This window comes from Culex pipiens, chromosome 1 (assembly GCF_016801865.2).
Source record: "Culex pipiens pallens isolate TS chromosome 1, TS_CPP_V2, whole genome shotgun sequence".
Lineage (NCBI taxonomy): Eukaryota > Metazoa > Arthropoda > Insecta > Diptera > Culicidae > Culex > Culex pipiens.
The window spans coordinates 59,448,843-59,520,931 of record NC_068937.1 but is presented as its reverse complement, the minus strand read 5'-3'; the positions used below and the strand labels follow the sequence as shown (position 1 = coordinate 59,520,931).

At 37.9% G+C, this 72,089-nt stretch overlaps 2 protein-coding genes and 2 non-coding genes across 6 annotated transcripts; 2 read left to right on the top strand and 2 right to left on the bottom strand.

The window, feature by feature from the left end:
- Positions 1-14,015: 14,015 nt before the first annotated feature.
- On the top strand, positions 14,016-16,124 carry LOC120425023 (uncharacterized). Its single transcript, XM_039589394.2, has 2 exons — positions 14,016-14,187; positions 14,242-16,124. Exon 2 carries the CDS (start codon positions 14,377-14,379, stop codon positions 15,760-15,762), a length of 1,386 nt encoding a protein of 461 aa, XP_039445328.1. The 5' UTR covers positions 14,016-14,187; positions 14,242-14,376; the 3' UTR covers positions 15,763-16,124.
- Positions 16,125-17,352: 1,228 nt separating this feature from the next.
- Trnap-ugg (transfer RNA proline (anticodon UGG)) lies at positions 17,353-17,424 on the top strand. The gene has a single exon. It is a non-coding gene; the product is annotated as a tRNA-Pro (tRNA).
- An 8,163-nt stretch (positions 17,425-25,587) lies between these two features.
- Positions 25,588-56,010, bottom strand: LOC120425022 (homeobox protein Hmx). 3 transcript variants are annotated; one of them, XM_039589392.2, is made up of 5 exons: positions 55,712-56,010; positions 54,778-55,408; positions 31,017-31,135; positions 27,199-27,616; positions 25,588-26,661 (listed from the first exon to the last, which is right to left on the bottom strand). In XM_039589392.2, the coding sequence occupies exons 2-5, from the start codon at positions 55,353-55,355 to the stop codon at positions 26,346-26,348; spliced, it is 1,431 nt and encodes a 476-aa protein (XP_039445326.1). In that variant the 5' UTR covers positions 55,356-55,408; positions 55,712-56,010; the 3' UTR covers positions 25,588-26,345. The 3 variants fall into 3 exon arrangements, with proteins under 3 accessions (XP_039445326.1, XP_039445327.1, XP_039445325.1); XM_039589393.2 differs by having other exon boundaries at positions 55,871-55,992; XM_039589391.2 differs by having other exon boundaries at positions 54,778-56,010.
- Positions 32,048-32,119, bottom strand: Trnah-gug (transfer RNA histidin (anticodon GUG)). Its single transcript has one exon. It is a non-coding gene; the product is annotated as a tRNA-His (tRNA).
- Positions 56,011-72,089: the final 16,079 nt, after the last annotated feature.

Below are 72,089 nucleotides of genomic sequence, written 5' to 3'. Positions count from 1 at the left end.
TTTCTAAGTCTCACCCAAACAGCCCACCATTTTCTAATGACGATATCTCAGCAATTAATGGTCCGATTTTCAATGTTAATACATGAAACATTCGTGAAATTTTCCGATCTTTTCGAAAAAAATATTTTGAAAAAAATTAAATCAATACTAGCATTTTTAATGGGCATAATATTCAAAGTTTGGCCCTTTTAAAATGTTAGTCTTGATTTAATTTTTTTCAAAATATTTTTTTTCGAAAAGATCGGAAAATTTCACGAATGTTTCATGTATTAACATTGAAAATCGGACCATTAATTGCTGAGATATCGTCATTAGAAAATGGTGGGTTGTTTTGGTGAGATTTAGAAAACTTCAATTTTCGTGTTTCTTTTTCTTTAAGCCGCTGTATCTCAGCAACCAGAGGTCCAATCTTCAATGTCTCTTAGACAATTTTATAGCAAATTTTCTGAACTTTTCAAAAAAAAATATTTTTAGAAATGGTCACTCATGGTCACTATTTTTAAAAATTGAAAAACTGCAAATATTTCGCTAAAATCAAACTTTCGGTGGCTATATCGTCACTTCTGTGCTATCTTGTGACAAACGCCATTTAGTACTTTTCGAGTAAATCGATTTTTAAAGTTTAAAGTTGAATATTTTCACATCAGTTACTGATAGAATCATTCAGAATGAAGCGATCGGACCGTACACTATCACTCAACAAATGCTCCAAGTATGAACTCATTTAGTAACACCTACTAAAAGATATAGTACAGAAAGTATACAAAAATCAGAAAAGCACGTGTCACAAGTGTGCCCTGAAAGTAAAAAATGTACTACGTGTCACAAGTGTGCCCAAAATTCCCATACAAACTAAGTTAACATTAAATTGATGTTTTTATGAACTTAAACAATATTATTTTTAAATCCAATGTTGTCATTCATCAGAAACTATTTAAATTTGAATTATTTGGAATAAAAGGTTAAAATTTTCCCGATTTTCTTGGATTTTCCAGCTATTTTCGTGATTGCTGGTAAAATGGCTCTATAAGCAATTTTAATCAACTAAATTAATACAAAAATTATTGAAAAATACCAGAAATCAAACCATTAACACGCTTTAAACAAATACAATCAAAAGAAAGTTGGAAAAATCAAGAAAACCCCTGAAAATCAACGGTTTTTCCCCATATCCGAAAAGCACAGACAACAACCCCGGATGGAAAATTATTTCATTCTAGACACGAACCTTTATGATTTATGGCAGATCAACGTCCCGGTCGGAAAAAAATCTGGTAAATTTGAGTGTCTGGCGCAGGCGGACGTTTGTCGTGCAGTTCAGACACACTTGGCACATTTCTTTTAGCCAGGTTTTGCGTGACGCCCGACGAATCTGGCGAAAATCTGGCGGGATAACTCACAGCTGTCTGGCACAAAAACCAATCGGTTCAATCGGTTGAACCGTGCACGACCGGTTTGTTGCATATTCGCCAGAATTCTGGCAACATTCTTGGGCCAGTCGGGGGGAAAATCTGCCAGACGTCTTGCGCAGCTAAGTGCAGCGCCCAAGACAAAACGCCCGCCAGGCGCCCCCCTTTTCCGTCTGGGGTCCCGCTCGGAAAATAATCTGGTAAATTTGAGTGTCTGGCGCAGGCGGACGTTTGTCGTGCAGTTCAGACACACTTGGCACACTTATTCTAGCCAAGTTTTGCGTAACGCCAGATGAATCTGACGAAAATCGGGCAAAATTTCAGCCAGCTGTCTGGCAGCAAAATCAACCGGTTCAATCGGTTGAGCCGTGCACGACTGGTTTGTGTCATATTCGCCAGAAATCTTGGCAGAAATCAGGGGCAAATCTGGGGGAAATTCTGCCAGATGGCTGGCGCAAGCCCCCAGACGAACGTCAGAAATGCGTCTGCCATTTCCGACTGGGGTGTAACAAGATAGCACAAAATTTTCGAATTGAAAATGTACTACGTCCCACTCGGAAAATAATCTGGTAAATTTGAGCGTCTGGCGCAGGCGGACGTTTGTCGTGCAGTTCAGACACACTTGCACGCAAAAAAAAGCGTTCCCGTAGCCATGAACAAAAAATCACGAATTTAGCAAACAAACGTGTTCATGGAAACGTGAACAAATTCATGAAATCATGGTACAAAAATCATGAAATCATGATATGCACTTCATAAAGTTATGAACTAGTTCACGACGCTGTGATCCGTGTTTAAAGACGATAAGTTGCGTTACTTTTTCAAAGTCGACCAGTAACGCTTGGAAACAAAACAGACAAGTTTTGACGTGCTGACCAGCTGATTGGTTGAATTGGTTTGTGTATTTATTTTCAAAAAGATTATCGAAGAAGTTTGATTTACAAATGAATGTTGTAGTTTTGTGAGTGGATTTTCGACCGTTCGGCTTCGGGGCGGGTGGTTCTGGTAAGTTTTGTGAGGGGTCATTACCCACAAGGACTCATGCATGTGTTTTTTTTGGAGAGGAGGGAGAAAAGCAACACAGGGAGAGGATGGGGGGTTGGGTTGGAGGGTACTTCAAACATTTTAAGCATTTCGATAAATTCAAGTTCATTCCAAGTTTTTCAAGTAATTCAAGTAAGAACATGAATTCAAGTAAGAACATGAATTCAAGTAATTCAAGTAATTCAAGTTATTCAAGAAATTCAAGAAATTCAAGAAATTCAAGAAATTCAAGAAATTCAAGAAATTTTAAAAATTCAAGAATTAAAAAAATTCACGTCTAAAAATAAGTTTAATGCAGATACAATTGTATTTTTGTATTTTTGTATTTTTGTATTTTTGTATTTTTGTATTTTTGTATTTTTGTATTTTTGTATTTTTGTTTTTTTTTGTATTTTTGTATTTTTGTATTTTTGTATTTTTGTATTTTTGTATTTTTGTATTTTTGTATTTTTGTATTTTTGTATTTTTGTATTTTTGTATTTTTGTATTTTTGTATTTTTGTATTTTTGTATTTTTGTATTTTTGTATTTTTGTATTTTTGTATTTTTGTATTTTTGTATTTTTGTATTTTTGTATTTTTGTATTTTTGTATTTTTGTATTTTTGTATTTTTGTATTTTTGTATTTTTGTATTTTTGTATTTTTGTATTTTTGTATTTTTGTATTTTTGTATTTTTGTATTTTTGTATTTTTGTATTTTTGTATTTTTGTATTTTTGTATTTTTGTATTTTTGTATTTTTGTATTTTTGTATTTTTGTATTTTTGTATTTTTGTATTTTTGTATTTTTGTATTTTTGTATTTTTGTATTTTTGTATTTTTTGTATTTTTGTATTTTTGTATTTTTGTATTTTTGTATTTTTGTATTTTTGTATTTTTGTATTTTTGTATTTTTGTATTTTTGTATTTTTGTATTTTTGTATTTTTGTATTTTTGTATTTTTGTATTTTTGTATTTTTGTATTTTTGTATTTTTGTATTTTTGTATTTTTGTATTTTTGTATTTTTGTATTTTTGTATTTTTGTATTTTTGTATTTTGTATTTTTGTATTTTTGTATTTTTGTATTTTTGTATTTTTGTATTTTTGTATTTTTGTATTTTTGTATTTTTGTATTTTTGTATTTTTGTATTTTTGTATTTTTGTATTTTGTATTTTTGTATTTTTGTATTTTTGTATTTTTGTATTTTTGTATTTTTGTATTTTTGTATTTTTGTATTTTTGTATTTTTGTATTTTTGTATTTTTGTATTTTTGTATTTTTGTATTTTTGTATTTTTGTATTTTTGTATTTTTGTATTTTTGTATTTTTGTATTTTTGTATTTTTGTATTTTTGTATTTTTGTATTTTTGTATTTTTGTATTTTTGTATTTTTGTATTTTTGTATTTTTGTATTTTTGTATTTTTTTATTTTTGTATTTTTGTATTTTTGTATTTTTGTATTTTTGTATTTTTGTATTTTTGTATTTTTGTATTTTTGTATTTTTGTATTTTTGTATTTTTGTATTTTTGTATTTTTGTATTTTTGTACTTTTTAATATAGCAACTTCTACGTGACTTTGGGCCATGGTTCGTTGACATTACATTAAATGGTCGTAATTTTTAATTTGATGAATTTTGATATGTCACATGTCATGGTTCCTTGCAAATTCCGAAGTGTCCCCAAATGGCCACCGGTTACCGGTGACCCGTTCCGAAGTGGCCAGGTTGGACCAGAGAACGTTGGTATCACATAAAATGGTCATAGTTTTTAATTTGATGAATTTTGATATGTCACATGACATGGTTCCTTGCAAATTCCGAAGTGTCCCCAAGTGGCCACCGGTTACCGGTGACCCGTTCCGGAGTGGCCAGGTTGGGCCAGAGGACGTTGGCATCACTTGTAATGGTCATAGTTTTTAATTTGATGAATTTTGATATGTCACATGACATGGTTCCTTGCAAATTCCGAAGTGTCCCCAAGTGGCCACCGGTTACCGGTGACCCGTTCCGGAGTGGCCAGGTTGGGCCAGAGGACGTTGGCATCACTTGTAATGGTCATAGTTTTTAATTTGATGAATTTTGATATGTCACATGACATGGTTCCTTGCAAATTCCGAAGTGTCCCCAAGTGGCCACCGGTTACCGGTGACCCGTTCCGGAGTGGCCAGGTTGGGCCAGAGGACGTTGGCATCACTTGTAATGGTCATAGTTTTTAATTTGATGAATTTTGATATGTCACATGACATGGTTCCTTGCAAATTCCGAAGTGTCCCCAAGTGGCCACCGGTTACCGGTGACCCGTTCCGGAGTGGCCAGGTTGGACCAGAGAACGTTGGCATCGCTTATAATGGTCATAGTTTTTAATTTGATGAATTTTGATATGTCACATGACATGGTTCCTTGCAAATTCCGAAGTGTCCCCAAGTGGCCACCGGTTACCGGTGACCCGTTCCGGAGTGGCCAGGTTGGGCCAGAGGACGTTGGCATCACTTGTAATGGTCATAGTTTTTAATTTGATGAATTTTGATATGTCACATGACATGGTTCCTTGCACCGGTTACCGGTGACCCGTTCCAGAGTGGTCAGGTTGGGCCAGAGGACGTTGGCATCACTTGTTATGGTCATAGTTTTTAATTTGATGAATTTTGATATGTCACATGACATGGTTCCTTGCAAATTCCGAAGTGTCCCCAAGTGGCCACCGGTTACCGGTGACCCGTTCCGGAGTGGCCAGGTTGGGCCAGAGGACGTTGGCATCACTTGTAATGGTCATAGTTTTTAATTTGATGAATTTTGATATGTCACATGACATGGTTCCTTGCAAATTCCGAAGTGTCCCCAAGTGGCCACCGGTTACCGGTGACCCGTTCCGGAGTGGCCAGGTTGGGCCAGAGGACGTTGGCATCACTTGTAATGGTCATAGTTTTTAATTTGATAAATTTTGATATGTCGCATTACATGGTTCCTTGCAAATTCCGAAGTGTCCCCAAGTGGCCACCGGTTACCGGTGACCCGTTCCGGAGTGGCCAGGTTGGACCAGGTTCCGTCGGCATTGCTCCAATAAAGCAGGTTCTTAGTATCTTTCATCTGCGGCCAAAAAATCCAAAATCGGTTAAATTATCTAATTTTGGTATGCGAATAACTGATTGCAGATAAATATATCCGTACCCGGGCCAAAATTAAATAGTTCATCACGTAATAATTGAATGATACCCTGCAACTGTCACTTTTCCGTATAAGGATTTCTGAACGTTCTTCGCCTCTGTTTCAAAGCTGTGGCAACGCCCACAAAATTCCCCCGAAGAAAAAAATCATGCTTTTTGTTCGCATGAGCGTGAACAAATGTATGATTTGTTTCCCATTACCATGAACGAAGTTTATGAATACGAGATCAGGAAAAACGTAACCAGACCTGGCGTTACGGTTTTTCGTGAACAAACGTTCATGGAAATCGGTTGCAATCATGCATTTGTTCACGGTGCAAAATCTTATCATAAAATTTGCTTTGTTTCCTATTTTCATGGTACGTTGTTCACGTTTACGCGAACGGACTTTTTTGCGTGTGGCACACTTATTCTAGCCAAGTTTTGCGTAACGCCAGACGAATCTGGCGAAAATCGGGCAAAATTTCAGCCAGCTGTCTGGCAGCAAAATCAACCGGTTCAATCGGTTGAACCGTGCACGACCGGTTTGTGTCATATTCGCCAGAAATCATGGCAGAAATCTGGGGCAAATCTGGGAGAATTTCTGCCAGATGGCTGGCGCAAGCCCCCAGACGAACGCCAGAAATGCGTCCGCCATTTCCGACCGGGGTGTTACAAGTGTGTTCCTTTGTTACGGTGTAATGAATATTGCGGGGTAACAATGTACGGTGTGACCAAACTACGGTGTAACGAATGTTACGGTGTAAGGAATGATGCGGTGTAACGGTGTAACGAATGTAACGGTGTAACGGTGTAACCAATGTTGTGATGTAACAATTTTATGGTGTAATAAAACTACGGTGTGAAGAAATGTTGCGGTGTAACAATGTTACGTTGTTACAATGTTACGGTGTAACAATGTTGCGGTGTAACAATGTTACGTTGTTACAATGTTACGGTGTAACAATGTTACGGTGTAACAATGTTACGGTGTAACAATGTTACGGTGTAACAATGTTACGGTGTAACAATGTTACGGTGTAACAATGTTACGGTGTAACAATGTTACGGTGTAACAATGTTACGGTGTAACAATGTTACGGTGTAACAATGTTACGGTGTAACAATGTTGTAACAATGTTACGGTGTGACCATACTACGGTGTAACGAATGTTACGGTGTAACGAATGTTACGGTGTAATGAATGTTATATTAGCCTGTCCCATTTTGAGGTCATGTCGAGGAATTTCAGGTGCTCACTTCTTAAATGATAGATTATGATGTTAGGAACAATGTTTTCTTAGACAAGAAAAAATAATAAAATACTTTCTCGCACCCCCTAGTCGATTTACTGAAAAAAGTCACTTTTTTGAACAAATTTTCTAAAATCGCTTGGAATCAGTACAAAAACTGTTTCGATCAGGTGTGTATTATCTTCAAACGATAGGTTTTTGTCCATAGATTAAGATGCACTATCAATATTGGACCAAAATTTAAGTTTTCGGACTCTCCCAGGCGGATTTGTGTCGAAAAAATCGATTTTTTTCGAATTTTTTTTCAGAAATGTTCATTTAATTTAGGGTAGCCTATTTTTCCCAGTAAAACCAATACATGCAGCTTGTAGGAAATTTAATGGCGAACATTTTTCCCTCTGAGAAAATGCAATTTCGACACTCCAGAGCCGAGATATTTGAGTTTTAGTGAGGAAAAAAGTGCCAATTTTCAAAATTTCTCAGAATTCAGAAGCAAGGCCTACTAATTACACGATGTAGCAAGCATATGTCTCAAAGGTCAGGGTATGCTTTTTATAGTAATTTTGGCCACTAAATCCGAATCTGAAATCAAATTTCATGTAAACAGTGATGTTTTGGAGCTACACCCTTTTGGAATGTTATTTGCGTGTTTAAGAGGCAGTTTTTGTAAATATTGCTCGGTTTGTTCTAGAGGTCGTATCGAGGTGCTCCGATTTCGATGAAACTTTCAGCGTTTGTTTGTCTATACATGAGATGAACTCATGCCAAATATGAGCCCTCTACGACAAAGGGAAGTGGGGTAAAACGGGCATTGAAGTTTGAGGTCCAAAAAACATAAAAAATCTTAAAATTGCTCGCATTTTAGTAAAACTCCATCAATTCCAACTCTCTTAGATGCATTCGAAAGGTCTATTGAAGCACTTCAAAATGAGCCATAGACATCCAGGATTGGTTTAACTTTTTCTCATAGCTTTGCAAATTACTGTTAAAATGGTTTTTTTTTAAACCTCAATATCTTTTTGCAACAGACTCCAACACCCATACTCTTTTAGTTCAAAAGTTTGGGAATTTCATGGACTATAAGCCTACGGTAATAACTTTTTGGCCAATCGCAGTTTATCTCATAGTTTTTCGATTTTTCTATAACAAACATTTCACAACGTTTGTTATTGTCCTGTAGGCATCCATAGCGGCACTTTTTAGTCTCACTTTTGTCATATTCGAAATCCTCGGAAAATTCAAACTTCAATGCCCGTTTTACCCCACTTCCCTTTGTCGTAGAGGGCTCATATTTGGCATGAGTTCATCTCATGTATAGACAAACAAACGCTGAAAGTTTCATCGAAATCGGAGCACCTCGATACGACCTCTAGAACAAACCGAGCAATATTTACAAAAACTGCCTCTTAAACACGCAAATAACATTCCAAAAGGGTGTAGCTCCAAAACATCACTGTTTACATGAAATTTGATTTCAGATTCGGATTTAGTGGCCAAAATTACTATAAAAAGCATACCCTGACCTTTGAGACATATGCTTGCTACATCGTGTAATTAGTAGGCCTTGCTTCTGAATTCTGAGAAATTTTGAAAATTGGCACTTTTTTCCTCACTAAAACTCAAATATCTCGGCTCTGGAGTGTCGAAATTGCATTTTCTCAGAGGGAAAAATGTTCGCCATTAAATTTCCTACAAGCTGCATGTATTGGTTTTACTGGGAAAAATAGGCTACCCTAAATTAAATGAACATTTCTGAAAAAAAATTCGAAAAAAATCGATTTTTTCGACACAAATCCGCCTGGGAGAGTCCAAAAACTTAAATTTTGGTCCAATATTGATAGTGCATCTTAATCTATGGACAAAAACCTATCGTTTGAAGATAATACACACCTGATCGAAACAGTTTTTGTATTGATTCCAAGCGATTTTAGAAAATTTGTTCAAAAAAGTGACTTTTTTCAGTAAATCGACTAGGGGGTGCGAGAAAGTATTTTATTATTTTTTCTTGTCTAAGAAAACATTGTTCCTAACATCATAATCTATCATTTAAGAAGTGAGCACCTGAAATTCCTCGACATGACCTCAAAATGGGACAGGCTAATGTTATATTGGTGGCACACTTGTGACAACGACCATACAAATCGCCATCAAAATATTGGTGGCACACTTGTGACAACCGCCATACAAAACTCCATCAAAATATTGGTGGCACACTTGTGACAACCGCCATACAAATCGCCATCAAAATATTGGTGGCACACTTGTGACAACCGCCATACAAAACTCCATCAAAATATTGGTGGCACACTTGTGACAACCGCCATACAAATCGCCATCAAAATATTGGTGGCACACTTGTGACAATCGCCATACAAATCTCCATCAAAATATTGGTGGCACACTTGTGACAACCGCCAAACAAATCGCTATCAAAATATTGGTGGCACACTTGTGACAACCGCCATACAAAACTCCATCAAAATATTGGTGGCACACTTGTGACAACCACCATACAAATCGCCATCAAAATATTGGTGGCACACTTGTGACAACCGCCATACAAAACTCCATCAAAATATTGGTGGCACACTTGTGACAACCGCCATACAAATCGCCATCAAAATATTGGTGGCACACTTGTGACAACCGCCATACAAATCGCCATCAAAATATTGGTGGCACACTTGTGACAACCGCCATACAAATCGCCATCAAAATATTGGTGGCACACTTGTGACAACCGCCATACAAAACTCCATTAACATTCAAATAGCCCTTTAGGAACACACTTGTGACACGTATAGTACATTTTCAATTCAAAAATGTTGTGCTCTCTTGTGATACGTGGTGTTATAAAATTAGACATAAATGTGTAGTGACATCTGTTGGTACCATACAGTTTTATAGCTTGCTTTTGCCTCTGCACGTGTCACAAGATAGCACAGAAAATTTGTTGAGAAACTGGTCTATGTCACAAGTGTGCCCAACGATATCCCGGAAACGGAAACGAATTTCAAAAATCGGGTGATGGCATCTTGTAGCGTTTGTTAAGTTTAATGAAACGCCATCATTAACTCATTTTCGACCAAAATGGCGTTTGTCACAAGATAGCACAGAAGCGACGATATCTTGAAAACGGAGCCCTTTATCAAAAAATCCGTGAAGTACTTTTCGATTGCAAATTCAATTTTGCATTAAAAAATGAGGTCAAAAAAATTTGATGTATGAAATTTCGATTTTTTCCAAAAATCACCAGTTTTTCAAAAAATCATAACTCGGCGGCAGATTTTTTGACCATGTTTCTCTATAGCTCAAAAGTTGCGGATTTTTGTCCCCTAAAACATATCAAAAAATCTTGAAAATCAAAAAATACGTATTTTGGGAATTTGAGTTTTTGTGAAAAAAAAGTTAATAAAAAAATCGGGAATTTTTTTTTCCGTGTACCTATTTTTTTCTAAATAGTCCTTAACAATACCTACAACTTTGCCGAAGACACCAAAATGATCAAAAAATTCCTTCAAAAGTTACAGATTTTCGAATATTTACGTACCATTTTTGTATGAACAGCTGCCAAATTTGTATGGAAATTTATATGGACAAACTAATGATGCAAAATGGCTTCTTTGGTCATAGGGAAGGCCCCCACAAAGTTTGAGCCAAATCAAAAAATACAAAAAATTAAAATGGTCGAAATCGGCCGGTTTTGTAGAGAATTGCTCTTTTGCTAAAAAGTTCAACTTTTTAGCACCCATTTCAGTGCTGAAAAGTAGAACTTTTCAGTATTTATTTTGAAAAGTAACTATTCGATTCTGTTATTTTTGGTACAGAAAAGTAGGCTTTTTCGTCGTTCAAGAATGACAGGAAATGAAAGTAGTTTCACGTGGGAATTGCAAAACTAATAGTTTCAGCTATTTGAAGAAAAGCATGTACTTTCATCGGGCAGTTTCTTTAATTGATTTATCTTACAGTTTACAGTAAAGACTAAAACAAACAGGGAGTAAAAATTATTATTACCGTCATCTGGGGCGAATCGGGACTACAGTCTGAATAGGGACAGCAGAGTTTAGAGCACTGAAAGGTTTTAAATTTGGAAAGTATGGGAACCCTACACAGTAAAAAATACTGTAAATTTGGAAGCTGTAATTTTGGAAGGTTGAATATTACCTCTTTTATGATGTTATTTTACCTCAATTTAGACTGAAAAAGTGACATTACACCAGTAAAGTGGCAAAATGACACATTTCCAGAGGTAAAATTACACAGAAAAAAATGATGGTAATATTCATCAGGAAATGGTGACAGATATTGTGGCAAAAAAAAATGATAAATTTTACCTTAGAAAATGATGAATTTTCATCAGAAAATGATGAAATTTACCTAAAATAATGATTAAATTTACCTAAAAACGTTACTTAATCCACCCTTAGGTGGTTGGTGCCTTCCTCACATTTAAAAGTTAATGCTATCCAAAATAGGGCGGACCTTTACGTGTTCTATCAATTTGACTCATTATTCATTCATTCAGATTGGGTAGTCAGATCTTCATATTTCAGGGCACTTATGTGCTTACAACTTATGATAGAGTAGTCAAATCTCCAATTCCATTTGTGCCCGTTGGAAAGGCTTTTTAATTACCTATCCAAAGATAGGTCGCATGATATATTTGGACAACGTGTTCATCAAAATATCTGAGATCCGGCTTCGAAAAAGTGCATAAATAACACTTAAGTGCTTATGACTTTTGATAGGGTTGGCAGATCTTTAATGTTTTGGACGCGTTGGAAAGGTCTTTCGATAACCTATCCAACGACAAGTCGCATGATAGATCCGGACATCGTTTTCATCAAAATATCTGAGATCCGGCTTCGAAAAAGTGCATAAATAACACTTAAGTGCTTATAACTTTTGATAGGGTTGTCAGATCTTCAATGTCTTGGACGCATTGGACAGGTCTTTTGATGACCTATCCAACGATAGGTCGCATGAGAGATCCGAACAACGTTTTCATCAAAATATCTGAGATCCGGCCTTGTAAACGTGCATAAATAACACTTAAGTGCTTATAACTTTTGATAGGGTTGTCAGATCTACATTATCTTGAATGCATTGGACAGGTCTTTTGATGACCTATCCAACGACAGGTTGCATGATAGATCCGAACAACGTTTTCAACTTGATATCTGAGATCCGGCTTCCAGAAAGTACATAAATAACACTTAAGTAGTTATAACTTTTGATAGGGTTGTCAGATCTTCAATGTCTTGGACGCGTTGGAAAGGTCTTTTAAATACCTTTCTAAAAATGTATAACATGCCGCTCACAAAAACCACCCTTTTTACAATCTTCCGGACTTTTGTTAAAATCGTTTTTTTAGCATAACTTTTGAAGTACTTAACTAAACTGCATTATTTTTAATAGCGACTTATGGGACCCCAAGACGGATCGAATGACGCCAAAACGGACAAAATCGGTTAAGCCAATGTTGAGATAATCGAGTGACAATTTTTTGATCAACATCCCACCACACACACAGACATTTGCTCAGAATTTGATTCTGAGTCGATAGGTATACATGAAGGTGGGTCTAGGAGGTCTAATTGGGAAGTTCAGTTTTCGAGTGATTTTAAAGCCTTTCCTCAGTAAGGTGAGGAAGGCAAAAATGATGAAATTTACCGCAAAAATGTTGAATTTTACGAAAGAATGTATATTATTGCATTAAAAAATGTGTAATTTGTGGCTGAGAAAGTGGAAGGATAGGTATTGAACTGTCATCCATTGCAGAGAACGTAAATAAAACATTTGATTCAAACGAATATTTTTTTCATGACTTTCAGGGTACTTTGTGGGCGGCAATCAGTTAGCGGCCAACTGCTTGATCGCTCTAAGGACCCGGGTTGGTTTTTTAGCAAATATTACTTTAAGCACGGAATCTGCGACGGTTCCTGGACGTAAACACCCGGACACACTGGCACCTTCCTCCAAACCGATCCGGAAGTAGCCCCAACACAAACTCACCAAAACACACAACGACGACGGCACAGAATCTGCGACGATTGTGAGCGATCAAAACTCCCGGACACGCGACGATTGAATCACGATCCGACAGGCTTCTGCCAACCACTTTTCAAAACATTGAGTTTGACAGTTGTCAAAGTCCCTGGGTCAAAAGATGATTGAATATTGTACCTAAATTTGATGAATATTACTCAAGTATACGAGTAGCAAAAATAATGTTGAATATTCATCAAAAATTAGGTAATATTACACATTTTTTGTGTAAAACCTGTTTGACAAAAAAAATCGTTATTCAACAATTATAGAGGTAAAATTCATCATTCTTTTTTCAACATTCTGTTTTCAACCTTCCATTTTTACATTATTTTTTCCCAGATGTAATATTACCATGATTTTTTTTTTCTGTGTACTTGACCGAAATGTCAAGCTCATATATGCGTTTATCCTAACACGGTGTATTTTTTCGAGACCTCAAAGATAAAAAAAAAATCGGTATGTCTGATATTTGGCACCGTGACAGAAGGGCTCTTTCCCGACATTTTGCGGGGTATACCGAAATATTTGTTCAAAAAAGTCACAGAAAATCGATGCATTCATGTTGATATCACTCAAATTTCTTATCAATATGCTTTGGGGACACTAACCAACTATATTTGACCTCCAATAACAAAATTCGAACCAAATTTACCAGATTTCTAGCTTTCTTTGAAATTACCCCAAAATCCAAGCTGGAAACCCCGATACGACCGAAAGTAAATCTTTTCTTTGTACAATTTGTCATTAAATTAAAGCAACACATTGCTCGGATACAAATTTGAGCATTAAACAATGTCATACATAGTTTATTACCCAATAGGTTCCGAAAATTATTTTCTCAATCCTCTGCCACATTACACAATTACATTTTAAAACATTTTAGAATCAATCACATTGTAGAAAACAGTTTTCTGAACAAGTTCCATAAAAAAAGTTTCAGTTTTGGTTCAATATAAGCAGAGATATGCCCAATTTCCTGAAATAAATAGTGCCTTTCTCCAAAATTTCTTAATTTAATTACCTTTCACATGATGGGCACTGCCTACTAAGTTTTGTAATGAATGCTATAGAATAATTTTCATGAATTTCGTCAAAACTTTTTATAATTTCTGTTGCGAAGACTTGCTTCTAGTATTTTCTGTGTAACTGGCAACTCGGTTGCGTAGCATAAATTTATCTACGCCAAATGAGGGCATTGTCTTTTGAGGCCAGTTGAACTTTATTGTCCAAACAGTTCAGGACTAGCTCATATTCTTGTTGGTTAGACACGGGAGATTCAATACTCTTGGTACAGATGAATACCGATTTTGTGAGTATATCTATACTAATTTTAATACAAACATACTTAATAAACAATATGCAGCCTTAAAGCTGCTTTTCTAGCTGCTAAAAAGACGGTGTTTAATTCTAACCTCGATGGACTTCCGATCTACCGCAACAAACTTTAAGGAAAATCGTGGTTAATCCTCTGCATGGAATAACATCGCGTGACAGCAAAATGTATGGAGAATCTACCAGATTTGATGACCGTCTCTTCGATCAAGACAGCGGAATATTCAATTCTAGTAATTCTCAGCACCCAATTGCCGATGATGAAATCACACTGGCCCGGGTGAAACAAAGGCTTCTACTTCTAGAAGAGGTAAACACGCTTCGTTTACACAGTATAAAAGAAGAAGAAGAGTTTCAGCTGAAACTGCTGAAATGCGAAGAAGAATTTCGGCAACGCCGAGTTGAACAAGAACTGAAGTTCTTATATGAAAAATCTCAGCTGATATCTGCCGCCGCAGCCGTGAATACTGAACTGAGCAGCGCTCAGGGCCAACAAAGCTTCCCGATACAATCAACAAACGATTGTAGATCGAGCTCACCCACACCGAGTCGGAGCAGTAGCTGTTGTACAGTATATCGAGAACAATACGAATCAACACGGTCAACACCAATTGCACAACACGACAACCTGCAAAGGATGCCAATTTGGTCAGCTCCAGAAGGCGAGGAGGATATCAGAACACCATCGGCCGCGCAGACTGCGGCAAGGCAGGTCATGGCGGACGCTTTACCAACTTTCTACGGAGACCCCAAGGAATGGACATCATTCATCAACATGCTCACCATGACCACAAAGGCTTGCGGATTCACAAAGGAAGAAAACTTGGTGCGTCTGAAGCAGTCTCTACGAGGATCGGCATTAGAGTTCGTTGAGGGCAGTCTACTGCTACCTGCGACAGTGCCAGCTGCGATAGAAACCCTGAAGAAGATCTATGGCAGACCAGCGGTCATCATCAACTCGCTGCTCGAGACCCTTCGCTCTATGGCGGCTCCGAAAGAAGATGTTTTAGAAACGGTAGTTCCATTTGGCATTGCAGTGCAAGGTTTTTGTGATTATTTAGTGGCCGCTAACCAAAGTGCACACCTATCAAATCCATTACTCTTGCGAGAGTTAGTTGATAAACTTCCAAATTATCTGAAGCTTGAATGGGGAAAGTACATAAATGGTTCTTCAAACTTAACGCTCAAAGAATTTAGTGCATTTCTAACCGGTGTAGTGGACGCAATTATAGATGTCAGCATGAACATTAAATTAATGGCCAAAAATAGAGTTCAGCATGCAAATCTGGGTCATGAAAAAGGGAACAGAAGTTTAAAATTGTGCTACTTTTGTAATGCAGAACCTCACAAGATATGGAGTTGCAGCAAATTTAAACAGCTGGTGATTAAGGACCGTTGGAAAGAAGTGCAGCGTAAAGGACTATGCAGAGTGTGCTTGAATAGACATAGGCTCACGCAATGTCGAATTGTAGAGAGTTGTAGGGTCACAGGATGTAAATTGCGCCATAACACTTTACTTCACGATCCTTCGAAAACAAAACACACATATTAGATTAGGGCGATAAACATGCTTCGCCAGTTTCCAGTAACACGCGGGGGAGTGTTGCGAAGACTTGCTTCTTGTATTTTCTGTGTAACTGGCAACTCGGTTGCGTAGCATAAATTTATCTACGACAAATGAGGGCATTGTCTTTTGAAGCCAGTTGAACTTTATTGTCCAAACAGTTCAGGACTAGCTCATATTCTTGTTGGTTAGACACGGGAGATTCAATACTCTTGGTACAGATGAATACCGATTTTGTGAGTATATCTATACTAATTTTAATACAAACATACTTAATAAACAATATGCAGCCTTAAAGCTGCTTTTCTAGCTGCTAAAAAGACGGTGTTTAATTCTAACCTCGATGGACTTCCGATCTACCGCAACAATTTCTATGTTTTAATAAAATATTTTCATCATAAAAAAATATCTTAGTAGGCAGTGCCCATCATGTGAAAGGTAATTAAATTAAGAAATTTTGGAGAAAGGCACTATTTATTTCAGGAAATTGGGCATATCTCTGCTTATATTGAACCAAAACTGAAACTTTTTTTATGGAACTTGTTCAGAGAACTGTTTTCTACAATGTGATTGATTCTAAAATGTTTTAAAATGTAATTGTGTAATGTGGCAGAGGATTGAAAAAATAATTTTCGGAACCTATTGGGTAATAAACAGCTTATTCATTTAATAATCTATATTTTGCATTGTTTAATACTCATATTCGTATCCGGGCAATGTTTTGCTGTATTTTCATTACAAATTGTACAAAGAAAAGATTTATTTTCGGTCGTATCGGGGTTTCCAGCTTGGATTTTGGAGTAATTTCAAAGAATGTTAGAAATCTGGTAAATTTGGTTCGAAATTCGAACACCGGGGGAAAGGGCACGGCGATCAAAGAGAGGTATAGTGAAGTTCCCCATTTTCACACTACCTGAGAAGTGTTTTCTGACTCGGTAAAAAATACACGCGCACGCACACATTTTTATTCAAGGAAACAGTAATAATAAAAAAGGATTTTTTTCAATAAAGATGATTCAATTTATTTTATAAAAAAAACTAGAAGGAGTTTGTTTGTTTTATTCTAGTACATATCTTTAAAAGTATATGTAAGTCCCATTCTATCCAAAGTGTTGACTGAAAAATCCAGAGAGCTATACTTTTTTCTTAAATTTTTAAAATCAAAGCAATTGGACACAAACACAAAACAAATATTTTAATCGGCCTTATTACATTCTATTGTTATTTTTTCAGATGGAAACATATACACTCAAACCACGATGGTTTGACACCAACTGTTGTCAAACGAACGGGGTCACTTTTTAGTTTGACACCCCTTTTACACGAAGTTCACACACACACTACCAAACGTTTGGTTTGATAATGTGCGTGAGCGCCGTGTAAAAAGTGACAGTTCGGCACTTTTTAGTTTGACTTTGACCAACCAACGGGGTACAAACTAAAAAAAAGTGTCAAACGAAAAAGTGACCAACCACCGGGGGTTGAGTGTAATTCAATTAATGATCGCTTTAGAAGCGATATACAGCAGAAGTTTTACCATGTCATTGCAACATCAAATATTATTCATCTTATATATGTGGCTCAATGGTCTAGGGGTATGATTCTCGCTTTGGGTGCGAGAGGTCCCGGGTTCAAATCCCGGTTGAGCCCGGATTTTTTATAAACTGTTTTAACTGAAAATGGCATACCTACTTTCTCATATTATTGATTTATTGAAACTAAATTATTATTTTTATTATTTGTAATATTATTAAAAAGGTAAAAAATATGAACATAAACTTCTAGAAAATTATAATGCTAACCCTTTTCATGCAAGTTTAGTAGCTTAAAATCGCCGATATATACATTTAGCTAACCAGATCTGTATCGAGCTGGAATCAGGCGCTGTGCCAATTCATTTTAATTTCCCTCCAAGCTATTTGCTTGGGCACTTCAACCCCTTATTATACACTGCGTCAAATGCGGAGTGCTCAGCACACCTTTCCTCGGCGGTGGGCAAATGTGTGTGTGTCTGGTTGGTTGGTTAAACACCCTGACAGGCCACAAATTTCAGCTCATGATGATCATGATGGTGATGATAGCGAATGTAGTCACCACCATCCCCCCTTCTCCTCTTTTACTTTCACAATTCAACGCCACTGCTCCTGCAGTCATCGCGCAATTACGCCAGCGTAATACTAATAAATATCAATTACTTTAAAATAAAATTTATTGCTCACATAAAATCTCGCCGAGTGCGTATTTAGTTCAACCGTGTTTCTTCGTTCCGCAATCTCCCGAGACTATCGCGCCACTAAGCGTGTTGTAATGGGTATTGGATGTCTTGTGGAGTGAAAGGAGAATATGAGCAGAATTAGCATTAAGAATTAGTAAACTATCAGAAATGAACGCCAAATATGTTTTTTACAAAATAGTAAAAAATGAAACGTTTTTTTTTTCAAATAATCAAAATGTGATTCCACAAACATTATACCTATATTTCATTAGGATGAAACAAAATGGGTCAACTTTGCGGGCATTTCAGGGCATGATCCCCTAGGTGTAGTAAGTTAGAATCCCAAATATGAACTTGATTGGTTGTGACAGGACCTGGCGCTTTGGCTTTGAATTTTGAAAGGGTACACAGCAACCAAGAAAGTTGTTGTCTTCTTATTTCAAAATTGACAAATTTACGGACCCCATCCTGAAACAAACTGATTGTAAAAATAGGCATATTTTGTTGTAAATCGCTTAGTATACGGTACTTTAGGGGATGAATAATAAATATAGATAGTTCCCGTTGTTTCGAAAATCATAAAGTATTTGTATAAAAAATCTTGGTGTAAAATCTCTGGTTGATGTGCACCGTTAAATGGAATAGTTAAAAAAATAAAAGAGTTTAAAAATTGAATTTACGAGCCATGGTTTCATCAAAAGTTTTTGCGGTGCTGTGTTATTTTTTGCAAAAAAAAAGTTTTTGCGGTGCTGTGCATTGGAATTTCATAAAAAAATCAAAATATTTTTAATCCAGCCCAAACATGCTTAATATGATTACCAATGCAGAAAAATGCATTTAAGATTGTTTTCAGTTGATTTAACTTTTATTTTCATTAAAAGTTTTTTGAAAAAATATTTTTTTGCCCCCTGATTTACCGGACAAATTTTGAAAGGGGGGATGGGGGGTGGGGAGCAACGGTCTAACTGAATATTCCAAAAAATAGATTTGGCAAGAGGAGGAAAAATAAAAAAATCTTCGAGATAGCCCAAGGAAAAGAATAAGCTTGAAGCTAAATCAAAGTTTGTTTTGCCTTGTGACGTCGAACATACAGCAATTCCCCACGAAAACAGCATGATTCGAAAAAAAAGATCTCCGATCGGGCTCAAAATTTTTCTGGGGGATCCTTGGCCGAAATAATTAGACCCGTATTTTTTTGTTTGGCCAATAGGGTGACCTACGCCGTGTTAGGGTGGTTCGAAAAATGGCAATTTTCGTCGATTTTCGCAAAAACCACTTTTTTCAAAAAATCATATCTCCGCGCCATTTCATCCGATTTTAGCTGTCCTAGACGCAAAAGAAAGGTGATTAGTTTGGCTATTTGGGAAAAATAGTAAAACGTTTCAAAAATCTAGATTAACTTTTGAAAAGGTCGTATGAAAACTTAAAATGCTGTTTTGAAGGTCTCGGGATCAAAGAGCCTATGTCTGGAAATATTTTTATCGGATTCCTCCGAAAATTTCACATAGCATATCAAAAAGTGGTGAAGTTATTTTTTCGATACTCTGAGATACGATTTTTCGTAAATAGAAACTGGGTTTTTCGACGCGCCACGCGCGTAAATGGGAAAATGACGAAAACGGCGATGAACAAAAGTTGCGTATTTCAATTCTTTCAATTCAATTCAATTCATTTTTCGGACAACCCTAACACGGCGTAGGTCACCCTTTTGGCCAAACAAAAAAATACGGGTCTAATTATTTCGGCCAAGGATCCCCCAGAAAAAAATTGAACCCGATCGGAGAACTTTTTTTTTCGAATCATGCTTTTTCGTGGGAAATTGAGCATATCGAAACATCAAAAAATCAATTTTGATGTCGATACACTCTCAACTCTGTCGGACTCTAAACAAAGTCGAATGTGACCGACTTCAGACGGTTCAGCCAATGTTTTAAAAACTGAGTAACACTTTTGGCTACACACACATACACACACATTTGTTCAGTTTTCAATTCTCTGTCGATAAGCATACATAAAGGTGGGTCTACGACATGTTCACAATAAGATAATTTTCCTACCAGCATTTTTGTCTTTCTTCAGTGAGAAAGGAAAATCATTCTCAAAATTTTCCAAGCAATCGTTTGAAATGGAGACAATATAAACTCTAACCTTTCAAAAACAATTCCTATGTCCCAATAAGCAACCAGAGGCAAAATAATCGGAAATAGACAAGAACATATTATACTACTTCATCTGACATAAATTACGGTTCAAGTATCACAATCATCCATTCAGCGTTCAGAAGCCTGGCCCTGCTTGCCGTTTGTGTGTGTGTTTGTGCTAATAGTGCCTTGGGGGAGTGAAGAGAGATCGATCGGCAGCACCAGGGAGGAAGGTTACAAACGATAAAAGTCCCTGGCTCTTCATTCACCCATCCACCCACGACCACGTGTGAGTGCTTTGTATGTGTGAGTTTACGATTTCTGCAGCACCATCCCAGCAGTTTCACACACATACAGAGACCCGCAAGATAAAACAATATTTATGTGATTACATTTTGAATGTATGTTTGATATTAAATCGAGGAACAGATTTCTCCGTCGGATTCGAGCGACGAGGGTTGGTTGGTCTAGTCGACGACGACGCGCCTGCAAGATAGGCAACATATTTCCACCCTCTCCTCTGCGGCAAGAACTGAGTCGCTTAGAGTGGTTCTTTCGGGATCAGCAAATTATATCCTCTGCCCATAATTGAGAAATAAACTTCTTGCCATTCGAGGAGGACGAATTAACTCACCAACATTATGTTTGCTTTCGCACCCCCTTTAGGAACCACCCCTGCAACAGCAACCAAAAGTCAGAAGAGGAGCAGCATTACATGGTCGGAAGTGCTTAATGGATTTACCTTTCACATCAGCAGCAGCAGGAGTACCAACACAAGCACAAGTCAAAGGATGCGCCATAATGTGTGTTGTTTGAGATCGTTTTCCTTGGCTTATCCTCCGAAGTAATTCTCAAAGAAAACGCATTTTTTTGGTTTTGCATGATTAGTCTGGCCATACAAACTTGTTCGCAATTTTAAGGAGCAAAAAAAAATTTTGGTTAAAACAATTAAAAAGGAGAAAATTTTCACAAAATTTACTTGTTAGGTGAACATTTAGAGCATTTGTTTTCTCGAGCCTACCGAGAACAAATCCCAATTATGAGCTTGCATGGACGCTGGCTAGGGAACAACTTTGCCGGAGACATCGAAGCAATTCGACCACTTATGCACGCTGAAGCAAAACACTAAATTTCAAATTTCAGGCTTGAGTTTAAAAATTTTCAATCAAAAAGAATTTAAAAAATGCTACAGTTATGCTTCTACCAAACATTTGCAAAATATCAATGAATGTTATGAACATTTTTGCTTTACAAAACTTTTACGTTTTATTAAATTTACGTCTCGCGCTGAAAAAGTCTTCTCTATGCAACTTGTTGCATAAACTACTATTTTGATGTTTTAAAAGTTTAAAGTGAATGATTGATTTTTTCTGCTCTAAATTCCCAGATAACCATTTTCCTTCTGAATGTGAGCTTCTGTCTCTTTTTTCCCTCCATGCAGGTTATTTTCGAGAAGGTGAATTTAGATAAAATTAGAACCAAGCGAAAACGACCCAACACAAAGGTTGCCGTCATGATTATTTTCCATTTTACTCGATCGAATCGGGCGGATGGGTGGTGGTTGTGGAATGGGCGATTCATCCCTTTGGATTTGGCTGTTTTGATAGCCACATGGCACGCAGCAGGAAGCTACCAGCAGAGGGCTCTGAATCGTCCGGAAATTCGATTCATCTGCTGCGCGAGTGGAAAGCGGCGTAGGTGGGAGGAAAGGAAACGATTCGATAGAGGTTTCTGGTACTTGGTTCAAATAAAATGCCATCGTCACATTATCGGTGATTAATTGACAAATTGGGCTGTAATTAAGTTAATTGGCAACTAATGGCCCGAGGAAAGTTCTAGCCGTTGGGGTCGGTTGTCTTCATTGGTTATGTGAGAGAAGCCGGTTTTTTTGTCATCAGTTTTCGACTTATCCTGATATAAAGCAAACAAAGTTATACAAACTGAGATAACCCTTCAGAGATTTAAAACTCAAAAAGGGGAAGGGGTAGATGTTAAAAATATGGTGACACTCTCAATATTAATGATTACTTACAAACATACAATACTGTTCAAAGCCGGAAGAAGTAAATCTTGATGATTATGCCTGCCGCAACCACTTTCAATATATCTTTGGATAAGTCTACCTACTGTACGGATTTTTTCCTTACCGTACAGATTTTTGACACTTATCGCGGTTTTTTAACAGGCCGGAATTTGTGTACGAAATGTTTCGCATAATACGAATTTGTACGGAATTTTTACAACTTTCTAAAAATTTAATCGCTTTTTACCTTCCTCACTTTACTGAGGCTATTAAATCACTCGAAATATGAACTTTTTAATAAGACTTCCTAGACCTACCGTCATTTATACATATCGACTAAGAATCACCAGCTGAGAAAATGTCTGTGTGTTTGGCTGTATGTAGACATGTTTACCGAATCAATGTCACTGGAATATCTCGTCATTGACTGAGCTGATTTTGACTGTATTGGCCTCATTCGATTCGTCTTGGGGTCCCATATGTTCCTATTGAAAATCATAAGATTTAGTAAAGCACATCAAGAGTCATGCTTAGAAAACTGTTGCATAAGTTATAAAACGTCCATGGTAGAAGGGAAGATGTTTCGAAATTAATAACGCCGATGTGGTTTGTTTGACTGTCCAAAACGTTCTGATTTTATTGTAATCGAAAAGTCCCCCAGAGCCTCACACATAAGGTACTGAGGTTTTGCTCACTGAGCAATAATCGAGCTACTTGCTTTAATCGCGGCGAGGTAAACGAAGTTTAGCTTTGTTCGCAGTTTGGGTTACTGTTGTCGGCTGTGCTGACGATGTTGGTGGCGTCGATCAATTATGCGGAAACAATTTCCGTAACTCATATAAATTTCACAATTTGCAAAAAAGGGTGGTTTTTGCATGGAAACCTGCCATATAATATATTTTTAGAAAGGTTCTGAAATGACCTTTCTCGCGGATTAAGAATTTTCAAGATCTGACTTACCTATCTAAAATTACAAGCAGTTTAAAAAATGCTCTGAATTTACATAACCTCAATCTATTTCCCAACGGCGGTGTATGTACAATCTTGACAAAAGTCTGTAGGTAGTCTGTTTTTTTTACTCATCACTTATTTATATTAGGACCTCTTTGGTGCTGCGATCACAAATCTAGGGTTTTTTAATGGTCTTATAAGCTATTGTGTTTCACATGTTTATAGGAGCTTTTCAATAAAAACTGCAGAAATTTTTTCGTGAAAACATTGAGAACGATATATTATTCGTAAAAACAAACAACTTCGTAAACTTTTAAACGTTTAACAAAAATAAAGGAAGAACATAAAGATTTGATTCACCATATCACGGTTTATTTTGTGAATATTTTTAAACGTGCGAGTCATAAGCACTCTGATACCAAAGTTGAATTTGAACGCAAAAACTTCACAGTTTTATAATTGTAAATCCCAAACTGCTAATTTATCTAAATAATTCCATGACAGTTTTTATTATACCATGGTCTCATATCGGCAAAGTGTACGGATTTTTGCTCAGCAAGAGTTGGTAGCCTTATCTTTAGATATGAGTTTAAAGAAATCTTCCAATGGATCATAAATTTATATGATCCTTGAGCCCCGTAGAGCGGTTTATGGCGTAGGACTACGCCTTACTGGAATGTACTGGGGTGCCATTCCATAAAGCTCGAGCCAGGGCCAGAGAATAGTGCGTCAGATTTCAATCGCTTATATCTCCGTTTAGATTAATCAAAATGGCACGTTGAATGCAATATTCACTTTTAAATTTTATCAGAAATTTTCTATTAAGCTTCCATCATTTGCACTATACTTTAACTATTATGTTTCGACACATTTTCAAAACGCATAAAATTTTGGAAAGAAGCGTGCGCTTCCCATACGACAACTTAATGAATGTCGAAACGAAATTAAAGGTTTCCTCTTGAATGTTTGACAGGACTGGACTTTTTTGTGTTTTTTTTTTTTTTGTAAATACCAAACAAGTTTGGTATGTTTTATTTTCATAGAAAAAAAATGATTTGATCAAAATCTAAGTCGTCGTCCGTTCCGTCCGATCATTCTCCGCCAACTCACACATCAGTTGCCCCGAACCCTCTTCGATTTTCTTGAAACTTTGCTATAATGGGTAATTTAGGTCCCGGATCACGATGGTGGCGGTACGACCCCTTTCGTTTTTCTGGATTTTTTTTTTTAAAGGTTAAATATAATTTTAAAATCGTTGCCATTTCCCGTGATTCATCTGAAAAAAATTGAGATATATGTCATGTTTTGGGAAATTATTTGTACTTTACGAATCTGCAATAACTCGGAGCAGTCACTAAACCGATTTTGGTCAAATTTGTTAACTTGTTAACTGGTCGAATTCGACTCAGTTTAGGGTCATATACGTGACAATTGAATGGGTTGAATTCTCGATAAGTAGTTAAAATGTCATGTATTGAAAAAAGTTTTCACATTAATCAGGATGTTACATGAGAAGTCAGAAACATACTCAAATACTATCATGCATAGTTGAGTAGGTAACACTGACCTACAAAGATTGACAAAAATTACTGCGCCGGCTTAACTCGAGGGGAAGCATGAACTTTGAAGTCCCCAGAAAGACTCGCATTTAGAATTTAAAATATCCACAGAAACACTCGAATTTAGAAATTAAAATATGTAGACAGTTCCAAATGGCTTTTCTTCAAAGTTTGTATGAAGAATTAGAGTGGTTTGTCAAGTTTAACCAAGATGCGATTGATTTGGGATCTTTGAACAGACTCTAATCAAAAGAATTGAATTCAAGTGAATTTCCAGCGAAAAAAAATAATTGCAAATTTCAAATGGTATGGAATAGCCTTAAAAAACCATGCGCACCCCCTTATGTTTGCTTCCAGCACAGATAATCGTGGGTACGCATGGTAGCTTAAGGTGGTTCCATACTCGAAATTTACAATTATTTTTTTTGCTGGAAATTCACTGAAATTTAATTCTGTCGTTTGGAGCATGTTCAGGGATCCCAAATCTATGATACCTTATGAAACCGAAGCGTTTATTGACATCAACTGTGAAAAATGTCGAGAATTGATGTAAATAAAAGGTTAGAATAGGTACCCTGTTATTCAAGGAACCTGCGAATAAAGATGGATTATTTCTCAATAATGAAACAACTAGTAGATTTTATATAACAATTTGTTTGAATATTATATTTTGCATACATTGTTTGCTTTCACACATCACACGATCCTGCTGCCCCTTGTTTCCGCAGCATGTGTGCAATGTGTTTTCTCTGGAAATTCTCTGGCTATGTGTAATTAAACTCGCTTCTTCTGCTGGTTGCATTAGTCTACTTATCCGTACTCAAATTAAATGTATATACAAGGTTGTTAAAGTTTCTAACAAAAGCGCTCGAAAACAAGACAAGACCGCCGCGGTAGATTGATTCTGTACACTTTGCAACAAAAAAAGAGAAGTTTTACGGAGCACATGACTACAAGGTAATTTTACACAGACAAGGGTAAGGAAATAATCTGCTGAAGCACAAGGAAAGCGCGCGAAGTAAATGTTTCTAAGGTGATTTTAGATAAAAGTATTTGTGAATGTGTGTGTGTTTTTTTGTTTGCTTGTTTGATATTTAGGAATTCACTCTGTACAGAGTTTCGAGAGTAGGAACTGCACAAAGATTTGTTTTGTTTTTCTTTATTTACAGGTGTGTTTTCATCCATTTTTGGTTAATAATTTGTTGTTGAAACCCAATTTGGGCTGTACCATCGTGAGATATTATATTTCTTACAGTTTTTTTTATTCTCTAACATGCTGAAAAACATTATTTGCCAAAAATTGTAGCCGAAACTGATGGATTTGGAGCCGCTCACATTTAGCGTATGAAAATGGTTAGCTGCTGCATTTTCCCTCGACTTTAGCCACCTCACTAGTATGTACATAATTTCTAAAAGCTAAGGGAAGGGTGGGGAGATCATTCTCTTGTATCATTCCTGCGCAAAGTTTAAAATCATATTTCTCTGTGTGTTTTTTCTTTCGTTTTATTTGGCATTCTCTATTACGTTAAAATTGCTTCACAAAGCGATTCTGCTCACAGTTTGTGGGGTTCAACACTTGGGGAATTTACCACTCTACTCTTATTGGTGCTGCTGCTGCTTTATGTACCACTACTGTGCTACAGCTCCAACTACCACTACAACTGTTGTTGCTCCTGACAGTATTACACAAGGGAGGAAAGTGGTGGCCTCGGAGGGCTTCCACCGCGGCCCGCCGCCGCCGCCGAGTAGTACAGCTGCTGAGAGTGGTGGGGATGGGGCGGAGGCGGTACGAACCCGCCGGCCCCCTCGTGGTACAGGACGGGCACGCGAACGAGACGCTGGGCCGCATGCGCCATGTTCGCCATATTGGCTGCCTCCAGTTCGGCCGCCAGCTGCCGCTTCCATTTGTTGCGACGGTTCTGGAACCAGATTTTCACCTGCGTCTCCGTGAGCCGCAGGGATGCTGCCAGACCGGCGCGCTCCGACGAGCTGAGGTACCTGGGGAGGGGAAAAAAGAGAGAAGATGTAATGAGATGAGGGTAGAAATTGAAAATCAATAGAATTGATTGCAGTTTGAATGCTCTTTTGCGCGCGCTCTGTTGAGAGTGTTAAGTGCGAACTGCTTTTAAAAAGTTAATGGATCCCCTGGTCGAGTTGATTGGAGGACAAGGAACTGGCTGTTTTATGTTGTTTCAGCAGATCGATTATGAAGCTGAACTCCGATTTCTTCCTTTTCAGTAAAACTCTTCTGTTTCTCAACCGAAATTGGTGATTTTGAAAAATCTGCGAGTATCAATCATGATAAAAATTAAACAGTTTGAGATTGTTGCATGAAAAGTAAACTTGACAAAAAAAATACCAATAAGTTTCAAAAAATTAATCGATGACCACCACAATTTTCTTTCAAAAATTGTCCCAGAATTCAACAAGATAACAAAAATTTACTCAACTCAACATGGAAGAATGGATATCTTTAAAACATATTTGTACTCTTTTTAATGTTCATTATGCTTAGAAAGCAACCTTTATCCTTACCTTTTCATATCGAACGTCGACTCCAGCTGGAACACTTGCGCCCTCGAAAACACCGTCCGGGTCTTCTTTTTCCGTTTGGCCTGCATCGCCCCGTTCGAGTTGGGTGACGCCGAGTCCGACGGCCGGTCGCTACCGTCGTCGTCCTCCTCGATAATTTCCTGCCCGTCGTCGTCCGACTCGCAGTCATCCCCGCCGGTGCTGCCGCTGCCACCACCGAGGCTGCTTCCGCCGGAACCGAACCCGTTGTGGAGGCCATTGCCGTGAGTTCCACCTGCCGACGGGTGACCCGAAGATCCGTTTGGTCTGCCACCGCCACCCATGGCTCCCATGAAGGCGGGATGTGGCGGTGGGGTCTTGGAGTGCGAGGGTGGTGGCGTCAGCGAGGGCGATTGGTTCTCCAGAATGCTGCCGGAGGTTTCTGTGGGCGGGTGGAGAGGAGAGGAGAGGTTGACATTAAGTATTAGGATTCACTCATAAAACTTTAAAAATTATTAGATCATAAATTTGAAGCGCTGCAAAGGTCGGCAATGGTTTCCAAAAAAACCAACCGATTAACGAAACAACGATCTCCCCACATAATTTGTGTCATTCAACGAACAGAGAGTGAAAATGCCTTTTAAGAGGTTCTCACCTGAAACTGTCCGATTACGAAGCCATACATCCAAAGTTACCCGTTTGCCACTTGATGGGCTAAAAACTAACCTTACACATAATTCACCACACGGTTGAACTAAATTCGTGGGTGAGAGGGGTCCACTTTTCATACCTTCCTGGTGACGACGTTCCGGTGTGGCCAAAAGTAGTTTGTTGTTTGACAATAAAAGTACTTTTGCTAGGTGAAACCTTACACAGGGAAAACCGTTTCAAATTTGTTGTGTGCAATTTTCTATCCTTTTAGTGGGCATCAGGAGTCGAGTGGAGCTGAGCAGCTTGCTTGCTTGCAACCGGTGCCGCCCAACCGGAACACCGGGCAAAATGTAAAGGTAGCCATTTCTCGGTGCTAAGCTTCTTAGCAGGTCACCTTTTTTGCCGCCGCCGCCGCCACCAATTCTCAAGTCTGCTGTGGGGCTTTGGTGTGGCCCCTGTGTAACCGGCAGCTATTTGCCAGCAGACATGGTCAGTGGCGATGAGACGCTTCCAGAGTGTGTCAGCAAAACGTTTAACACAACTTAATTGGTTGTCGGGTAAATACACTCAGGTCAACAAATAAAAGCAAATGGAGGTTTTCCTGCAGCCTAAGTTATTATATCAAACCTTGTGAAAAGGTTCAATATAATTCAGTTAAATTATGATCGAAAACTAAACAAATTTTATTCATTTTGAATGCGTACAAAATATTAGGTATTTGCAAAAAATGTAAAAAATCTGTTCCAACCCACTCTTATCAAATCAAATGAGTTTCTATCAAATAACTGTGTGAATGTCTGTAACCATAAAATTTTTCATCATCTGCTAAAAAGCATTAAGCAAGTGTTAGATCCAATCAGTTGATCATTTCGACCTTGCGGTTCCCTTTCCCTCTTCCTGTAATATCTCCCGTCACTGGAAAAGCTTTTCGAAAGGGTTTCTGATCCTATTTGCCTTGCCGATCAGTAACTCTCCATCTATCTAGCCTTCTTCCTTCTATACCCGACATTCTAGCTAATTGCAAGGATTAGTTTAGTTGGAAACATGAGTTTATAAATGCTTTCGGGTTCGAGTATTCCGTCGTGGCCAAGCCTCGAGCCTGGCTAAAACAAAAACGGTTCGCGCCCTTTTGCGGCATAAACCGCGACCACCACCAGTAAAACTTAAAGGGTTTCGGGTTACGTTCCATGGCAAACGAGGTTGCCCCCGCATTTGTATTGATTGGCTTATTGCTGCCAGCTAGTCGTCGAGGACAATCCTCAAATAGCTGGTGAAGTTTGATAAAAGAAACAAAGTTTTGGTTGTACCTTGAATAGGATTATTTTATTGTAAAAAATATATCTTTTGATTAATAAATTCAATGACGCATTTTTATCATTAGATATTTATTGAAAAAACTGCCACTTTTTTCCTAAACATAAAAAAGTTACAAAAAGATGAACCCTCACTCACTCACAAACTAAAGAATGATGATTTAAAATCACTAGAAAAAACGAACTTCTTTCAAAAGACCTCGTAAACTCACCAAGGCTGGAATGAATGTGTATGTAAAAATTATAAAATTATTAAATTTATCTCGCAATCCAAAGGTCGTCAGTTTAAACCAGTGTTTCTCAACCGGTGAGGAATTCCCCCCTGGGGGGGAATTTGGCGATTCTAGGGGGGGAATGAGGATTCAAAAGAAATTCAATGTCTTTAAACGTAATGCAAAAAATAAAAATAAATAAATAAATCATTATTTGACGATTCTATGCAACTATCAGTTTCTTTGATTAGTTAGAACGACATTAGTTTTTTTTCCTAACAATCCATTTTAAAAAGTTTCAACTTTAACTGTGTAGTTTGACATTTATTGGAACAATACAAAATGATTTTTTCAATATTTCTCAGACATTTGTATTTTTTTTTTTTTTTTTGGAGACGAGCAATAATTGGACAGTTCTTCAGAAAAAGTTGGGTTTTCAAATATTATTTTAGAGTTTTTATTTTTTTTTACATTTTTTGAGAATACTATTAATAAAAATTGCTGTGAATTTTTGCAAACTTCAAGCCATAAAAAATATGCTATTCAAGTAATATCTTTTGTGAGTTTTTGTCTTATTCCAGACACTCCAAGATTTTTTATCGTTATTTTTATAATGGATCAGAGTATTAGCAGAACACTGAATTGCTATTGAACAAGAGTAGTTTAGTGAAAATAAACAGAAACAAATTTAATAAAACAGTCATGAGATATTTTTTGTTAGATTTATTTAATTAAATATGAGCAGTTAAAGACAAAATATCAAAAATAAAAATTTCTGCGACTTTTAATTCATTCAAATAAATTTAGAAAAAGTACTTATCTCTAGAAATCTTTAAGTGAAATTTGCGTTCTTATAAAAATGGACAGCAAATGTAAATCACAGCGCATTTAAAAAATAAAACCTGCGTTGTCTGTTCTTTAGTTTATTTAGTAGTTTACGCATCAATTTGTTATGAAAATTGCAATCATTCTGTAAACATCTAAAATTTGTGATTATATTTGTGCATTGAAACCAATAACTTCAAAATAAAGTGGGTAAGGGGGGGGGGGGAATGAAGTTCTTGGAAATCAGCCAAGGGGGGAATGGAACACAAAAGGTTGAGAAACACTGGTTTAAACACTGGGGTGGAAGGTTCTTTGGAGTAGAAAGAGGTTTGGGTGCTCTCCCCATTCAAGCCTTCGGACTCCTAGGTTCGAGCAGAAACTTGCAATAGAGACCACAAAAGACCCGGGGGTCGTTAATGTGGATGGTTTGATTTTTTGAAATTTATCCAAAACATGGAATTTTTGATCTCATTCGAAAAAACTATCATTTTTTTTCAGCGATGGTTGAGTTCATTGCCATTTTATTTTATTTAGAAGTTGAATTCAAAATGGTACCTTGTTCTGTACTTTTTAAATTCAAGTCAACCGATTTATGAGACTTTTTTTGTATTTGCTTAATTGGGCTAAAATTTGGGGTCGAGGGGAGGGGGGTCTTAACAAAGATCAAAGAGTCCAAGAATTTTGCATCCAACTATCTATTAGGGTGACAAAAAACTAAAGCTCGCATTAACATCGAATAAAAATCTAGTAAAGTTTTTTGAAACATTAGAAATCCTATGATGGTAAAAACACAAATTTTGGTGTAATTATTTGAAATATTCAGCAATTATCGCACACTTACCGTTGGTGGGACTGTGAAAGGGCATCCGGTGGGCGGCTGCTGGCGGCCAAGGCCACCCGGGAGGACAAAGTGCGGCATACCGATTTGCTATCGCGCTCCACTGCGACATGAAGCCCAACCTGAAATAAAAGCGGGAGAAAGAGATGAGCGTCATCTTCCAAAAGTCTTCTACGAAAAGTACGACCGAACTTGGCGCGGCACAGTTTGCCCAAGGGGCGGAGTAATTAAGCGCAAAGATTCTACAAAATAAACCACTCAAAGTAGTCAAGAGGCCAAACATCCCTCCCTGTGTGCGAGGTTCTGGCGTGGCCTTCCGGGCGTCTTCGAGGCGGTGTGGTCGTCGGTGGTTGAATATTGTTATAATAGATCTTAATGCCTATTCCCTCAAGGATATTAGGCGCACCGAAAGCCAGGGAAGGGAAGAAGTAAATCTTTACCTTCAACACATATTCAGAAGCACTAGAGCGAGTAAATACGCCGGCTTCTGGTTTTCTTTTGGTAAGGGCGCGAGCGGCCGTGATTGCCAAACCATCGCTTCAGAACGATGCTTCCGGAAGGGCTTCGTTCCGGTGGCAGCCAGATACAAGAAACGTTAAAGGGGGAACCCCTCTCGTCAGAGTTTGCTCTCTGTTTAGTTAATAGCCGTCAGTCGTCAAGAGCCATTATCTTGTAATTTTGTATTATTATTCTCGATTATTTTTTTACGAAAGATTCAAACCCTCACTCAACGAGGATAACGTATTGTTTTGTACCCGTTGAAGATTAGGTCACATGTTCGTTGTCGTTCTTTGATCAGAATAACAAGGCGTTTTGATTTGTTATTTTTGAGGGTATTATTGAATACATTGTGCAGTTTAGAATAATTAGTTTTGGTGGATATATTTATGATAATTTTCAATTACATTAAAAAATAAAATTTTACTTTGAAATTTCGACAATATGCAACCCAATTAAAAAATTTCAATAAATAGATATGTTCTCAACAAAATAAAAAAAATCTCTCCCGTGACAACATTCGCGGAGTTGAATGTTGCCGTGACCAGGATTCGAACCTGGGTTACTACGGCCACAACGTAGGGTCCTAACCACTAGACGATCACGGCTATGAGAGATGTGGTTATTGGTGCTTTAACTTGTTCATGTAGAGTTGCTTTGCGCTCAATACAGTGTCAAGCGATCGATAGCAGTATTGTTACTTATTTTGCTTTGGTCAACACCAATAAAGAGGAATGTGCGGTTTGCAAATAAAATATGGTATAGAGAGTTGAAAGAAAATCTAGCGAGTCATTCAAAATGGGCCTACATTGAATAAATCAAAATTTATTTTACTTTAATTGTTTCATCCGATCCAAATAACGTAAATAGAGCAGAAATAATAATTTTGAGATATTGACCATTTCCAAAAACTTTTCGTACACAGATCTTTCTCCGAGCCTTTCACCTACGGCAAAGTCAGTATGAAATACACGAGCACGAGTCTAAAAATAGCATGCACTGAGCAGAGTTGCGCTTTTGGTCAAGTGATAACGCAACAACCAGAGAGAGAGAGAGAGAGAGAGAGAGAGAGAGAGAGAGAAAAAAAAGAGCTAGTGAAACAGTGTGGACATGTAAGTGAAATTGCACAGTAATTATTTGTTTAAATGTGATTTGTTTGCTATAAAGCTGATATTGACTACACAGTAAACAAAATCTTGGGAATATGTAATATTACCTGGGAATGGGTACATCTTTAATATTAGAAAAAGGAGTAATTTTACCTATCTATTATTAAGTACTGATATATTTTTTATGTTTGCGCAAATAAGGACATATAGGACTGAAATTCGTTAATCGATATGTAGGTACACGAGATCACAAGTCTACGACACCTAAATTCACTCTTTAAAGATTTGTATATCTACACATCAAAAGGAAGGCATGGAATATTATCTTTAACTGAGTTTAAAGTTACCAAGTTGACAGATAGTAGAAAGTTATTACCAAATAATAATGCTTGGATGAGAAGGTTTAGTCAAAAAATAATTTATGCTGAGCTCAAAAATAGTAATGGGATTCGCAATATTATGGTTTTTGATTGATTTAAATGTTTTCAAATCATCACTCAAGTGCCTTTTTGTTTAAAATAGGATTCTTCAAACTATTTAACTCATTAGAAAAATGAAAAAAAAAACTCCAGAATTATTCAACATTTTGCGTAAATTTTGTAACAAATATTTTTTTGAAGATTTTGTTGTTCTTCATTGTGAACCACGCTAACCCGCATAACTCCCGCTCTTCCTCGCGATGAGAGCCCTTCCAATTTCTCTCTTACCCTCTCACGATCACTCGATCGCGTTCAAAACAAATCTCTTCCAAGACGCACAACATATGTTTCGCTCTCTTTTGGGCTGTGTGTTTGTTTTTTTTTTTTGCAGCGCTCACACAGATTTTCCTCTCCTTCTTCCCTCCTTATCGACCTCTTTTCTCCCGGTTATGCTTCGCGAGTTCCCACACTTATGTGTGGCGGTTACAATCTTAAATCCGGAATTTATTTACTTTATATCTTACTACTCCAACCTCTTCGTGTAAAAAACTGAATAATAATGTTGGTTTTACAATTGCATGAACGATTTGTAAATCAAGAATTAAAAACGTTACTTAATCCACCGTAGGGTGGTTGATGCGTTCCTCACAATAACATAGTTTTGGTTTTGGTAAAATAAAAATGTTCAACCTACAAATGATAGGGTTAGCAGATTTTCAATCTTATAGTATCATTGGAAGGCCTTTTAATTATCGATCCGGATATTACTTTTATCGAAATATCTGTGATCCGATCTCCAGAAAGTGTATAAATAACACTTAAGTGCTCATAACTTTTAATCGGGTTATCAGATCTTCGATGTTTTGGGCTCATTTGAAAGGTCTTTCAATTATCTAACTAACGGCGAGTCACATGACGAACCCAGACACCATTTTCATCGAAATATCAGAGATCCGGCATCCAGAAAGTGTATAAATAATAGGGTTATCAGATCTTCGATGTTTTGGGCTCGTTGGAAAGGTCTTTTGAATACCTTTCTAAAATATATAACATGACGGAGTTTCTTACAAAACCACCCTTTTTACGATCTTCCGGACTTTCCTCAAAATGGTTTTTTAGACTAACTTTTGAAGTACTTTACTAAACTAGCGGATTATAAATAGAGACTTATGGGACCCCAAGGATTCGAATGAGACCAAAACGATCACAATCCTTTCTTCAAGTCCGGATATAATCGAGTGACATTTTTTTTGTCCACCCACCTACACACATCCACACAGACATTTACTCAGAACATGATTCTGAGTTGATAGGTATACGTGAAGGTGGGTTTACGAGGTCGGATTAAGAAGTTCATTTTTCGAGTGATTTTATAGCCTTTCCTCAGTAAAGTGAGGAAGGCAAAATACCACAATTGATGTGTGAATCTACTCTGAACCCCTACAAAAAGGTCATAAATCAATTTAACGTCAGGCATAAAGATCGATTTGTGCACCACTCCACATCACATATAATGTCACCGATTATGTGATCCCGATTAGAAGTTATTTGTGCAAAACACGCACTCCTGCTGCTGCCGTCCAGGTAAATTGAAGGTGAATACAAAGTTGATTTTAATGCGATTATCGCGCTCCCAGGCTAAGCCGGAATACGTCGTTTTCGATTTTCGTTCTTATTGCACAACAACACTGGAGTGTGTCACTCGGAAGCATTTGTCATGGTTTAGACACACTTTATTTTACCATGAAAAATTACCTGTAATTGAATACCGCCTTAGCATGCTTTATGCTCTCGCACTTTTTAAATGCTTAATTTTGTGGGGGAGACATTCATCGTTTTTCCCAGTATTGAGTTTCACCTCTAAGTATCGATTTTACGAACCAATTCCAGGTGATGTAATCCTCCCCATCAGTTGGCGAACCTGTTCGACGATTAAGCCGTTCCTAATACATGTTCCAGCTAAATGTAGGCCAACCGATCTAACTTCCCCGTATATATCGTGTGACATTCCGACGACGTCAATTGGCTCTTCGGCGAACCCCTTTTGTTACAAATCGTGGTCAATTTGGCTTACATTTTTCTCCACCATCGTGGAAAAACATTTCTACAAGTGGAAAATCAGCAATCGCTCTCTTCCATTGATTAGTTGTCCTCAGCTCCCGGTGTGGCAGATGGATCCGGACCCGGAATCCGCCGGTCGTTCCGGTTATTTTCCCTGCTGTCATTTTTAAGCGGAACGATTACAACAATAGACTTTTTTTCAATTCCAGGCGCGCGGCACAACCATCGGGGCGGATAAACGACGCGTTTTGGCCCTGGCTTTTGCCGTGATTGCGGGAAAATAATAATGAAAAACGTTTTTTTTTTGTTGCACTGCACTACCAGTACCAGCAGCAGCAGCATTTGTGTTGCTGTTTTGAGTTTTTCCTCTGCAGTACTCCCGAAGGGGCAAACAACTATTTGTTCTCGAGAACCGAGCCAGTTTAGTGGATCCTTTGTGCGCTGTGGATTGCCAATATGAGGGAGAGCATGCACAACTTTGTCGTTTTTTTTCAACTAGCAGTTTTGTCTGTTTGTTGAATGGAAAATCGTCAACTTGTGTGGTTCTGAAATGAAAAAGCTCTGAAACCAATTATTTGTCGGTAAATTGCGGTGAAGCAATTTGAAGATGTAAGGAGTTCAGATGATTGATTAGCTAAATGTACTGACATTTAACATATTTATCGCCTTTTGGAATAGTTCAAGGTTTGGTCTTACTCTTACTCTCGCTTTTGAGTTATGAATCATCTAACTCAGCGACAAGAATCGGTTCATAAACGAACACAAAGAAAACGCTCTCACGTGAGCGCCAATGCATGGCCTGAATGAGAGAAGATAAATGCAAAGTGAGCATTGCCCGCTCGTGTCCAGGGCCAGGCCTACTGTCCCAAGTTGACCACAGAGATGCTTAGTTGAAATAGAATAAGTTTGCGTTCAAGCTACACTAATTGACTAATTGCAAAAAAATAAAATTTTCATCGCTTGACAAGTTAACAAGACCTCGCTCATAAATTTCAACCCCGAACAGTTTGCCAGCCCCAATGACAGTTATGACAGTGTTTAGCTTAGCTTCGGAAGCCGACCAAGTTCCTAGTCCCTGCGTTTGCCGCGTTTTTGCTTCTTCACTTCATTACACCTTTGATCGTAAGTACACCGGATTAGCCTTGGCCGCCGATGTTGTGGAGCGGTGGTTGGAAGTAGGAAGTACCTACTTTAGCTCCTTCTCCTCACCAGCATAAAAACAATCCAAATGAGCTTAAAACCCGGCCGCTGGCTAGGGTGTGCAAATGCCGGCGGGAAGCAAAAGTGACCATTTATTTTTTAATTTGAGTGATTGAACACACACCATTCAGAGGGAGTTCACGTTACAGAAGTAAAAGTCCCATTTCCCCGTGCGCAGGTACGCAACCGAACGTCGCACGAGGTCAGTGCATCGCGCTCACTAAGTAGACTTTCGCTTCTCCTCTGTTGGTACGTACCACCTTTAGCATGTCCTCGGACAGGTATTGATTTTCGGCCCGCTCAAACTGGCACGCTAGTTATAATTTGATTTGACCGTCCGGCGGCGATCCCTGAAGACGACGACGGGGGTGCGCTCCGGTTCAAGTGCTTACGCAATCCGTCACCGCTGTCCTGTCACCGAGGACGGCACCGATACCGCGGGTGACAACCGACAGAAGCGAGGCCACCGGAAAGGTTAAAGCTCCGCGCAGTTTCACCTTTTGGCCGTTGTGTGCACGATGTAAGCCCATTGTACGGTTCAGTGAGCCGCCATTTGTCGGTGTCACGAAGACCGACGACAACATCGACGCGGTGGAAGTGAACCGAACGTGCTACTGGGAAAATTTGTTTTTACGCGCGCGCACAGTAGGCTGTATAAGAAGATTTTCTTGCCACGTCGACGTTGTTCCTAAACAGGGCGACGAGGTGTGATAATTCCGCTATTCATCGAAGCCACTCAAGGAAATAAAGGCGATGAATAGGTGAATAAATTCTTACGATCTGCCACGAGTTTTGATGCCGCTTGTAATGAAAGATTAAAATCCGCTTCCATTTATTCAGAAATGGAAGGATTTTTTCTATATTTATCTATTCAGATTTCCTATTCCATTCATTCAGTTTATCTTTTTTTTCCAATTCAATCTGTTATGTATTCAGTTTTAATGTGAAATAAACCTTTTAATAAATATAAAAAAAAAAACAAAATTGCATTTGAGTTCTCGATTGCGAGATTTCTACTCGAAACTACACCCAAAATTCAGAGTCGAGATAATCGTTCTCTCAAAATTTATTGAGGGCTCAGTGCCAAAATCGATAGAATAATGGTACCAACTCACACCATCATAACAAATGAGTTCATTCGTTAGTTGAATCAATAAATCTCCAACAAGTGTCATACATCGACTTCTGACTTCTCCTTGGTCACCAAGCTGTGGTGGCCGAGGTAGCTAAGTCATTGGATTGGTTTGTCAAAGGTCTCTGGTTCGATTCCCGTTGTCGACACTTTTGGTTTTTTGTTTGACGGATGAACTTTTTTTGCAAATGAACCTCGAGAGAATAGTTCTATCGTCCATCTCGAGCTGTGTTCTCTGCGTCCGTGAATGGTACCTCTATTCTCTCGACTCGAGACCATCATTCTCTCGGACTAGCGCTGCCAGTTTTGGGTGTAGGTGTCCGAAGGCTTGATTGCTGAGGCAATTGCAACCTCTTTTTACACCTAAGCTTCCATCCACCCCGGGATTCGAACTGACGACCTTTGGATTGTGAGTCGAACTGCCTACAAGCGACTCTACCGAGACAGGTCCCATGGAGAAGACCTGGACTGAACTAACGAACTAACTAACTACCGTTAGGTTAGACCGGAGCCAGCATTTACTTCGCCGTCCAACGGAAAAATGCCACGGGACCATCTCGACGTCGTCGTGCTATCATGTCGCACCCGCCATTTTGACGTTCCGAGAAAAACGCGTTTTAATGTTCGACCTTGAATAAACAAAAACGAAAGCACGCAATGTAAACAATAACAAACACCATTCTGTGCATTGTCCCGAAGTTTGGTTGAAGTTGGTTGCTGGAGTCCCGAGTTATAATTAAAAATGTTTACGGTAGTTTAACTTGTACGTGCGTCAAACGCATTCTGACCTGAAATCCCTTTGCCCTTTGTCGCACTTACATTAATTTTCAGGGAGTGACAAGATAGCACGACAGGATTGAAACTTCTTTTATATGTAGAGTGACAAAAATTTTTGGAGCTTTTTTGGTTTTCATTAAATATCTCAGGATTGAAATCGACTTTTGGGGATCTGTGAAGATCAAAAGATGAGGCATTGTGAGCTGCACAAAATGACGTTCTTAACTCAATATGGCCCACAATGCACGTACGGCAAGTTAGCATGACGGCGACGATCTGAGATCAAACCAAGTCCAACTGGGGTGAGAGGCAACCACGCTTACCAATACACCACCCGATTCAATAGTATACAATAACATTTTTTGAGGTTTAAAAAAACATGGTCATATATATAATATCATTTCAGCAATTTACATAAATTAATATTGAATTGTTGAAATTAAAAATTACAACATTTTGTGAACAGCTCCTGCAACACCAGTTTTAAAAATCTTGATTTAATTTAATTCACCACTCCATTAAACTATTACTTCAGGCCTAAATCAACCCTCTTCAGAAATAGAGCCCTCATAAAAACAGTCCCCCATCGAAGGCGTGGGTCGATGTCAAATGCAATTTACCACCCTCTTACCATCGGGTTTCTTCCGCCTTTGGTGGTAAAAGTCGCGGCAAAAGGCTATTATCGAATTATTAGACTCGAACAATAACACCGGGCAAAAAAAGGGGGAGCAACCCTCGTGAGCTAACGAGCATATGTCATGAGCGTGGGTGGGGGTGGGCGCTGGTGTAAATAGCTCTCTCTTCTTTATTTGTAGTGCGGACATCAAGAACAACATTATTTAGTCGGACTGGGAACCCATCAGAAAATGCTTTGGCGATGGGCGAAACCGCAACATGTTTAAACACTTGGCCCATTAGGACTAATTTCCGTCCACGGTTAGGACTAGGGAACCAGCGTCCGGCCCCCGGAAACGGCCAATGAATTTAAGTATCCTCTGACCCCTTACCAACTGAACGTTTTGAGGGGAAAATGACCGCACGAGCGTTGATTGTCGGTGGAGTGACCAGACGAATCGCGTGAAATGTTAATGACTTTCATTTCGAGAACCCGTGGCTCCGCGACGGACAATCCTCCTCATCAGCTGCTCGAAGGATGAGTGGGCACTGGTTGACATAAATATCATTTTTAAAATTGTATGAATCGATGTGTTGAAACTTCCTCATATCAATGCTGCTCGAATGGCACGTCGTCAAATGATGAAGAAGGTCTTTAAATCACACAACTTTACATTTTTTTAAACATCTAGACATCAACAGAGAAAAAAGGACTTTCAAATTGTACAATTTTGTTATTTTGTGTTGTTTTGCCGGCCAGTGTAACCTTTTCCATCCGTCCTTTGATGTGACTACGTAAAACACAATGATGTGTGCACTCCCTTTTTTAATATCCCGCCGAAGAAGCCCAACGGACACCACTTGCATGATTTATGAGTGGTTCATGTTAAAAAATGATTAAGTACTCGCACCGCAACGATACAAATGCAAACCACATCGTTAGCACGTGGGGTGTTAGCCGGGCTAGTGCAGACGGAGATGAATTAATTTGGGGGACTGACTGAGATAAGCAAACGCAAACGTTAGTTTAGGGGTTTTCATCTTTTAGTTAAATTAAAGCTATTAAAAGCTTATTTCAAATTACAGCTCCGAATAAAATGAGGCTATCCATACAGGCTCTCTAATGTTCGGAGTCACATTATTCTGGGAAATTGAAATCGAAGACTGATTTGTTGAGATCGGACTTGGAGTCGTTCAATCCTGAAGGCGGAGTCGTAGTCGGCTAATTCAGAACAAATTTGTATGGAAGTTGCTACACCCAAAGTTAAAGAACGAGGGGATAGTCCTCACGATAAGAAACGTGAGGAAAGTGCTATTTTGCGAGAGTATAGTCCTCTCGCGTGTTCATTCGTTCATTGGAACAGTTCATCCTATTGAGTGGCTTATATGGACAAATGACCGCCGCTAAGTTACCGAACCATGGTGGCCCATACGGCAAAGGCACGGTTCAATATGCCGAAGGTCTTGGGTTCGAGTCTCGGTACCGGTACTTTTTTTTTGGTAGATGAACTTTTTTTTGAAGATGAACCATGAGTAAAGTACTCTCGGTAATTTCGAGGTTAATCTTTCCGTCCGCACACAGTACCATTTTACTACCGAATCGTGCTCTTTATCCTCTCGTATGCCGATACCCCAAATATATTAAGCCGGGGGCAGGTCTATTTGAAGAGTTGCATTGGAACTCAGAATCACTAAATTTTCAGAAGCTCGAGACGGAGTCCCAACAAAGTAAATCTTCAGAAGAAGTGGAGTAGTCGGGTGTTTTTGGAATGCTGTGGTCGAAGTAGGAGCTGAAACTAAAACAAAAACATCCACTTTAACGACCCACAGGTATTTTGTGGTCTCTATTGCAAGTTTCCTAGGAGAACCTAGGAGTCCAAAGGCTTGAATGGGGAGAGCACCTGAACCTATTTTTACTCCTATGAATCCCAGGGTTCGAACTGACGTCCTTTGGATTGTGACCCAATCGCCGATCAGCGCCTTCACCGGAGCAGGCTTGGTTTGGTGTGTTGTATGTACTTATACGGGGACGACGACTCCTACACCTTGAATGACTTAACGGCCTAACAACAACCAAGGCCGGGACCGACGCTTTATTTCTCCATCTGATGAAAGACTGGAGCAGATGGGAATCGAATCCATGATCATCCACTATAACAAAGTGAACAGCGTGGCCATTCGGCCACGCCTACTGAAGCCAAAGTCGTCAATTTTCAAAAACCGGATTTATTAAATCTACTGAAGTTGGAGTCAGAGTCGAAGTTGTTGAACAATAAACCAAACTCCGCAGCCCATGCTCGATCAAAAAAAAAATTAAGCAAATTCTTCTGTTTAAAATATTTCAAATAATACCATCCAACTTGAGTTAATGCTGCAAAAAACCCCAATCTGGGTTAGCCACTGTTCTAATCAGCCACAACCCACCGTGCAAACACCACGCTCTTTCAACTTTTACCACGAAGCGTTCTCGCACTTGTAACAAACGACCTTTCAACTCACACACACACACACACACACACACACACACACACACACACACACACACACACACACACACACACACGTCGTCGCATTTAATCGCTAATTGAGACTGATTTCAAACGCTCTTCCCGCCCGCAGACATCATTATCACCCATCGCAGTGTGCCATGCCAACACCCACACTCTGTGATTGTCATCTATTTGTGTCGTCCACCAGCTTTCTAGGACCGCCGCAGGACACTATTTGAGCGTCAGCTATAGCAGCGCCTGCTTTGTTGTTTTTTAAAGGCCTGGCCAATCTCCATTAGGTCCGGCCTACTATACACGGCACAGTGGGGCGAGGTGGCAATCTAGCGGGACAAAATTAATAGCGCTCTGGGGTTACGTCCTAGAGCTTCGGTGTCTTCAGCAAAGTTGTTCAGAAAAATCAGGGCTACATTTTGGTACTAAAATGTAGTTTCAATTTTGGCCGCATAGGTGGCGCTGAAATCTAACTTTTTCTAGTGACCTTCTAGCGAGTTGGTGTCTTCGACAAATTTGTAGATCTCGCCAAATTACGTATAGTCACGGAACATGTCAAAATTCTCAAAAATAACTGCGTAAAGTTACAGTTAGTTTAAAAAATAGTTATAATTAAGCTATGAATATTCAGTCAATCTAGCGGGACAAAATTAATAGCGCTCTGGGGTTACGTCCTAGAGCTTCGGTGTCTTCAGCAAAGTTGTTCAGAAAAATCAGGGCTACATTTTGGTACTAAAATGTAGTTCCAATTTTGGCCGCATAGGTGGCGCTGAAATCTAACTTTTTCCAGTGACTTCCTAGCGAGTTGGTGTCTTCGACAAAGTTGTAGATCTCGCCAAATTACGTATAGTTACGGAACATGTCAAAATTCTCAAAAATAACTGCGTAAAGTTACAGTTAGTTTAAAAAATAGTCATAATTAAGCTATGAATATTCAGTCAATCTAGCGGGACAAAATTAATGGCGCTCTGGGGTTACGTCCTAGAGCTTCGGTGTCTTCAGCAAAGTTGCTCAAAAAAATCAGGGCTACATTTTGGTACTAAAATGTAGTTCAAATTTTGGCCGCATAGGTGGCGCTGAAATCTAACTTATTCCAGTGACCTCCTAGCGAGCTGGTGTCTTCGACAAACTTGTAGATCTCGCCAAATTACGTTAAGTTACCGAACATGTCAAAATTCTTAAAAATGTACAAAATTGGTTATTTAAAAATGAAATTACGTTATTTTCATTTAAAAGACTGAAAAATTATCTATCACTTGAAGTTTTTTTAATTTCTGTTATTTTTTGGAAATTTTTGGTATTTAAAAATAATAGAAAACAGAAAATAACAATTGTCTATCAGTTTTGTTTATTTTATTGTTTTAGGTGTTTGAAAAGGTATTTAGTTTAATTTCTTGTGTTTTCATTGAAATTTGAGACCATTTTTAGGTGACATAAAATCTGAACAATTTATGTAGTGGCCTAATTTTATCTTTCAATAAATTGTAACGTTTTGGACGTTATTTTGCAACAATTAGACTTTGGCCATGGTCGAGTGGAGGCAAAAAAAAAATAAAAGAAATATAAAAAGTGAGATTACAAGCCAGAATTTAAACATTTCAATAAAAAATAATGGTTATAAAATATATTATACAAAAGTACTCTTGATTTGCAATCATTATTTTCAAAAAATATAAGATTCGGCAATAAAAAAACATTTTAGCGATACTGTTCATCTAAAATTTAATTAAATTAAAATTGTTTTTAAATAAACCCGAACATGCACAAAATTATTTTTAACGCAGAGCAATTCATTTTAAATGGATTTCAGCTGACTGCACATAAGTTTCCATTGAAAGTTTGATTTTTATTTTTTTTTTGAAAAAATATGCTCTACCTCTGATTTGGGGGTGGTGACAAAAGCATTGAAACATACAGTATGTAAAAAAGTATGTTTACACCCCTTGGGCACTATGCACAAATTGTGATGAAACATGTAAACAATTTAAAGTTTGACAGAAACCTAGTACTTTTTGTTCAGAAACTCATGCCGAATATTTTGCTACAAAAAGCTCATGAAAAGATGGTTTCAATAAAAAGTTATATAACAAATACTATTACAAAAATCAAAAAAGGGGCGAAAAAATGTGTACACTTTTCGAAAAATTAACATACATAAAGTTATTTGTTGACATATCACCATAAATCCAGTCTCCCAACTCCAAATAGGCATCTTTGACTGGTTAAAAAATAATTTGGATTGAATATAAAGTTTACTTACTACTTAGTATAAATGTTTATATAACTTTGGAAATTCTATATAAAACTTATCTAAGCTTAATTTTGCATACTTTTAGTTTAACTAAATGTCAATATCTTACCATAGAATTGCTAAATAAAGTTTTTGAATCGTATACTGGTTCGGATGCGACGAAGTACTAAGTAATTTTGACAAAGTTTCTAAGAAATTTTGTCCCGCTAGATTGACTGAATTTTCATAGCCTAATTATAACTATTTTTTAAACTAACTGTAACTTTGCACAGTTATTTTTAAGAATTAAGACATGTTCGGTGACTATACGTAATTTGGCGAGATCTACAACTTTGTCGAAGACACCAACTCGCTAGGAAGTCACTGGAAAAAGTTAGATTTCAGCGCCACCTATGCGGCCAAAATTGGAACTACATTTTAGTACCAAAATGTAGCCCTGATTTTTCTGAACAACTTTGCTGAAGACACCGAAGCTCTAGGACGTAACCCCAGAGCGCTATTAATTTTGTCCCGCTAGATTGACTGAATATTCATAGCTTAATTATAACTATTTTTTAAACTAACTGTAACTTTACGCAGTTATTTTTGAGAATTTTGACATGTTCGGTGACTATACGTAATTTGGCGAGATCTAGAACTTTGTCGAAGACACCAACTCGCTAGGAAGTCACTGGAAAAAGTTAGATTTCAGCGCCACCTATGCGGCCAAAATTGGAACTACATTTTAGTACCAAAATGTAGCCCTGATTTTTCTGAACAACTTTGCTGAAGACACCGAAGCTCTAGGACGTAACCCCAGAGCGCTATTAATTTTGTCCCGCTAGATTGACTGAATATTCATAGCTTAATTATAACTATTTTTTAAACTAACTGTAACTTTACGCAGTTATTTTTGAGAATTTTGACATGTTCCGTGACTATACGTAATTTGGCGAGATCTAGAACTTTGTCGAAGACACCAACTCGCTAGGAAGTCACTGGAAAAAGTTAGATTTCAGCGCCACCTATGCGGCCAAAATTGGAACTACATTTTAGTACCAAAATGTAGCCCTGATTTTTCTGAACAACTTTGCTGAAGACACCGAAGCTCTAGGACGTAACCCCAGAGCGCTATTAATTTTGTCCCGCTAGATTGACTGAATATTCATAGCTTAATTATAACTATTTTTTAAACTAACTGTAACTTTACGCAGTTATTTTTGAGAATTTTGACATGTTCGGTGACTATACGTAATTTGGCGAGATCTAGAACTTTGTCGAAGACACCAACTCGCTAGGAAGTCACTGGAAAAAGTTAGATTTCAGCGCCACCTATGCGGCCAAAATTGGAACTACATTTTAGTACCAAAATGTAGCCCTGATTTTTCTGAACAACTTTGCTGAAGACACCGAAGCTCTAGGACGTAACCCCAGAGCGCTATTAATTTTGTCCCGCTAGATTGCCACCTCGCCCCACTGTGCACGGTACGTGCGTCCATCGAATCAAACCGCCACCGCCGGGCAATACCGGGTAAAGTTGCGACATCGATAAAACAACGAATTAACGAGTTTTCCTGCGGAGGGTTATCTCGGTGGGAGAAGGGTTAAAATGGAAAATGTAATTGTCACCGGATCAATACGGGCTACCGTGTGGCGGCAAGCTTGCAGCATCCTCTGGAAATGCGCGTTCAGCACAGGTGAACACGAACGCCATGTGTATATCGAATGATGGCCTGCGGAAAGAATTGTTAGCACCGATTTCCGCAACACCGCCGTGCATCTGGTCCCGCGGCGTGCCGTTTTTCAATCCGGTTAGCTCACCGATGTACGATCCTGTTTCAGCGCGACTGTAAACATGCGATATAACATGTGATTTGTTATCTGTCAATGTGCATGTGAACACGGTCGTCCCGTTTCGCGCTTCGCTCCGTGATAATGAACCATCGCCAACTACGATGATGATATCGCGCATCGCATCGAAACGTAGTTTTACCGTGTTGTGCATGCAATTTTCAGCATTGCATGCGATTCAGGACACGATGCGGTCGGTGGTGGCTTCAATCGATAACCATTTGAGAGAAAGTGCAGTGTTTTGTTCTGCGGCGGAAACCGGCACGGGACGTCCCAGGACGACGAAATACGGACGAGCCAAAACCGAACGGCACGAGCTTTTGATAACAACAATAACAGAACTCATTTGAAAATTAATCGATAACGGTTGGAAGAGACACATCGGTGCTCTGCTACCAGGATAGCTGATGCGATTCCGTCAGGACGACGATGAATTTGAAAATGGTGATGACACGTGGTGCGGTTGCGGTTGGAGTGATTGACACCTGCTAGCGCCGTCGACACATTGATTGTTGTCGATGCAAATAGTGCTGCATAATCTTTTCCTAAGACCAGCTGCAACTCGTGTGTGTTGAGATTCTTCAATAACATCGGTAATACGACCCCATCCTGCTGCTTCATTCCGGCGAAAATTGCACACTTCGCACTCTGCTTTGTGCCGCTCGAAGCCTCCCGTTACAAACGGATTTCAATTCCAATCAAATTTCGTAAGCAATAGAAAAGAAAGATCCTTTGAATTCGCACCGAAGAGCAAGAAGCTATAGCTGCCGCCCGCCGTTAAAAAGGCAGATGGTTATCAAAAGAATCCCGCGTGGCGTTTCCTTTCAATTTTCGCAAAACGCAATCGTTATGGCGAAAATCGGAGCCCGCGCTTTTCCGCCCGGTCACCCTTCTTGGCCGTTCCGCCGGTGGCGGAGCACGCTTTGCATGGCACAGCACAATACGATGGTTTTATCGCTTTTTAATCAAAGCAAATGTGCGCTCACCTACAACTGCCTCTTTACCTTTTCATACACATTGAGTTGACGAGGACGAGGGGGCGAGCGATTGCAGCGCTCCCGTTGAGGATTGTGCGGCGGATGACGAACAAGTGACGGTTTAGTAGTGATTAAAAGATGCCTTTTGTGTCGGATGTGGAGGAGGGAGGACAGTAACCCTACAGTGCTTAAAAGATGTCAATGTGCTGGTCGTTGAAAACGCATTACGGTGATTGATTTAAGAAAAAGCTTGTTGACAGGAGTGTAGCTCAAACTGTTTTTGAAACACTACTGGCATTATTTGTTTCAACAAATAATTAGTTGATGATTTTCACTGGATCGTTTCTTAAGCATCTATTGTGAATTTATGATGTTTGAAAACAAGTATGAGTATTTTATAAATTTGAGTAAACAAAATTAGACTTGGGGCGAAAAAAATAATATCATATTATCATCTTTATTTATTTAAATTTAATTATAATTTACTAGCAACATTGAAGATTTTCAAGTAAAAAGAATCCCAAAAAAGTAGAAAGTCATGTAAAAGTAAAAGTTGACATTTATAAAAAAAAAAAGGATCATGACAACGGTCAGCGAACGTAAACAAGCTACAGTGCCATCAAACATCAAACAATTAGAACACTCAAAAAAATGACTTCGCGTAAACGTGAACAGCGTTCATGCCACCGGGAACCAGGAAGAAAACTGTTCAACTTTTATTGTGCATTGCACCATGAAAGTGAACAGTTTTCTTCCTGGTTCCCGGTGGCATGAACGCTGTTCGCGTTTACGCGAACTCATTTTTTTGAGTGAAGGTACTTAAAAATCATATCGAAATATCGAATATTGAAAAATTAGGAGTCGGCTCAACTTATTTTCAATGCAAAAGACCTATTTAAATGGAATGAGTTAGAAAAGGCAATCCTTTTCATTTGACATCAGCATACCATATTAACCTTTCATAAATGCCATTTTAATATTCAACGGCAAATTAAGTAAAAGTAAACATTAGATCACGATAACGCACCGGATGACGTTCCAAGTCCGCCGGGATGCCGGACGCGTGTCGAAATTACCCGTGTGTGTCAGGGATGTGTGTTTGTTAAAAACCAACAAAATCATTGATCAGATGGTGCCGATAAGATAAGTGTTGATTCTAAAACCTCTAATTCGAAGGGCGCGTGTAGTCTGTCCCACAGCCTGACGACCTCACGGTTGGAAATATATCGCTTTTTTATTTAATTTCCACTAATTGCCTACGCCGCTGGAAGAGTGCATAGAGTGCAAACGGTCAACAGCCGGTCATAAAGCGTTTCTAATTTTAATTAGAGAAACATATCCTGCCAAATCGGTGGGGAATCCTTTTTGGTTCGCTTCTTCCGCGTGGTGTGCGGGTATTTTTCGCAAATTAATTTGTAGCTAATTTGTGAAATGGAAAAATAACGAGCCTATCGCATGACCGGTAGCACTTTTTGTCGACACGCGGGTTTAGGCTATCTTCGCGTTTTCAGCAACTGTCAGATCAAAGCAAGCTGGCGTGAACACGGTGGGACGCGATCCCAGTAGACGTAAATCTTTGGGGACTTTTTAGAGGGGTGCGTTTTGGCGGGAGAGTTGACCAAAGTATTCCAGTGGGATAGTGGGTAAAATGAGTAGTTGAAACTTCATTGCGTGAATGAGTCGAGCTCATTCCATAGCATCATCGCTCAGGTGGCACGTCGTCGTGTATTTAGTAATCAGTTAAAGATTGCCTTGCGAATCAAACTGTCAAAAGTGTAGGGAAGAAGTTCACATAGTCATCCTCTTCATAGCGGTAAATTTTACGAAAATACATTGAGAATTTTAAAACTACCACTTTTTTAACTAAATCCTACTCGGGCTATTTTGCTGGAACCTTTGAATGTAACGTCATGATTCGAATTCCCGGACGCTTCGAAACCCGGACACTTCAACTTGTTTTATCAAATATTTGGATATAAGTTCGCATTATGAATGTCAAAACTGTGTTCTTTGATGAATTCTAACATCAACATTCATTTAAAGATTGTTTGAACGCTATAGTTAATGCCAAAAAAATTAAATAAAATAAAATTATAAGTTTACCAAACATGCGAAACATTTCAACGGAAATATTTCATAGGCGTCCGAAGCACCGGGAAGGTAGAGCAGAAATTTATGTTTTTGATTTCCTTAAATTCTAGCAAATTTTTATATAAACTATCGATTGTTTTGATGTTAACAGCTTATTTGAGACCTAAAGAATGCCATTCACTAACATTTCAGTCCAAATTTGTGCGATTCATAAGCAAAATCGAGTGTCCGGAATTCGAAGCAAAAGTGTCCGGATTTCGAATCAGCTTTTAACAGTGTCCGAGATTCGAAGCACAACTAGTCATTTTAATTTTCAAATTCTGATGAAAAATTGTTAGAAAAGACATATTTTGCATGCATTCTCTTAAAACTGACTGTTTATACTAAATCCTGATGATATTTCTACATTTCCAACTTATTACATGATTTTTTGCCAGCTAAAACGAAAATGATATGAAGTGTCCGGATTTCGAATCATGACGTTATTGTACGGATGCAAGGATCAATCATATTGATTCCCAATGCCACATCCGGTCTGCAGATTGCATCTAAATTCTGCACCAATTAAATGCTCCCATGTTTTCCCTACAAATTCAATTCGACACCTCAAATGTGAAACGCTAACTTGAGGCGCCATATCTGCACTGCCGAATCTCTAACCTCCCGAAATACGGTAATGAATGCCATAATCGCCTTAACTCGTTTGCGTTCCGCCTCGCCGGAACTATCAAATTGTTAGGAAGTTTCTACCACTTTCGGAGTGCTATTTTTGATCATTCCCCTACAACTCGAAACCCCGACAAAATGGCTTCTTCTATTAAATGTTTTTTGTTCGTGTGTACGCCGTTGTTATTCTCCTGTCAGCACAAGATTTCATTTGACATCTGAATAGTGTGCCATGGTTCCTATGGTGCCATGCCTAACTAAACCGGAGCAAAATTATACACACAGTAGCAATTACCCTCTCGTCTCTCTCTCTTTCTGTCTATCTTTAGGCGCATATACCACGACCGATTGCTTCCGCAAAACTCGCTATGAATACATGTTTGCTTAACTTTTTCTCCTGTTTGTGTACCCTGGCTGCGGCAAACATATATAGCTCGCTCTCTGTGTGCTAAACGGTAGTAAATAGGGTCCGAGACCACCATCCTTCCCAGCACAGCCAAGCCAGCAGCACCATTAGAGATAAATCCTACTGTCTGCGAGAGGGTTTCAGGAAAAGTGGCCTTTTGCGATACAGGAGCCAGCCAGAAGTTGCAGATTAACACTTAGACGCCCGAGGTTGTTCTGTCGTTTGGATTGACCGTTCCTTAACCGATTTTTTGAATTTTCGAACTGAGCTATTGAAATCAAAGTCCCTCTATATATATATTATCATAAAATTGTTTTTTACCTTTCACTTAATTAATAGTTTGTACTTGAGATAGGAGAGAATGAAGCTCATTTGATAAAGATTCTTCCATGATTGCTGCTCGCATTTAACGTCGAAAGTATATATTTCATTTGGTGCACTGTTGCAGTGAGAAAAAGTAAAAGAGAGTTTTCTCCGCCCGGGAGACTAGGTGTTTTGGTTATGTGTATGATAACTATTGCGCAGCTCATGAGGAGTGCTGTCGACGATACTTTTGGACCACATGCTACCGCCGAGATGGCCTTGGAGTAGTGGTGTCAAGTAGAGATTAAACCGGCGCAATTTGGACCACTTGTGAAGGGAGACATTCAAGTGGGGTATCAAAGATTACCTTTGAAAGTATTTCAGCTCGTTCTCTTATGTATATTTATTTAGGACGACATGTATGTAAAATAATCATCCCTACCCAAACAAAAATGGCAAATTAATCGTTACTTCTATGCGGCACTCTACCCTTCCAGGACAAACCCAGAAGAGGTGATCTTTGCGGAACAGTTTGTAAACTCTGAATGCACCCTGAGTTAATGGCATGTGAGCGGTAATACTATCCGTTACATGCACCGCCGTCCTTATGGTAACCTACTTTGGCCAGCAGGGGGTATCTCGCTCCTGGAAAAACTCCGCCAATCCGACCTTGTACTCCGACTGCGGAGTTATGGGACACAACACAGGAGGAGAGACGTGCTGTGCTCAGGGCAAATACGGTGGGATAATCGCTTCAATTGAACAAAGCGATGGCGAATACAAATGAAAAAGTACTCTCTGGCTGGCTCTCACTGGCTAATTGGGTGTAATTTGTTTAAATAAACAGCAAAACTGACGAAGATGTGACAGGGATGCTTTAGCCCGAAAACGGCAGATGTTCGGACACTTTTTCCCCTTGTTGGAACTGACGCGGGATGAAAAATGAGAAGGACAATCTGAGCGCCCCACCTGGAAGCCCCCCTTCCTATCTTAGAAATCCCACCCGGCTAGTGAATTGTAGGTAATTGTGTAAAACACGCTAATTCTTAATCATCAGTTTACCTCAAAAGCGTCTTCAAGAAAGCAAAAAAAACGACAAGATAAAAAAGCGCGGTGGCAGCAGTATCATGTTTTGCGGATCGTCTTTTGTCGCGCGCGCGTCTTTATCTTCTTACGTTTGTCTTATGGCGGGAAATCTTCCCTCGCTGCAAGGCAAAGTCACCCTCCACAGTTTCCTTCAAGAATTTACCTGCAGAGAGGCGCGCACTTTGAATAATGAAGAACGGAAGGAAATGGTTAGGCGTGTCCAGCAAGCTGAGAGCGTGTTTTGCGTGGTAAAACATTGATGTTTTTTCTATTGTTTTTTTTTTGTTGAACTGGATTTCAAGGCAGATATTTTTTTAAATATTTTTGCTTAGATATTTTGAAGTATTAAGAGTTAAAAAAGAGGCAACTATTTGAACAACACAGGAAAAAAAAGCTCATACACTTTTGCAAAACAAATTGTTGTGTGTCAAGCTATAACTCAATATATTGGCAGTATGTAAAAGGTTTTTTTTTTGTCACAACATTTTACTGAAATTACTGAAAAGAAGAAGAAGAAGCCAGACTGTTGAATTATGAGTTATCGTCGTATGGGACCATCCATAAACCACGTGGACACTTCAGGGGGGGGGGGAGTGCGATTGTCCACGATCCATACAAAAAAGATTTTTTTTATATGGACAATTGTCCACGAAGGGGGGGGGGGGGGTAACATATTCCCAAAAAAGTGTCCACGTGGTTTATGTAAAGTTCCTATACGGTAATATACTTTTGGACGGTACTGTAAAATTACTTGCACCAATTTAGGCTGGTACAAATATTTTTAAAAGTTTTTGTCACCCCCCCCCCCCCCCTTCAAAATTGGCCCGAAAAATCAGCGGGCAAAACAAATATTTTTACAATAAACTTCAAAATTTCAATGAAAATTCAAGTGCAACCAGCTGAAATCAAATTAAAATACATTCTTCTGCGTTTAAAATCATTTTTAGCCTGTTGGGTTTATTAAAAAATCTTATGATTTTTTGAAAATTTTCGATGCAAAATCTTTTTTTTCGATACAATTTTTGTTTTTGTCAGATCTTAGATTTTTTGAAATCTAATGATTGCAAAACAACTGAACTAGTGTAAAATGCATTTTAAAACACTTTTTTCATTTAAATGTGAAGACTATGGCTTGTTATTTAAATTTTTATATTTATTTATTTTTTTGCCCCCCCCCCCCACCCCTTGACCTCGGCCAGGGCCGAGGGACAAAAACTTTTTTAAATATTTGCATCGGCCTTATGTTTTCTAAAAAAAATATAAACTTTTCCACAAAACATAGACCAAACTTGATTAAAGATTTTTGCCAAATAAGACTATCAAGCATAACTTTTCAGAAAATCTTGCATACCGTAAACTGGGGTCAATCGGGACACATGGGGCGAATTGGGACAGCAGTTTTGACCATGTTGGAGCACAGTATTTTGATTTTTCTGATTGGTTTCGGATATAACAGACTCAGGCCAACAAAATGTGTACATCCATTTCCAAATTTAAAAGCTTTAAGTGCTCTAAAATCTGCTGTCCATATTCAGACTGTAGTCCCGATTCACCCCAGATTACGGTATACATTTTTAAAGATTTCCACAAGAAATTTCGATATTATTTTTTCTTTGCGAAAAAAAATCGATTGTTTGTATACTTTGCTAAGATAATCGTTTTCTTCGAAATATAAAGAATACATTTGCCTTTTTTGGAAAAGAAAGGAAACAGATTTGATTTAAGTAAAAAAAATAACGAGTTTTTTTAAGGCAAAAATGTCAGAGATTGATTGCAGCACACTCTTAAACTTTTTTAAAATCTGTTTTCAGAGCATTAAAATATTCATTTTCACCTATTAATAAAACAAATTTGGAGACATTTAGTTGTATCATTGCCGCGATATAGCTATTTGTAGTTAGCCGTTTCATATAACGAGTGCCACGATATCCCAACACTGCTTTGACTAAATCGGCTTAAAATTCTGGTAAAGCCTCTTTAAACCGGTCCCGTGTGCATAACGAAGAACAAATTTCAAAAAGTTTATTTAAAAAAATATATTATTTTTTAATGTTTTTCACATAAACTATGCGCAGCTTTTGATCTTTGTATTTTTTAAATGCAAAATTTCAAAATCGGGCTTGCGATTCATCACCCCAAATTTCAGCCAATGTGGTCCATCCGATCTTGAGGTATCGTGGTACTCGTAAATCAACTCGGTGTTTAGAGGTGGGCAAAACCGCTCTTTTTTAGGAGCCGCTCATTTTCGTTCGATCATTAAAAAGAACCGCTCTTTTGAACGGCTCTTTCACTCTTTTTTTTTATTAATAAAAAGGTTATTTTTAAGAATGGTGTGATTTTTAAAGTTATTTTACATTGGAAATCATTTGAAAAAAAATCTAAAACCCTGAGGATGTCCGGTCTCTATGTCAAGATTTCTACTTGAACCTAAACGTTCAAATAATTGAATGGCATCCAAACTTAAATCTAGGGTTTTGGAGAAATTGCTATCAGTTTTAAAATTGCGTTTATTTTTGCCAAAATTGTGCTGACTATTTTATTTGGAAAAAAAAATTCGGCGAACTCTTTTCTACATTCTGATTTAATTTTTAAAGTCTATAAACGCTGAAGTTTAATCGGACAAGATAATTTAATTTTGATAATATTTTACAAGTTAAGCAATTTTAAATGCTCAAATTTGTATTTTGGTAATACTTTAATGTACGATCAGTTGAATTTTAAAGAAAAGTAGGAAACTGAAAATTAGCTTGAAAACATTTAAGTGGTCTTTGGCAGCAATGCTATTTTGGGATTAATTTTTATAAGCAATTATACTTCAATTTAGAATTGCGTTTTCAATTCTCAATAACAAATGTTATGCTACAATTTGTTCGAGATTTAATAAATTATAATTATAGCAAGTTTAAAAATCGTTCAATCTAGGAACGGTTCTTTCAAAAGACCAGAGTTTAAAAAAGAACCGCGGTTCTTTTTTGGAAGCCATGGTTCGAACCGGCTCTTTGAGCGGCTCGCTCTATTTTGCCCACCTCTAGTGTTTAGAGAAAAACGCTCACACAGTTTGACAGTTCGCTTTGCGCATGGCAACATGTTGTGCTTAAATTGTCTCTTAGTCAGTTTAGTCATGAAATATCGGGAGTGATGGAAAACCTTTTTAGTGGATTTAGTACATTTTCTGTAATATTAAATGTTGTGATTTTCTACATGTTTGTAAAAATGGTTCATCCCAATTAATTGGAATTGGAAACACAAATTATATTTTTCATAGTTTAAAGTTGATAACGTGTGTAATAAAGAAGAAAAAAATAAACATAGAATTACTTGTGAAAAAAATACGAAAAAACAAATGGATTTTTGAATCGCGAAATTTTTATTGTTCGTTTTTTCCATATTTAGTAATTTAAAAAAAACCCAATTGCTAAATAAGGAAAAGATACAATATCCTAGAATAAAGAAATTTTGTTCTTTTTTTTCATTTCAGTGTAAGCTCTCATCCACCCGAGATTTGAACTGACGACCATTGGATTGTGAGTCCAATTGCTAACCAGCGACTCTACCGTCGCAGTTTTATAATACCTTTTCCAGGGAGACGACTCATACGCCTGAGCTTACGACCTAACCAGTCACAAATTCAGTGAATTTGCAACTTTTCGATGAACAAAGATAGCACGACTTAATCCATACATAATACATTTTTGTATGGACACAAAATAACTGACAAAACATGTGAACGAAAAAAAATCACCTAGTTCGTTGCCAAACGAGTAGGAATGTCACGATCGTTATTCAATATTCCGACTAACTGACGATATATTGATAACACATTTTTAAAGTCAAACACTTACCTCGAAAGCATCGCCGCATCCTGCGGACTTGCTCCGTTGGCCAACGATCCGCAACCTCCTCCATTTGAAGACACTACGGCAGCAGCGGCCGCCGCAGCAGCCGCCGACAACGGTAACGACGGGATTGGCGTTATCACACCGACGCCCCCCTTTTTTGCACTTGGTTCGCTCCGGCTAAGGATGCTCGAGATAGAAAAGCTGGTGTATCCTGGGGTGGTCGAGGTTTTCCCCACCGTCGGATGTCCGCCTTCCGGCGTTGTCGGTGGAGGCGTCTTTGGTGGACTAAGCCGCGACTCTGGACTGTGCGAGAAGCTTGAGTTGTTGTTATTGTTGTTACTTAAGCCACTAGCTATGCTGTGATAGTTGTGTTGACTAGATGCATTATGCTGGTGCAGGTGACTAGCGAGGGCTGGGTGATGCTGGAGGTGGCTGTGGTGGAGATGGGTACTATCCGGCGAAGATATCTGCTCATCATCACTGTGTGGTCCGCGAGGACTATCCGAGCCTAGCGCTCCTCGCGGGCTCGGTTCCGGGCTGGACACCACGTTAACGTCAATATCCACATCGGGGGAAGACATGTTTATTTCGTTTGTATTGATCTACACTGGTAAACTTGAGTGACTTGAAGTAGCTATGAAACCAAACAATTTCAATTAGTCACGACGGTTATACTATCATCTTCCTTAAGATTCACACTGGCACACACCCGAATATCCGACGCGACGCGGAAGCTAATCAAAACTCTACTGGAGCACTGATTTCTTCCACATCTCTACACTTGTGTTCATAGGCCACTACTGCTGGACGCAATCCCGCTAAACATCCGTCAGACCACAAGGTATTCCGTTCCTCCTTTCATTCACTCTTCCCTGTACGGTGGTGTTGCAGTCCCCGATCGTCCTGGACATCGACTAGAGTACTAGTACACCGATACCATGCTCGAGCGCCAGGACCCACGTTGTTTACTCCTCGACGGCGTTCAAATTACAAAATGAGTTTAACATACAACAAAATTATTAAACCCCATTTAACAAACAACTTGTGAACCGCTTGTTTGTTTTGTTATGGATTTTATTGCCGCTGTGCTTCGTACGATTTGCTACTGCTCCTGCTACTGCTTCTCTACTCTTCACTCCCTTCGGCGCTCGTCTGCGCACATGCCAACAATCTCGAACTTCGAACACAGGACAAGCAACAAACACCATTCCGGCTCAGAACTTGTACCGCCAAGGACTAACCGCTGTGGACAGCGTAGTAGGCTAGAGCAGGATATCAAGCAAGCGAAATGGGCTATGTTCGAAAAATGCGTTCGTTCGTGTTCGAAAAGGGGAATTGGTAAAAAGTTATGTAGGCGTGGCAAATTTTTATGTACATACTTGTCTGTATGTGTGCGAGAGAAAGGTTCGGTGAGGAAAACTTTCGTTATCCTTCGAGCGGGCTAGCTGGAACCTGGGCATGTATGAGTGTGGAGGGGTGACTTGGTTTTAATTTCATTCAAATTTCGGAGGGGATTTCGCAAACTTGTTCCTTGTTGAACACTGAAACGCTACTTTGATTCAGAATGGTGTGCATGTGTGCGTAGTTAGTGGATCCTTACAAGGACGATGCGTAAACGGTAGCTTGTTATTGTTTTTATATGGAAGACAATGTGTTTTCGTTAGACTCTTTCTGCATCAAAAGCATAAAATAAATCATTGAGTTATAAATGATGTTTTTGTTTACTTTTTAAGTTGAAGCAAACCATCCTAGTAGGGGGAGAGGGGGTAATATGCACCCCCTAAGGGAAAACTGTGATTTCTCAACCATTACAGCATTACTGTGGAAGAATTTTGTTCGATGTTCTAAAACTACTATTATTCTTCGTCATCCTTGTGAAAAAAGTCTTAAAAAAACCTCAAAATTGTTCGAAAATATCAAATTTCTAAAAAAATTTTTGATTTACTTCAAACAACCATGCGGGGCAATATGCACCGCAACATTGGGGCAAAATGCACTACAACAACGGGGCAAAATGCACCACAACATGGGGCAAAATGCACCGGGTAAAAGCAGTTTTCACTAGTCACCACTAGATGACACCGCTGTTTTTACAAAGGAGCTTCAGAGCGGTGCATTTTGCCCCGACCACGCTTTTTGCAGAAAATTTAATTAAAAATGCATTTTTTGATGTTTTTGGACTGATCTATCTACAGAAAAGTGAAGATTATGGCAAAAACATTATACCTCAATACTTACAATAACAATAAATGCTTTTAATATTGTCCAAAAATCATAATGAAAGTTCAATGAAAATTAGATGAAAACACAACATTTTAAAGTTTTGCAAATAACTTAAGCTGTTTTTGTACTACGATGCTCAAATTTTTCCAGCATGGTTTATTAATGTTAAGCTTCCAATTTTTATGAGTTTTTCCCCGGAAAATTCTTCCAAATACCAAGAAAAGCAGGGGGTGCATTTTGCCCCGGGGGTGCATATTACCCCCTCTCCCCCTACAAATACACTTTAATAGGGTACTGAAATTGTTCCTTAGGCCTGAAACAAAAGTGTTTTTGTATTTGAGGTGTACTGCCGCTCTAATCGAGTCCGTTCCATATGTAAAAACAGCAAGCCGAGAAAAAAGGAATTTAAATTTGTTCCGCCCATAAGACTACGTGTTAGAATTTCACGAAATAGTGAATTTTCTACGGGTTTCTGGAACAAAGTTATTTGGTTTTTCTGATATTTCGCACGATTTCGAACCAAACGGCATCATTAACTCAATATTGACGAAATTACATATGGGACAGACTTGATTTGAGGCAGTGTATGGGGTAATTTCGTATTTGTGTTCGTATAATCCAAAGAATTACTTAATACCTCGTAGACAAGCATTTTACACACTCATTACAATTTTTTTTTAAATGTGCACCCGAACAGACGGTAATAACTAAATTCATGCCATTTCAATAACAAATACTGTTAAAATAACAGAAAGTGTTATGGAAAATTCTTGCAAAATTCATTTTTGCATAAGAGCTCAATAACAGTTTATGTTATCATAACAAAGTTTGTTATTGGTCTGATATTGGTTGAAAGCCAAAACAACTTTGGAATGACGTTTTTTGTTATGGACGAATACCTCCAACTGTTATTGGGATGATCGGATTAGTTGTTAAAATAACAAAAAATAATAACAAAGATTTGTTCGAAGAATAACTAGAAATGTTATTAGTCTGTTATTACAATAACAATCCAATAACAAAAAAATCATAACGACGAATAACAAATCCTGTTATAAATAACATTAAATATTATTGGGCTAGTATTTTCAAATATCGAAAAACGTTATTCCCAGGTTATTTCCGTCTGCTCGGGCATGGACATTTTGTGGTACATGTTTTAAATTTTAAATCTTAAGATAAGTTATACCGGTTAAATAATATTTGAAAATTGAATTGAAATCCACATCCCAATTAATCGTAATATTGTAAATGACACATATTAGGGGAGTTTGGGGTAATATGGACAGTGGGGGTAATTTGGACACCCCTTTAAATATCACGTTTTCTTCGGATATAAAGTGAAAACGGCAATTTAAGTGATAAGGCTAGTACTAGTTATGGCCTAGGAGTATGGATAAACCAAAAAAGTTGGAATAGTTTAAGTAGTTTTGGCATAATATGTAAACGATTCCAAAGGCCGGTTGGCCCCGCCTTAAGTTTTAATATTTGAGGGTTGGGAAATAAGGTTTTGCAGGGGTTATATGGCAAAAAAAAGTAGTCAATTTTTGTTTAAGGGGGTTGCTTGGACGATGCCTGAGATATGTACGTATAAAAATTGTGCATTTTATCCATTTTTTTCATCAAAAATTGCAATTTATGATAGAACATGCTATGGGGGTAATTTGGCTTGTGGGGTAATTTGGACATACCTGAAAGTCTACCTGTCAGGTAAAAAAAAAGTAACTTTCATGGTTGGTTGAGTTTTTAAAGGGATTTTGTTAAATTTAGAGGGATTTAAAATGTCAAAACACTCAAAAAGGAATGTGGACAATGTTAACTTTCACAAAACCCCTTTTTTAATTTAGATAAATTTATTCCAATATTCGAATTGATGAAAATCTGATTACTGTACATTTGGCGTTCAACTAGACTCTTATGTTGATTGCTTTTAATTAATTTCTTTGACATTTTTAATTTATTTGCTGGTTTACAATATTATTTAAATTCGAAGGGCCACAGAATGTAAAATTAAAAAATGGATAGTTTCAGGTTAATTAGTTCTATATAAAGATTGATTTATATAAATCTAAACGATACCTTAATCACTAAAAACTATACTTGTGCCTAATCCAGAATCAATGTTTAAATCATTTCAGAATGAATGATTAAATTATGTATACTACACTGAACTATTTGTTATCTTCCTATTGAATTATAGTTCTATCACAAAATCATTATTTAAACCTTTGATGAAATATTGTGAGCAAAAAAACACTTAAAAATATAAAGCAATTACAAAACCAGGTTGAAGGATAAAAAACATGCTCAAAAAATCAAATGTTAAACTTATTCTTCAACATGTGTCCAAATTACCCCACAAAAGGTGTCCATATTACCCCACAAGGTATGTCCATATTACCCCACAAGGCATGTCCAAATTACCCCATAGGGGTGTTCATATTACCCCCACACAAAAATGTGGGGGTAATTTGGACACCTTTTAATTTTTGCGATAAAAATGGGTTTTTCATCAAAATTTATCGAAATGAATGACATTTTTCTATCAAATATGGTCTCTATTATCCTCTGGTGTCATCCACATTCCTTTAAAATATCCATACAGCCCGTGGCAGAGCAATTTCCTTAGGGTGTCCAAATTACCCCACACTCCCCTATGATTTTCGTAAGGGTTTTTGAGATTGTCTAGCAAACGATTACAACTGTGTTGTGAGTTTGATTATAACTGTTATCAAAATTGCAAACAAAACACATCTTCAAAATTTTATCTAATTATGATTTTTTCTAAAAGTTCGTTCAAAACAATTTTGGTTATGGTTGGAACAAAAAGGTCTATGATTGATAAGGGCTGCTCAGAAAATAAAACATTGTGTTTGTAAAAAAATAGTTATGTTTTCTTAATTTCTACAAACATCACTTGTCAGCAAAACTGTACTTAACACTATGAGCAATTTCCACTTCAGGTGGGATTGATCAACCATCTTTTCATAGTGTAGGTATTCTCGCATCCTCGTGTAAATAATCATTCTCATTCTGCCAAGTTTTTATCGTAGTATGTACGCGCCCCTGCTGGTTGTCGGAACGTTCGTATCGGGATACCGATTAAGGTGAATTTTCTTTTTATTTATTCATTTTATTTCTCGCTCCGTTAGTCGTTTTCCAGAAAGGCAATTTGCTGCCAAGACGAGAGCGAGGAAACCACATCTCCCAAGGCCCAAGCAAGCAGGCAGGCAAGGAATCGTTTAGGGAAAATTTTATTTCGTTTACCCTCCTTCCTCTCCAAGTTGTACGCCATTTGCCCCAGAGGAGAGGCAATGCCATGTGACAGTCTATTGTGCGCACCACCCACCTCCTGTAAAAAAAACAGTGGAAAGAGGGAATGTTAGTCGTCGGTGGTTGGAAGTTTGCGCTGAATAGCTACTATGATCCGCTCACGGTAAATTTCATGCCATGTTTGCTTTGATTCATTTTCCGATTGCTGTTGGCTTGTGGTTGTGTTGGTACGGAATTTTCTTTTTATCGTGGAGGGCGGTGTGGGAGGGTAATGTTTCTTGTTTTCCACTTCGCTGCACATCTTTTGTAACTTTGTGAGTGTAGCCATTCAGATTTCCAGCTATATCATGAAGTAAGCATATTAAGAAGAATTCTTAATCGTATTTTTTGCAATCTTTCGTTAGTGATTGCGAGTATTCTACGGAATGATATCCAATTTTATAAAGAAAGTGTTTCTTAATCAATAATTACTTAAATAATAATCAACTCAAAAGAAAAGATTTATTCAAAAATATTTTATCATGAAAAAACCAAATCGAAATCATAAATCATAACAGAAACCCCAGCCTGAGTTGCAAAGTCGTTCTGTGGAGGAGCTTCCGTACTGCGTGTATGTGTATGTGTGTGTGTTTGAATGTGCGTCTGAAACGGAAAACGACCCCGGCTTCCATTCGTTCAAGCACTTGACGGAAACGTAATTTGAATTTCCCATTCCGGCACAGTCACCGACACCGAAGCCACCGCCGTCAAGGCGAAAAAGATTCGGAAGTGTAATATCATTTTGACACCTTTTTCCAGATACCACAAAAAAAAACTCTCCATCCAGCTTTATTGCCTTCGCCATCACAGTGGGCCATGACAAGAAAATTGGAAAAGTGTGATGGTAAATGTGTATTCCAATTATGTACTTCCTCTTCCTAACGACACGGACGCCTGCTTGGGTCTTCTTCTTTTTTTTTCTGGCGCGCCATTTTCCGAAAGATTTTCCTCTCGATGGGAAGGCGTTTCACTGCCGTAGTGGAAAATGTATCTAGCAGAAATTGTAACGGAAATTGAAACTGAATTCCAGCAGTGGTGCTGACTGCTAGTTGATAGCCTCCGGGGGCAAATTTCGACAGTTCCTTGCTGGCTGCTCGACCGAGCCACGTAGCCTAGTGGTAACGCTTCCGCCTAGTAAGCGGTAGATCGGGGTTCAAATCCCGGCTCGGACCAACACAACTGGTGATCATTTCTCTTCTGGATTCGATTGCTTAGTAAAGGGAAGGTAGTGTATCGTCACAAACTGGACCTTATCACGACACCTTAGGGAGGCGACCTATGGAATGTTAACATTAACCTTAACATGTTAACATTAAGTTGAGAATGAAACTGCCACTGAATCCGCTTTGTAAATGCCGGCCCCGATACTCTTCAAGGGTGTTCCCCTCAGGAACTGGGAAAGATTTACTTTTACTTGCTGGCTGCTGCCAACGATAAATGTTTCCAACTATCCTCTACTTGTGGTGCTTGTAGTGGGCGGCATGTTCCATGAGAGTTAAAGAATGTTCACTCTAGATTGGTCTTTCTTCTGGATGAGGCAAAAGTAAATCTAGTGGAGACATAGTTTTTTTTTTATAAAAAAGAAACAATTATAATTATTGAAAATATTCGAAAACATTGCTACTAACAGTACGATTTTTATTAGTTTGTTGGATTTATAAGTTGTCTAAGTTTATGATTCTGTTTATCCTATTTATATAAAATTGAAATACAAATTTACCTTCCATTGTCAATAAAATCTTCAACCAAATAACATTACCAATAAAATCTTCAAACAAACGGTTGAACATGTTTAATATTAACATATCGAAATATTTTCAAGTCTCGAAACCTATAAATTCAAAGTATGAATTTGACAGGACTTTATTATTATAGTAAGAAAAAAATGGAAATTTGCTAAATTAAATTTGAAAAAATCTCTTTTTCATATTTTTCACAGCAAAGAATTAAAAGGCTTGACACAGAACTTTAATTAAAAGACGCAACTTTTGGTACCCAGTTTTTTTTCCGCTTTCGTAATTTTTTCGTTTTTGCGCGTGGCGCGTCGTTGATCCCAAATTTTATTAACTCAGAATCCTGGTCTAAATGCCAAGGAAACCCAAGAAAAAAAATATGCTCGAACGAAGATTTTTTTTTAATCATGCTGTTTTCGTGATAAATTGCTGTATATTTATGATCTTAAATGTGAAGAAATATCATATTTATTTTTTTATTTTTTTCATCAAACACTGGTATCTTGGGCAAATCAGGACAAATCTAGATTTTTTTTTGAAAAGGTCCTATAAGCTATTTTGTTTCATATGTTTATAGGACCATTAAAAATATCTCTGGAAATGTAACGAATTAAGACAGCAGTTCAGACATTTGTTTGCATCATGTTTTGACTTTTTGATTGATTTCGGTTAAAACAGAAACAGAAACAAAAAAAGTCCTCCTATTTCCAAATTTATTGCTCTCAAAACACCTGTACTTATTCAGAGTGTAGTCCCGATTTTCCCTATTTGGCGGTCGTGACTTAAAGATAATTTGTAAAATATGTTTTTCATAAAACATTAAATTTTACATGGCACGGAGCGAAGGCGCCGAATTTCCATATTGACACTATAAAATTTAGGATGCCCACCGCGAGTTTGAACCGGCGCCCTCTGGATTGTGATTCCAGTGCGTGGTCTGATTGATCCACACGGGTGGTACCACCAAATTGACTTTTTACAATCTGTTGACCCCTATATCCATGGACAACTGTTCATCCGAATTTTTAAAATAATGCAAAAAATATCAAGTGAGAACATTATAAATTTCATTCGCTATCACAGTAAAAAATTGGGTTAATTTGGAAGGTGTAAAATTTGAAGGTGTAATATTTCCTCTTTTGAGATGTAAGATGTAATTTTAAGATGTAATTCTCCGCCAACTCACACTGCAGTTGCCCGACCTCTCTTCGATTTGCGTGAAACTTTGTCCTAAGGGATAACTTTTGTCCCTGTTCACAAATCCGAGGTCCATTTCTTGCTATCTCGTGACGGCGGTACGACCCCTTCAATTTTTGAACGTGCGAAAAAAGAGGTGTTTGTCAATAATTTGCAGCCTGAAACGGTGATGAGATAGAAATTTGCTGTCAAAGGGACTTGTATGTAAAATTAGACGCCCGATTTAATGGCGTCCGAAAAAAACACTATAAAAGTTTTAAAAACTCTGACATTTTCCGTTACTCAACTGTAAATATTTTTGGAATATGTCATTTAATGGGAAATTTAATATACTTTTCGAATCTACATTGACCCAGAAGGGTAATTTTTTCATTTAGAACAAAATTTTTCATTTTAAAATTTCGTGTTTTTTCTTACTTTGAAGGGTTATTTTTTAGAGTGTAACAATGTTGTACAAACTTGTAGGGTAGACAATTTTGGTATATTGAGGGGTTTGCTTATAAACATCACGAGTTATCGCGATTTTACGAAAAAAAAGTTTTGAAAAAGTTGGTCGTCGTCGATAATGGCCGTTCATTGCCACCCGCAACAGAGGGTCATTTCACCCCAACTGTACATTAAAAGTACAAATTCGAAAACGATTGTTTCTGATCTTGCTTAAAATTGGTGGAGCACTAGCAAAACGTGCAAAAAATCCCTATTTTGAACCAACCAAACCAACCCCTTCTTTTTTTGGCACTGACAATTTTACATAAGAATATATGTGTTGGTGGGCAAATTGAAATCTTTTGAGAAAACGAATGTTTGAAACTTTGTTTTTAAACATTGCATAGCTAAAAAAGGCTTAAAATTGAAATGTGTTGTGCAACATGTTTTGAAGATATTAACTTATCATAATATTTTTAACATTCATGTGTATTTTTTTCTTAATGTTTTAAATGACTGTCTGTTTAGTGTTCAGACTAAATTATAACTTTCTATAAATTTCATCGACACTTAGCACATGATGGCCTTAACTGAGACTTGCCCTCCTCAAGTTGATTTGGGCATCATAAATGCTTTTAGAACACCCACCCTAGCAGTACCTCCCGTGGACCACCCACTCGCAGAAGAAATCAATATTTTATCGACTGAATGATTGGCCATTAGGCGCTACTGTTTCGGCACTCGGCTTTGTTTCGTCTTTTTTTCTTTGTATGCTGTTTGCTACTTCAAACTGGTAATCCTTTGCGAACCAAAGGCAACCGACCTTTGTTCAAGAAAACCATTTTATTTCTCCGACTTTTTGCCATGCGTATCACTTTGCGCAACAATTTTCCGCCGAGGCGGCTTCAAAGGATACCAAATACACACGCGATTGATACAAAACGGGGGAGGGACAGAGACAGAAAGAAGAAAAAGTCCATAAATCGAAACGCTTCGCTAAAACTGTTTCGGTGTTTGCGTTTCTCTCGGCGGGGAGTTTTGTAATCCAATCCAGTATCAAAATCCTAAAAGCTTCTTGAAAAATGTACGAATCTGTCTCGGAAGCTGGAGAGAGAAAAAAACACACACACACACAAAAATGTTCACTTTTGAGCTTGAATGCTATCGTAATTGATGTCACGGATGCGTTGATTTTGATGTCTGTTTATTTGATTAATTGGCGAAACTTTGCCTCAGAAGAAAAGGGGAGATTACTCGAGCAACACACTCGTTATTAGATAAAGGCATTCCCGAGCAGGTGGGAATAACAAAACGGAGGTCGTTTCAATAACAATCTAAGTTTGTTATCAGATAATCATGCTCGTCACTAGTGAGAAGAAAATATAATTACATCTCCAACACCTAGGCTAAAAAATAGTTTTTGAACATATCAAAGAATAATAACTCAAGGTAAGAAATATGGAAAATCATTCAATCATTGATGCCGTTATTTATGTGATATTCCAAAATTGAAAAAATCAGCATAATCGGCATAACCTAATTTGTTGTTGAATTTTATTTTAACTGGTGTTTTTTTTCCAATTTTCCATAACCCCCCATATCTATTGAAAAATGTTGACCAATTTTGTCAAGGACCACTAGCTCTTTGAGAAAGGTGGGACAATAATATGGACGTTTTGAAAGATACATCATTTGTGGACACCCCCTGACCAAATTTTGAACAAATTTCTGAGGATAGTGGGGGAGGTGGCCCCATGCATGCAGTCTTTATACCAACAATATGTGGAAAATGTGAATGGAGAAAATCTACAATTTGTTCGAAAATTTTCTGAAAATCAAAACCCAATTTGTTTTTTTTTTCATTTTGCTAAATTTGACCAGAACCGTGGAATTATTTTGGCCATGAAATGGTCTTGTATCAAAATATTAGGGGTAACTTCATCTTCTTAACCAACGTGTTTCTCATTCATCCAAACTATTTTCTGTAAGTTTTTAGAAAATTAAACATAAGCATAAATCTTTTATGGTTACTGCCCCTGATCGCATAAATGTCCCATATGCATTTTCATCGTTTTTGAGTTATTGATGCAGTTTGATTCAAAATCGTGTGCTCTTTCAGAAAAGCCTACAACATTCCGTTGTTCATTCTAGAAATCAGGAGGAAATCCTGTTTTTTCGTGAAAATTTAGTAGCCTTATGTGTAGGAAAAACTTCAAATGCGTTTTTCTCAGCTCGCTGTTGTTGATAAAAAAAAATATACAATATATTTAAATTGTTTACTATACACATAGCAACAAATGAAACAGATCTATTGGGGTTTTTTTTGCAGGACTTTTTAGAACAATGTTGTTATTCAATCAATTTTTTTTTCTACTGTGAATATAAGTCCACTTCGCACAGTTTTCAAGCATTATTATTAGATTTACAAGATTTTATCACTATTTTTATTGGATGCCTTAAGTCCTTCCACCACGAGATTCCAACTCACTTATTTTTCAGCTAAAGACATCCAAATGTGTCTACAATCATACAAGAACAAACGAAAATAATATTTGTTGAGGCTCGAGAAACTTTCTGCAACAACACTGAAACAAATCTCAAGTAGATTTGCACGGGCTTTGCGTGACATATTGGCAGGATTTGCATTCCTTGGCTCATTCCGACATGTGTGTGTCGGGATGTTGTCTCATGTTTTGCCCTCATTGTTGACATAATAAAGTGGACAAAATAGCTCTAAGAATGTGCCGAAGATAAATGACATTTATGCTTGCCGGATTATCTGTTCATCTCTTCATTCGGTCCTCCTAGTCCAAGGCATTTCGGCACGATTGTGTCCATTCATCGTATATTTGTTTTCTTTCATTTTTTACGGCGTTACTAGAAGAAAGTACACCGCCGATAGATGGGAGGATGCAGCAGCGTTCTGTAGGATGAACCGGGGACGGGGCATTGTTCCCATAACATTATGCGCACATGATGAATGGGATCTTCTGCCCACCTTGAGGTGTTTATTTATGGGAAAAGCGTGAAATCGCCTCTCGAAACATACGCCCGGTATTAGGCACCACACACGAACGGACAAACGAACAAACAAACAGACAGAAAGGCGCTTCTTGAGGGATTTTCTTTAAGCTCCTTGAAACATACAAAACAAAACACTCCGATGGTGCATTGTACATTGTGCAGTGTGTTTTTTTGCTTTGCTTTACTTTGTTTGCATATGTTATGAGGACAAATTCAGCTCATTAAGGTGCTTATATGCGGGTGCCAAAACTGTAATACGCGCATCATCCGATTGTATTTTGCGCTGTTTTTGGTTTTTACTGAAGCTACTTAGGGACCGCTGCTACTTGCATTATTTTCCATCAGGACACACAAAAGAGCTCCGAAGCTGAGAAAAACAAATGAACAAATGTCGAGTGTGGCAGGATAATCACGTGTACATGATATGTTTTTGCTTACCATTGTTAGGTGGAAGAATATGGGTTTCTTTGAAGATTCCGAGATGTTGATAGCATACTCTTAAAATTATGCCTAGCGGACATATGAAACAGAATCGAAGTTCCATCTTATACATTTTATTTCATCATACGTTTTCAAAACTATTAATGAAATCGTGAACTGCGGCGACATCAAGAGGTTGAAGTTTTTTTTTTAAATGGCAAAAACGAACGGAATAGTATGGAAACATACTGAACGGAGCGAATCATACTGAGAAGAAACAAGTTTACTAAACTACTTACAAGTTTATATTTATAAAAGGTAAAAGCCCAGGCAAAATGAAGGAAATTTCTTTAAACATTCTCTCGCATTCTTTCGACATTATTCTTGGAACTGAAACTAACTGGGACGAAAGCGTCCACCCTGAAGAAATTTTTGGAAACAATTATTTTGTATTCCTAGGCAATAGAAATTTAAATCTCAGTCAGAAAAAGTCAGGAGGCGGCGTCCTCTTAGCCATAAATGCCAGACTTAATCCAAAAGAAATTGTAACTGAAAAACATTTTCAATTTGAACAAGTCTGGGCCAAAGCCACTATTTCAGGCCAAGTACACATTTTTGCATCAGTATACTTTCCGCCGGACCATGCAAATAAACAGTCGTATGAACTATTCTTTAAAACAGTAGAAATCATAACATCAAAAATGGAACCGGAAGTAAAACTTCACATTTATGGCGACTTTAATCAAAGCAAAGTCGAATTTATATCTGACCAAGAAAATGAAGCAATTCTTCTCCCAGTCATTGGGGAAAATGAAACTTTGCATTTTCTCTTTGACAATATTGCAAATTATGGACTTTTCCAAATCAATCATGTAAAAAACCAAAGAAATTCATTTTTAGACCTTTTATTCACTAACTGTATTGAAGACTTTCATGTACAAGAATCTGTAACCCCCCTTTGGAAGAATGAAGTCTTCCATACAGCAATTGAATATTCTATTTATGTCCATAAAAACACTTTGCCCATTGACTGGGAATATGAAGAAGTCCTGGAATACAATAAAACAAACTTTGTAGAAGCCAAACGTAAACTACTTGCAATTGACTGGCAAAATTTATTTAATAATGAAGGAAATGTCGACGAATTAGTAGGAAAATTCTATACGGAAATTAACACTATAACATCTGAAACCGTACCTACTAGAAGAAGACGACGTAATAACACAGGCAATAAATACCCAGTGTGGTTCACTCCACAACTAAGAAATTTAAAAAATAAAAAACAAAAAGCCTACAAACTATACAGAAACAATACAAATGACACAAATCTTCTGAATTATCTGAATATTTCCGACCAATTTTTTTCGGCACTCAATTCTGCCAACGAAGAATATAATAGTAAAGTCGAATCTGAAGTCAAATCATGCCCGAAAAAATTCTTTAATTACGTAAAATCCAAATCCAAAAGTAGTAACTTCCCATCGCAAATGCAACTGGACGAAAATGTAGGCAGTAACTCAAAAGAAATTTGCAATCTTTTTTCAAAATTTTTCAAAGAAGTATACACCTCATTTTCCGAAGAAGACCGCGACCGCGACTATTTTTCATATATACCGGAATTTCCAAATGACGTCTCAGTCAATTCTTTGTCAGAAACGGAAGTACGCCAGGCATTGAAGGACTTAGACTCATCAAAAGGACCAGGACCCGACGGAATAGCACCTGCATTCCTAAAGAACCTTGCAGAAGAATTAACATATCCACTGCATCATCTTTTCAACATGTCAATAAATACTGGAAAATTCCCACAAACATGGAAAAAGTCTTTTTTGGTGCCTATTTTCAAGTCAGGCCCAAAATCAGACATACGTAATTATCGCGGAATTGCCCTTTTGTCTTGCATTCCAAAACTTTTCGAATCTATTATAAATGAAAGAATCTTTCAGCAAGTAAAAAACCGCATCACATGTAAACAGAACGGCTTTTTTAAAGGCCGCTCTACTAGCACCAACCTTTTAGAATTTGTAAATTTTACACTGAATGCAATGCATAATCGCAATTTCGTAGAAGCAATTTACACAGACTTTAGTAAGGCATTTGACAGAATCGACATACCATTATTAATCTTCAAACTGCAGAAAATTGGAATTCAACCGAACCTTTTGGAATGGCTTAAGTCATATTTGACTAAGCGCGAACAAATTGTTCGCTTCCAAAATGTACTATCGGAATCAATTCACGTCACCTCTGGGGTTCCGCAAGGATCCCATCTAGGACCTCTTCTTTTCATCTTGTATGTAAACGACATTTCCTTCATTCTTAAAAAAATTAACGTACTTGTATATGCAGACGACATGAAATTGTATATGGAAATAGGAAATGCCAATGACAGTCATGTATTCCAAAACGAAATTAATCTTTTCTACACATGGTGTAGTAAAAGCCTACTCCAATTGAATGTAAAGAAATGTAATTCCATTGCCTTCAGCAGAAAACATGAAACACCAAACATAACAGTATTATTAGGAAACCAACCAGTAAAAAAAGCAAAGTAGTACGTGATCTAGGTGTCATCCTAGACTCACAACTAACTTTTGTAGAACACTATAACACAATAATAAACAAGGCAAAAAGTACATTAGGCTTTATAAAGCGCTTTGCATTCAACTTCCAGGACCCGTATACTATTAAATTACTCTATATAACGTATGTCAGGCCACTCTTGGAATACTGTAGTATCGTCTGGAATCCATACTATGCCGTACACCAAGCACGTATTGAATCTGTCCAAAAACAATTCTTACTGTACGCACTACGTAAACTTAACTGGACTGCATTTCCTCTCCCATCGTATGAAGCACGCTGCATGCTCATAAACATACAATCATTACAAGAACGTCGTAAATTTGCCATGCTCTCTTTCATCAACGACATTATTTCTCAACGCATACAGTCAGCAGCATTATTTTCAGAAATACGCAATAGTATTCATGAACCAAGCCGTACTCTTAGACATTCACCACTTTTTAGAATAACTGCATACACGACAAATTATTTAAAAAATTCGCCATTAAATCAAATGATGCACTTTTATAATGAAAATTCACAGTACATACATTTCGACATGTCTAAACCGGAACTACGAAAAAATTTGTACAATAGAAATAATATCTAGTATGTAAGAAAATTGTAAGTAGTCTACATAAGCTTGACGAATAAACAATAAAAAAATCAAAAAAAATTTCAGTAAAAAACAGTTTGATTATTTTAGTTTCAATTTCCCACCAAAAACAAACATTCATTTGATAACTTATCATATGATCGTTTGGTCGTCTTTGGCCTGCAAAGTAAAACCTTTGTGTGAAAAGAATTTAAAAACATTGACCTAGGACATTAGGAAACATGGAATCCCTCCCAGAATGCATATTTTCAACGAAATAATGTATTCAAACGCTGAAACAAATGAATCGCAAACTTATTAACGGTTTTATGAAATATAATCACTTTTTACATTTACCGTCATCAGGGGTAACATTGGGTCTGGGGGTGAGATTGGGTTGCTGAAATTTGTATAACCCAATTCCACCCCAGACCCAATGTCACCCCTGATGACAGTACACTTTATGAGACAGCCAATTTTCTGGTTATGGTCTTCAAGGCAGTATGTTAGTGAAAAAGGCCAATTTTTACTATTGATATACGTTTTTGATAACACGAATTTTTCAAACATTTCTACTTACCAAAAATCAACGTAAATCTTTAAATTGTTGTTTTAGAATAGTTTTCGACCAACAATTCAGAAGAAAAATTCAGTTAGTCTCATTCATCAGTCATTTTTGACTAGAGGGAATTGTAGAGTCGCAACCGGGACTCCTTGAGACACGACGTTCCGGACGCAGCACTATCGCTGCCGATCATTAACCTCCCAACCACCCACTGACCTTATGTCCACTTCCGTCGTGTCCTGCTCCGGATTCCTCCAACCGGTTCCAGCACAATTCAATCACACTCACACTTCCGCACCAAACGTTCACTCTCTACTGTCCACAGCGTAAAAAAACGAAGTTGACTTTATAGCTGTCGGCCACCATTGCTAGTACCAACCACTAGTGTCTTCCTTTTTATCTACAAGGACTTCGCCGCCCTGGGCTCCTAAGTGTATGAAAGTATGGCACGGAGCGACGGCGCCGAATACCCATATTTACACAAAGAATTTTAGAGCGCCCGCCGCGGGATTCGAACCGGCGACCTCTGGATTGTGAGTCCAGTGCGCGGTCCGATTGATCCACACAGGCGGGACACCGATTGATCCACAGCGTAAACATAAACATAAATTGTAGCGCCTCTTTTCATGCGCTGTCAAAACCAAGTACACGCTTCAGTAAGGAATCGTCTGTTTCGGGTTATTATTACCTGGTCAATCGGGAGCGAATGACCCATAGGGTTAAAGTTCCCCTAATAAAATCAACAACAACAACAACTACCTGGTCAATATGTTTATATTGTTTACATTAATGCACATTTTGCACCAAATTCTCCCCCTGTGCAAATCATAACTGCACACAAAATATTTACACATTGAAAATAAAAATAAAAATGAATAGGTCTTCGACATGTTTCGTGACTTATGAACTCGCCACCAAGACATATAGATTAGATTAGGCAGGTAGTTATCAAAAAACTAAGCACAAATTGCGGCTAAAAAGAGAAAATTTTATCATTTTCTGGGCAATTTTCATCAGATGTTGTCTTTTGTAGGGTTCTGCCAAACCGGATCGGATTATGCTTTGAAACAATAATATGTTTTAAAAAACATGCAAAAAAAAACCCCACGTGAGCTCTTATGAACAATAAAACCCAGTTAATAAGACATATCGTATTTGGTGGCAACGATGACAAATGTGACTGAATTTCTCTCAATGCAGATATATGATATCACATGTCAGCGTTTAGTTGACACACATCAAATTGAAGAACCAC

Excerpts from the sequence above, each read along its gene's own strand:
- LOC120425023 (XM_039589394.2), top strand. The coding sequence starts at position 14,377 with ATGTATGGAGAATCTACCAGATTTGATGACCGTCTCTTCGATCAAGAC.
- LOC120425022 (XM_039589391.2), bottom strand. The coding sequence starts at position 55,355 with ATGTCTTCCCCCGATGTGGATATTGACGTTAACGTGGTGTCCAGCCCG. Across the intron at positions 27,617-31,016 it reads CTTTCACAGTCCCACCAACG|AAACCTCCGGCAGCATTCTG; the intron begins GTAAGTGTGCGA and ends ACCCGCCCACAG. Across the intron at positions 26,662-27,198 it reads TCGACGTTCGATATGAAAAG|GTACCTCAGCTCGTCGGAGC; the intron begins GTAAGGATAAAG and ends TCCCCTCCCCAG.